The sequence below is a fragment of the Schistocerca americana genome, chromosome 4 (genome assembly GCF_021461395.2).
Source record: "Schistocerca americana isolate TAMUIC-IGC-003095 chromosome 4, iqSchAmer2.1, whole genome shotgun sequence".
Lineage (NCBI taxonomy): Eukaryota > Metazoa > Arthropoda > Insecta > Orthoptera > Acrididae > Schistocerca > Schistocerca americana.
The window spans coordinates 655,526,690-655,598,778 of record NC_060122.1 but is presented as its reverse complement, the minus strand read 5'-3'; positions in this window follow the sequence as shown (position 1 = coordinate 655,598,778).

Here is a 72,089-nt window from a genome sequence, read left to right as displayed (position 1 = left end):
AACAAAAACATTTTACTTGTACATGATATTTAGAAAATGTGTTAGGAATAGATTTTACTTAATTACTACATTTATAAAAACAATATTTCTAAGAAAATCGATGTGAAAGACTCCTCACTTTCAATAACGAACTTCTTAAAAAACCAATTTCACACTTAAATAAAGAAAGAAAATAATAAAAAATTGTAATTATAATAGAATAAAAATATTCTTCTCTTGTCAATATAAACATATTTTTGAGAATAATGTGGAAGAATATAAAAATATAAATTAGTAATACAAACTAGCATAGAACCAGAACAATGTGGTTGAACAGTAGGCAACAAAATTTAGAAAAGGGAATAATTTTTACTGACTTAGACAACGATTCAATCATTGCCTTAATTCAGTGCAGAAATTAAGTTCGAAAGGTGGTGATATGTCAGGTGTCAGGCAAATCCAACACCTTCCATGAAAACCCTGACATGATAAGCAAATCCAATAGTATGTCACATAGCTCCGAATAAATCGTGATATTAAATTAACCAAAGTAATACGAGTAACGAGTGAGCAAATGGAATACCACAGACTAACACAATAATGCCTAAATGCATGTCATACCTTCCCACCGTGAGACAGACGCAGTTCCAAGGGGAGAAACGAGAACAGAAGCTGAGAGCAGAACCGTGTTAAGCTACAAGGCTCTACGATAAGGGATGGACACCCACGTAGCCAGCTAACCACCAGCCCCAGCCCATGTTAAAGCTAGAGCCCTCCAGAAGAACAGTATAGATCTCACGATAACACAAAAAGGGCCACACCAGCCGCAAGTTTTAGTGTGAGACTTTTGCGCGTCTCTGTTACGTTGCAAACTTTAAAAACATTGCCCCACCACGAAAAGTATAACGTTTCTCATTGGACAGACAGAATTTTTGTAGGCGGAGCTTAAGGTTAACATTGAGACCCTGATTGATCAGATGAAAATACACCCAGACAGTTTTTTTTTAAAACCAACTTCGGTAAATTGTAGTAAGGAGAAGTTAGGAGAGAGTTGCTTCCGAGTCGGCGAGGTGCGTGGAGCTATGCTGACCGACGCCCACTGACACTGCCTAACCAACGACAAGCTAATGAACGCACGCGATGCCGCATAACAGTGCATAAAGCTTCACTCAGAACTGCAAAAGTCTCATCTGTTACACCCCCATTTTGCGTAATACTAGTGTCGATCGTCAATTAAAGATCATGGTATTCACATTTGCTACGTAAGTTAAAATCTGAAACGCGATGATTTTTCTGTTGTATAATTATTGAGAAGCCACATCAGCCACTGTAATTTACGACAAGTTAGATAAGTAATTAAAGATAATTGAGGGTCACTGTAGACCATTTTGATAGTTTTGTCTTTTGTGAAACTTAATGTAAACCTAGATTATAGATGTGATATGGTATAGGTCATCCTTCAATCCATTGTAGAACTTGGAAACCCATTCAGGGAATATTCGTTCACATTTCTGTTGAATGCATTTGGTTTTAATCATCCTGTATTAAAACATTTCCTTTTATCAAGCAATAGTGCAATTTGTAAACAATGTTTTGTGAGTAGAATAAAATTTCCAATGATAAACTTAACTGCTTTTTCGACGTTATTTTACCAGCTAACTAAAAATAGGAAAGCCTTGAACCCCTTCCACTAAATTTAGTTAGCATTAAGATTCTTTTACAGGGAGTGCAATGGAGCTAACGCTGAAATCATTAAGTATTTGGTTATATCATCGCTAGTCTCACTGAACTCTTCTGAACTCTACATGTCATGTGTGGTCTGGAGTCTCCTTACCAGCAACAGCTCTCAGGTTCAAACTAGTCAATTCCCTAAAAAACACGCTCAGAGCGTCGTTGCGCTAACGTGGTAGGGAGACACTACTTAGAACAAACAGAAACCACGTAGAATGTTAGAATATTATTAATATGGAATGAGTGGAGATTGTCTCTCTGGAAGGAGCGAAGTGAATATTTATCTGCTTTTTTGAAAGGGTATATTTTTCGATTATTGTTGGAGGATTTGGGGATTACAATATACAATCTTGCTACGCCAACTCTGCGTTCACTAACCCCTGAGTCGTTATTAACTCCGGATTTTTTGTTGCTAAGACGTCAAGTGTGGTTTCACAACCGTTTACTATTCGCGTGGGCTAATGATCTAACTGCTCGAAATAATTTTCAGAAAATGCGTTTAGCGCAATTCCGGATGATATGTTATGTGTACCTCCAGAATTAAACATGTATTTTCGCCAACATTTCGACGGTAAATTAAAGTCACCACCAACTACTATCGCATGATCGTATGATTCGGGTACGTGAAACCAAACTCAAGTTTTCTTGGTACCTTTCAGCAACTGTATCATCTGAATTGGGAGGTCGGTAAAAGGATCCTATTATTATTTTGTTCCGATGATGATGGTGATGATGTTCGGTTTGTGGGGCGCTCAACTGCGCGGTTATCAGCGCCCTTTCAAATTCCCAACGTTTGCTCAGTCCCATCTCGCCACTTTCATGAATGATGATGAAATGATGAGCACAACACAAACATCCCGTCATCACAAGGCAGGGGAAAATCTCTGACCCCACCGGGAATCGAACCCGGGAGCCCGTGCTCGGGAAGCGATAAAGCGACCGCGAGACCACGAGCTGCGGACTATTTTATCCCGGTTGCCAACAATGTCCTCTGCCCATACTAAATCACAGGAAGTACCTACTTCAATTTCGCGAAAAGTTAAACTACTAACAGCAACAAACACGCCACCGCCAACCGAGTTTGGCCTATCCTTTTGGAACACCGTTATGTTCTTCACAAAAATTTCGGCTGAGCTTGTAACCGGCTTTAGCCAGCTTTCAGTGCCTATAACGATTTGCGCATCTGTGCTTTCTATTAGCGCTTGGAACTCTGGTACTTTCCCAACACAGCTACGACAATTTACAACTGTTATACCAGTGGTTCCTGCATCTACGTTCTTCCTGTGTTCGGTCTGCACCCTTTGTGACTGAAGCCCTTTTTGTGTTTTCCCGAGACCCTCTAAACTAAGAAACCGCCCAGTCCACGCCACACAGCCCCTGTTACCCATGTAGCCGCCTGCTGGGTATAGTGGACACCTGACCTATTCATCTGAACCCGAAACCCAACCACTCTTTGGTGCAAGTCGAGGAATCTGCAGTGTACATAGTCGCAGAACTGTCTGAGCCTCTGATTCAGATCCTCCACTCGGCTCTGTACCAGAGGTCCGCAATCGGTCCTGTCGACTATGCTGCAAATAGTTAGCTCTGCTTTCATCTTGCAAGCAAGACTGGCAGTGTTTATCACTTCTGTTAGCGGCTCGGAAGCAATGAAAATCTCTTCTGATCCAAAGTGATACATATCATTGGTACCGACCTGAGCAACCACCTGCAGTTGGCTGCACCCTGTCCTCTTCATGGCATCCTGGAGGCCCCCTTACACATCTGGAATGACTCCACCTGATATGAACACGGAGTACACATTGATTTTCTTTCCCTTCTTGTCAGCCAAGTCCATAAGGGGCCCCATAATGCGCCTAACGTTGGAGCTCCCAACTACCAATAATCCCACCCTCTGTGGTTGCCCAGATCTAGCAGGCTGAGTGGTTTCCTCTGAAACAGGACAGGCGACAGCATCTGGCTCAGCGACAGTGTCAGCCACTGACAGAATCTGGAACCTGTTTGTAAGATAAACGTGCGGCCGCCTGGGAAGTCTTTCGATGCCTGCTTCGCCTTGAGGCGACCTCCCACTCGACCACAGGTAAGGGGTCGGCCTCAGTGCGAGCAGTAACTGGGTTGGCCACCTGTGATGGACGTCCGTTTGATCCCCACAGCCGGCCCACAACAGTGGTGCCCATCCACTGCAGCCTCAAGCTGTGTAACCGAAGCCTGAAGCGGAGAGCGAAGTGTCACCAACTCGGCTCGCATTCGCATCTACATCTACATCTACATTGATACTCCGCAAGCCACCCAACGGTGTGTGGCGGAGGGCACTTTACGTGCCACTGTCATTACCTCCCTTTCCTGTTCCAGTCGCGTATGGTTCGCGGGAAGAACGACTGTCTGAAAGCCTCCGTGCGCGCTCTAATCTCTCTAATTTTACATTCGTGATCTCCTCGGGAAGTATAAGTAGGGGGAAGCAATATATTCGATACCTCATCCAGAAACGCACCCTCTCGAAACCTGGCGAGCAAGCTACACCGCGATGCAGAGCGCCTCTCTTGCAGAGTCTGCCACTTGAGTTTATTAAACATCTCCGTAACGCTATCACGGTTACCAAATAACCCAGTGACGAAACGCGCCGCTCTTCTTTGGATCTTCTCTATCTCCTCCGTCAACCCGACCTGGTACGGATCCCACACTGATGAGCAATACTCAAGTATAGGTCGAACGAGTGTTTTGTAAGCCACCTCCTTTGTTGATGGACTACATTTTCTAAGCACTCTCCCAACGAATCTCAACCTGGTACCCGCCTTACCAACACACACAACAATCGCAGCCCCTGTTCATACTACAGACAGTGAAAAACTAAACTATGCAGATAAATGGACTGTTGGCACGTGCTGCACAAATCTACTGTAGACCCTGACAAAAACGCAGATGGCTCTTCTCCAGGATAGTGTCAGAATATACGGATAGGTAATGGACGTCTGTAGTCTGCTTACTTTCCCTAGGCTCACAGTGCCGGCATTGGCACTGCGACTCCTGTAGTCCGCTGTTGTGGAAGTGGCAATAGTGATGCGTAGCACCTCATCATACATATGATGGTGTTCGTCCAGTTATCAGGTAAGTGGAGCTCTTTTTTCCGGTAGACATTGAGTGTGTGATGGTCGTAATTTGAAACCATACAGTTGCAGGGTAATTGTAACTGAGTCTTTGGAGAATCGGTTTACCAGCAGACACTCTTCAAAGTCTACGCTTTTCTAAGATTAGATTTTTTTTAAATAGCACAATGGGAGAGACACTGTAACCTCTGTGAGTCATTGACTTTGTACCTGCACTGTGGCCCTCGCTCAGTCTGATTTGTGTGTGGCGAGGACGTATGTACACTACTGGCCATTAAAATTGCTACACCACGAAGATGACATGCTACCGACGCGAAATTTAACCGACTTTGATAAAGGTCGCATTGTAGCCTATGGCGATTGCGGTTTACCGTATCGCGACATTGCTGCTTGCGTTGGTCAAAATCCAATGACTGTTAGCAGAATATGGAATCAGTGGGTTCAGGAGGGTAATACGGAACGCCGTATTTTCGTCATCGCCATACTGGCGTATCACCCGGCGTGATGGTATAGAGTGCCATTGGTTACACGTCTCGGTCACCTCTTGTTCGCACTGACGGCACTTTGAACAGTCGACGTTACATTTCAGATGTGTTACGACCCGTGGCTCTACCCTTCATTAGATCCCTGCGAAACCCTACATTTCAGCGGGATAATGCACGACCGCATGTTGCAGGTCCTGTACTGGCCTTTCTGGATGCAGAAAATGTTCGACTGCTGCCCTGCCAGCACTTTCTCCAGATCTCTCACCAATTGGAAACGTCTGGTCAATGGTGGCCGAGCAACTGCCTCGTCACAATACGCCAGTTACTACTCTTGATGAACTGTGGTATCGTGTTGAAGCTGCATCGGCAGCTGTACCTGTACACGCCATGTAAGCTCTGTTCGACTCAATGCCCAGGCGTATCAAGGCCGTTATTACGGCTAGATGTGGTTGTTCTGAAAATGTAATCACATGTCAGTTCTAGCATAATATATTTGTGCAATGAATACCCGTTTATCATCTACATTTCTTCTTGGTGTAGCAATTTTAATGGCCAGTAGTGTACTTTCGATTGTTCCCACATCTGTTTACGAATTTTAATGTGATGTCGCATTACTAATATCACAAGACCTTTTGCTACGTCAGAGACCCATGGCAGATGGTTCAAATGGTTCAAATGGCTCTGAGCACTATGGGACTTAAGTACTGTGGTCATCAGTCCCCTAGAACTTAAAACTACTTAAACCTAACTAACCTAAGGACATCACACACATCCATGCCCGAGGCAGGATTCGAACCTGCGACCCATGGCAGATCTCATGAGCAGTCTGCATTACTTCAGGATTGTACATATGAGTCTTACGGTATCGCCGCAAACTATTAACGTTGCAGATTTTATTTTGTAATTATAATTACGTGCACTCGCTCCACCTAGGCATGGTGTGGAGCTGGGAATTGGTTCTCCCGCTCATAAGCGCAAGTTTTAGGAACGTGGTAGAGGGAGAAGAGGCATCTTGTTTCTTATTGGTCTGGAGAGAAAGGGGGTTGGGAAGGGCGTGCTTGGAGCTTAAACTGTTTGTAACGTTTATCTGTAAACTTGTCCACATATTTTCTCTTTCTAGTGTGTAGGTGTCTGCAGTTAAGTCTGGTGTGCCTAGTTGGTATGCCCTCTTCCTGAGTGAGTGATTTTCTTTTGTGGCAGAGATAATTACACCCATAAACATGCATCTTTCTCTACGATGCCTTGGGAGACGTTCTGGCTAGTATTGGGCAGGATATGTGGAGGTCTCTCGTTCGCAGCCATCTGTGCAATGGTGGCCATGGGCACATGAGGATTTCCATACCTTACCAGTATCTCACTTGACTCGTTCCTCTTGTACTGTCTGATGAATGCAGATGGTGGGAGATCGAATTCCTCATAATCTAGATATGTGTTTGTAGCAGTCTTAGAAATTTCCACCAACGTGTTATGAACTGTTTGTAATTGCTAGCATGGGTTCGTGGCCCACACACGCCAGCGGTGTGCGAGATAGAGCGTGAATACGCTTCGTGTATGTTGACGAAAGTTGCCGAATATTACCGATGCTAATGACAGCAGCGTGAACGCACGTACACCGGCAACGCGGCTGCACAGCCACGTGTGGGCTTGTCCGCAGCCATGCGGGTTTCAAGCGTCTGCTGCCGATTGCACGTAGGTTGCGAATTTCCAGTTTTCAAATGCACTGTCCACTTCGCTTAGCATCAGACTTGGTCGAAATTTATGCGAATGACGAATAATTAATACATATATAAAGTACTATTTATTATTCGTAAACGACAGATATTGTTCGAAATATTATTCAGTTACACTAATAAAAATAATTATTTATCATCTGTGAATAAAAGTGTCTACAGTAACAGACAAATCTGAAATCAAACTGTAGTTATTGCTCCAGTTCCTTGTGATTTGTTAAACGAATGTACTTTTCGTTTTCATAACAGCTCTTTCTTAGAAACGTTTCATCAGATTCTTTATGTCATCTAAGGAATTACCGACATATGACTTCCAGCTCACAATCTTCTTCAGCAAAAACTGAGAAATCATCAATTTTGCTTTAGTTTTTGGCAAATAATTCGTTGTGATTCCACTTTAACTTCACATCTCAAATCACATTCCAAATAAAACCTTCTTTTTACATTATAAAGTCATTCAAAACTCATGACCCGTCCTTTTTCGACATTTCTTTGGGTATTATATGTCTGAAGGTTGTTGTAAGCCTTGCTTGGTCATGGGCAACAATAGGGGTCAAATACTTGTTTTTAATAAGATTATACTGCATTTTTTGCGATTTTTGTAGAAACGTGGAAAACGTCTTCCAAATCGTCTCTTGATACTTTCACAATTCACAAGTTGCAAGTGTGCTGCAATACTGCAAGCTCTTTTACACACTCAGGTTGAAAAATTATTCCATCTTCTAACAGCAAACATAGAGTTAACCCTCAAACACTTTGGATGACTTTGGACGTCTAGCAGCATTCCGTAAACATTTTAGGAGACTTTAGATGAAACGTCCGGTGATGTTAATCGTTAGAAACTACGGTGTTCTTGCTTGGTTAAATCATTTTGTAGAACTACAACCACGAATTGCCTGATTACATCAAGGAGACATGCATACCCGTTAGTGTTAGCAGTCTAAGAAATGTGATCAACACTAAGAGTTTTTGTTGGCTGGATTCTCATCGCTAGCTGCTTATTTAGACGTGTAGCGCTAGGTTAGCAGTGGGAAGGGGAGACGTAGTGGCAGGTGCAGAGACAGCTGAAGGGGGCCAAGTCGGTATTCTAAGGGCTGTAAAGTACTTAGCTGGCCGCCTGCGGCAGCCAATAAAAAGTTACGTGCTTTGAAGCCCGAGCAGCTGTGCACTGAGATTTCATGGCTCTGCACTGCCATTTGAAGGTTCTTTCACTGTTTGTTACACTCCTTCCGCCGTAAGCAAGCATTAAATTTTCAGATATACCAGATGTCTCATCAGTGACAAAGACACACGGCATAGGTACTCCCTTGTTCGTACAGGACCTATCTCTTACATTCGTGAATTTTTACTAACGAGATTTTCATGCAAAATTAATTGCAAGAAAATAGATGAGTTGCTATATTTTATATATGCCCCAACATATATGTAAGTGAACTTATAATACACAACGCATAAGGCAAGGAAACCGACGTAAAAATAATTTTTATAGTTACAGTAAAGAACGTTTATTATGAGAAAAATGGCATAGCACATTACAAGTCCACCTCGCTCGGATGATCGGTCATGACTGATCGTCAGTTCGTCGACTAAGCTAGCTACTCGACATTGTGGCTGTTTAGTGCATTATTGCCCAAACTTCTGAGGCGGTCCGCCTATAAGCATTTTTTGTTTCGTTTGTTACGCTATCGATCAAATACAGCTATATTCATCTGGAAGGTGGTTTCAGCACTGCAGTGCTTTACTAGGCATTGTGGTGTGCCCTTGATTTCTTCCCACCTCTGAACCGACGTATTCTCATTGTTATTGGTGGAAGAAAGTTCAAATGGCTCTGAGCACTATGGGACATAACATCTGAGGTAATCAGTGCCATAGACTTTAGAACTACTTAAACCTAACTAACCTAAGGACATCACACACATCCATGCCCGAGGCAGGATCCGACCTGCGGCCGTAGCAGCAGTGCGGTTCCTGACTGAAGCGCCTAGAACCGGTCGGCCACAACGGTCGGCGGTGGAAGAAGGGATAATAACAGAGAAAATGAGTGAAGCAACCGGGGATCGAACCGTGAGCCTAAGTTTCGTAGTGTGGAACTTAAGCCCTTGAGCCACAAATGCACATTTCTGGACAAACCATTAATAAGTTATTTATCATTACAGAAACTGCACTGAGCCAAGGGAGCAAACATTAATTCTGTACAAGAAGTAAACGATGAAAATACGGAGGTATTATATGTTATTCGTTATATAAGTTGCAGATAATTTATTGGCGAATGAGTTTGTCTAAATGTTCTGCTTATTCGAATAAATATCCAGATAGACTTCTTTTCGAATAATACCCTTCTCTTTTCACCACTACACTTTACGCTTCCTTTCTCTTTCTGCTCATATTATCAGCTGTAATGAATCCTACTAGTTTGTTTGCTCGATTTAGTCATAAAAGCTTACGTTGCAGCTGGACTGATTTTTTGTTGTTGTTAATTATAAACAAAGTAGAAGTTTATAGTCTATTGTGACGTTCTAGATGTAAATCTTTTTAATTTATTCTGTTCAAAATGCGTCTCAATATCAGTGCGATTTTAGAAACTGACGAAAGCGAGTATTAATTCATCAGCTGTTATTTCACAGAAATAAACAATTCCACAAATGAAACACTGACCTACAGTAACACTCAATATTCAGTTATCACTTTAATTTTGGTTATACTGTGGTAACACATGGTGAATCTCAGGTATAGAGCACTCACTAATTCCATAGGAAACATGGAAAATCGACAGCTAAAATCAAATTTTAATTATAAATGCATTGGAACGCTTGCCAGGCGCTTGTGTCGAAGTTGTATAGTTACAGGATGTATTTCCGTGCCCACGTTGCATGGGCACCCAGCTGTTGCCCGTCATTCTGTGAGTGAGCACCGCGTGATGCCGAGTGAGTGATGGTTCAAATGGCTCTGAGCACTATGGGACTTAACATCTATGGTCATCAGTCCCCTAGAACTTAGAACTACTTAAACCTGACTAACCTAAGGACATCACACAACACCCAGTCATCACGAGGCAGAGAAAATCCCTGACCCCGCCGGGAATCGAACCCGGGAACCCGGGAGTGGGAAGCGAGAACGCTACCGCACGACCGCGAGCTGCGGACGAGTGAGTGAATTGCCAAGCGCGTGATTCTGCGTGCGTGTGCATAACGAGTGGCATAGACGAACGCTGCTCACGCGGATTCGCCAGGCGGATGCAGTGTTCTGGCACCTGTTGTGTCGGCCGTCAGCCCGGAGACGATTACATCGCAACTTTCTCGGCCGTTTGTGGTTTGAGTGCCAGTGTGCGTGGCTATACCTGACTCATCGAAGTTTGAGGGGCAGACTATCCTGCAAGCGACATAATTTTCGCTGTGGTTGTCGCAGTTACCGGTCAGCTCTATCTCCAGGTGCGTATCTACTGTAGCGCTGTGATGCACCTCGTACCTTTTTTTGGAATCATCAGAATTTTACTAAGACATTACACTCACTAGTAATGGTGGTCACCAAACAGTGACAAGTATATCGCACCATCCTACGCGAGTATCATGACGTCGATACAAAGTGATGCAATGTTGAGGCGTCGTCGTGAAGCGACATGAGCTGCAACAGAACATATCGATTTGACGTGATATCATCACGCGACACGAGGTGATGTGATATTGATGCGACGTCGGCACAGAATTAGGTAAAATGCTTAAAAATGTGGACAATTACAGTTATTACATTCTTTCCAGTGTGGGGCCTCGAATGACGAAATATTTCATTACGTTAACAAATTGACCTTGAGTGACATAATTTATAGACACAGCCTGCAGCCTCTGCCGATGGTGGCCACTCACGTTTCGAAATTATGAAAATTGAGGAGGGAGATGGGGTGCTTCAATAGCAATGATAAGTAATTCGGAAACATTTTGCCTTCTGGTTGGCTGGGAACAACATTATGTCGACGCGACTTCAGAAATAATGGGATGGATATTGCGTAGTGGGATAAAATACGAAAAAATGTGAAAAATTCACATAATTACGGAAAATGTGCCAATAATATGAAATTGTTTAAAAAATACTTTAAATTGAGGAAAATACAAAAAATTATGGAAAAATACGCAAAACAGGGAATGAATAAGAGTACTTATATATCTGCCAGGGTGTGGTCTCTGCTGGTGTTTCGAATTATGTAACACGAGAAAATTGTTGGTAACACATAGGCAGTGGTCGGAACTCAAGTTACCTGATTTAACTTAATCTGTTATTAACAAATAGACACAGCCTGTTACTCTCCTATGCTGCCCAGTTCCTGATTGTGCTTCACCCACCCAGTATCACATTTATGTAAGCTGAAGGTGGGGGTGTGCCTGGTAAAGGGGGAGGAGGGGCTACTTGATCCTCATTGGTCCAGCGGGAAGGGAGGAGTTTCCCACCATTTTATTGTGCTCCCATCGGTTGAGAGCGGTTTCCTGCTAATTACATACCATGTGACCAGTATCGAGCCAACTTGCGTTAGAAGTGAAAGTACGACCACATGACCACTATCAAGTTTCGTCATGACCTTGAACATACTCGCACAATTGACTGGGGCGTTCCATTGGGTGACCATGATCAACTCTTGGTGGTTCTCCGGGTGAGGAGGAGTGGCAGTACCAAGAAGCCAAAAAGGGGTAACCTAACACCATATGAATATTACGACAGCAGTTGTATTAAGATCGTTATCTCACAGACTGCCCGCTGATATCCTATGTTCGTCAGTCATACTCTGTACCTCGTACCTTGTACCAGAACAGGGTCTTCTGCTATAGAAAACGTGATATTTGGAAATAAGTGGGTTTCTTTGTTGTCTTAATAATTTTCCATATCTTGAGACTAGAAACTTGTGTTAGTTGCCATTAGGTTCTACTGCAAAATGTTTTTAACTAGTTTTTGATAATAATCCCTCTTGATCTGATTTCACTCACTGCTTATTGCTGTGTAGTAGAGTAATAGTATAACACAGACTATTAAATGCAGTACTGGAAAGTTTTTCTCAACTGGTTTTAAATTCAAATAGGACATTTATTCCTAAGTATACGACAGTGTTGTACCCTACAACAATTTTTCACATCGGGAAAAACCTTACTTTTCCCTGAGTAGTTTCAAGAAAAGACTGCAGCAAACATATAGGGAAGCCTAGCGTTTCAAAACAGAACAAGAAAGTATAATAAACTTCTAATACAATGCTGACTTTAGGTCAAAGTCTGTAAAAGTCCAAAGGTACAGTGATGACTAGAGGCGAAAGTCTGAATAAGTTGCAAGGTACGTCTCCCCTACTTGTTGTATCAGCAGGCCGCTGCCGATGCAAGCGCCTGGCCGACCCCTGTTAGACCCGCTTCCACGAGGCTCTTGCATTACCCATGACGGCGCCTTTATTTTATTCAGCCGTACCCTACCACTCGCCTACCACTACGTCACACTGGTAAAAAGAAAAACGAAAGTAAGATAATGGTTTGTAAACTCTGTGTGTGCTGTTTCCTATATGTTATATGAAAGGATAATCAGCGAAATGTGAAATTCTAATTGTTAAATTTTATTTTGATTCTCCCTTAAAAAAGAAGCACTCTCGCCTTTTAAGACGAACATAGACGTTACTCTCACCATACACACATATTTTTATTTAAAACGTTCCGTTACATTATCATGTGTAACAAATAAAAGGCAATAAGTATTTTAAAGAAAATCTGAACAAAATACATCAGAGGAACTTTCACGTACGTTTGCATGGTACGCTAACTCCTGTACATCAAATGAGGAGCTCATTGAGAATTTAAAGTACAGTGTTTGACATCAAATCTTAGAATTTTAAAGAGTGCTGAGGATAGGTGACTGATGGAACTTCAAGTTCTTAACCTTTCTCCCCATCCCTTATACAAGCTTTTGAGCAACATTCAAAGGCGCGTCAAATGTTTCTCTAAAGTGCTTTATTCACTACTTGTAGACAAATCATTTCACATAATATTCGGCCGATTTCTTCAATTTTTGTTTTCTACAAAAGTAAGTCTCACGCTGGGCAATTAGATACCCCATTTATCCATTTCTCACGTTTCATTTGACTTCGAAAATACGGAAAGAAATTTTTTCGAAGGTTACAAATGAAGGTTTTTCTTGATTACTCTGATAAATTTCGAATGCTGTTCTTTCCGTTTTTTGCAAAACTACACTTCACGCAGCTCAATTTGCTGCACTATCTGTTTATTTCCAGCTCCCTGTCTGGTTGTGAAAATTTCAGACAAAAATCCGTCGTGCTTTTTTTCTTTTCAGTCAAACATTTCATGAAGTATAAGAGGGCAAATTAAAAAAGGAGATCCGTAATGTAATTGAAATCACGAGGGGTAGTTATCAAGTAAAAGACATCTTTGCTACTTTGAAATTACTTTCTAGTAAAAATGAGTTGAGACTATTGCTATTTATCGACGGGAAACGACAAGGGAAACAATTATGACTGGCATAAACAAAATTTCTTTATTCTTCATTCCTTTAAGAGCTTCTTCTAGAGCTAAGGAATGCTGTTGCTGTACACTGCCAGCGACTGCACCTGGCTGGAAGCATTTCGGTTTCTTTCTAGTATTTCAAGTCGCCTGGAACCTAAGCACTTCCAAGCACACACCAGGTCTATGGGATATTTAAGTATCGTTAACTCGCCCAAGATTGAGGTTTCTCCTCAATGCCAGGGATGGCAGACTATTGCTACGTCTTCCTTGCGCGAGTCTGTGCGACGGTCAGAAGATAGAATATCTGTATGTTCCTCATGAGTGAATGACTTTTTAAATGCAAAATTTAGAAGTTACACTTTTATTTCAGTATCCTAAAACTGCTTATCACAGCAAGACCTTCCGCTTAAGTGTACGTTGGAAGTTACTGTGTACTTCAGGCATCGACCTTTTTCTAGACGCACGAATTTCTTTCAAATTTTACCTGTCGACATTTTCGCGTTCTCTGTTGAACCGAGAGAGTAACCAACTCTGCTTCCTTGGTATTTTCCGATTTTTTCTATTAAACCACGATGGGGCATTTCACCCTTAATCCAGTGATTCGTCACATAAAGGGTGGGGCAAATAAAAGTGGACTGGACGAGTGCATACGATTAAACTTGAATGTATGCACATAACTACACCCCGTGACGCGCAACAAGATGGAGCAGCTGCCCATACAGTTCGCCGAACCTTGGAGCAGATCTGCACAATCTTCGTTGTCAGCAGAGGTCAGTCTGGTCGTGGCCCTAACTGGCCACCCAGGTCACCTGATCTGGCAGTGTGCGATTACTTTGTGTGGGAAGCCCTCGAGTAAGGTGTATCGCAATAACCCTCATAATCTTAAAGTACTGCGTTAGAACATTTCGGATGAGACTGCAACAATTCTAGCAGTCCAGTCTCGATCCACCCTCAGCAACTTGGTGACCAGGGCCCAAAAATGCCGAGAGGTGAATAGTGGTCAGCTTCAACATCTGCCATAGTTAGGTCAGTATTTCCTTTCCTCCGCCGTGTTTCTTTGTAGCCTGGAACTATGTTCTCCGGATCACTTTGTAACCTCCCCCTCACTTTTCGACCTTAATGACAGTGAAAAATTAAACCGCGTGTACCTAATGGAAATTTGGGAAAGCAATCGTCACCGAAGTTAATCTGTCGGTAAAGAGGGAGGAAAGGGTTACATCTAAATGAAAGCAAAAATGCAAATGAAACTGGTGGAAATTAATTTTGAAAAGGGGTAAAGTTAATAAAGAAAGTAAATGTGAGGCCGTTAGGTTAACAATTAACTAGCGGTAATTAGATATTTGAGATTTGAGGGAAATTACGGTCGCCAGTCCTAAGGACAATTACTATAGTAACTGAAAAAGAAAGGTTATTACACATATAATTAGCACTAGAAACGTGGCAACTGAAGGTTGACACGTGTAGTGTGAAAACTGAAAGTTTGTCAGAAGTAATAAATTTCGCTACACTCTGACTTAATTTAGCAAAAGAATTAATAAAACCGGAAAATCGAAAATTAATTTAGTGACTGAAGTTAATAGTGAGCTATCTTTCTGAAGCACATCGAAATTCAGTAAAATACGGTTAGTCTTGGACTACCTCAACAATCATTTCAAAAGCAACTTGACTCTACGCAATTTAGAAATAAGAGATTTAACTTTGAACTTGAATTAAATGATTGTGAACAATTAACAATAGTAAAATTTTGTACGTACCCAGCTGAGCTGCAGTCACAGGTAAGCTAAACTACCGTAACAAAACTCGCACTCTTAATTTGTGCTCGTGTAATCTAAATCTTGTAGCCAGCTATGAATACTTAAACTGAACTTTGAAATTAAAGCAGTGAAATTGAATGATGCTGCTTTAATGCTGGCGTTTGAATTTCAACGACACTCGGGTTCATTTCGGAAAAGGAAGGGACCCTGCTTGGTAATGCAATTGGGACACTGAGCAACAAAGGTTCATGCTAAGTTGCTGTAATATTGCGATTCGAACAGTTTGAAAAGCTGAGGTCTGCCATACAGTTCTGAAACTTTACGTGCTTTTAGTCTTCCTTGTTGGTTGATTGAAGGTTTGAAGTCGCCGATCGAGGAGGTGGCGACAGTCACTCATTGTCGGCCGTCGCTGTTGCAGAAGCTGTATGCTGGCACGCCTTCTTCTCGACACGGTCACCAGGCGAAACGGGCTCTTGATGTGTGCCAGCTAATGCTTCCCGTCCGCGACACCGTGCTAGAAACTACCATAGCCAGTCGATCGTAATTACATGCTGCCAAACCCCGAAAGCCCGGCAACTTGCGGGAGCGTCACACAACACACCTGCTCAATCGCACTACTCCAACCAGACTCCCTCTGCTCTGCCCGCGCTCCACGCGGCCGAGATCACACTACCAAAGATCCTACACACTTTCGTTCTTCACACGACCTATCGATGTATTCGTTCGATAGCATAGTTTTCCCTAGGCCAGACCCAGCGTATAAATGCAAATAATATTCACAAAATAAACCAATTATAAACCGACATAAATGCATAAATATATAAATATACAAATAGTAAAACAATTACAATATATAAAGACACAGAAATGTCATATCTTGAGGTAACGAAACAAGGAAAAAAAATTATAGTACAATAGATGGAAATACGAGGATGTGCATTTCCGGCGTTACAACTTTCATTTGCCCCACCCTGTACTTCTCCAGAGTTCGATTTAAAATCAGTTTAAACTCTGCTCAGAATATCTACAATTTCGTCATATAGGAACTGAATGGTAACATTCATTGTCTAAGTAGGAGGCTAATGACTGTTTATCTTTCCAGCGGAAAAACTCTCGTAGTGTACTTTATCGATGTATTAGTTGCGGTAACCATCGTCGCTAATATGAAATTATGATCACTAATTCCTGTGTATGTACTGTCTGTTGATTAGGTCATGCTTGTCTGTAAGAATAAAGTTTAAAATATTTCTATTGTGTGTGGGTTCTGTAACTATCTACTAAAAACAACTTCCGAAAAATGTGTTTGGAACTGCTCCACAAGATCTGTACTATCTGCAGTGAATCCTCAGACGTCACACTCGGTAGATTTATTTCACTTCCAACTAATACAGCAGGACAGAGATATTTTCATGCTTCTGAGCGAAGGAATTCTTTGAATGGTTCCACAACTGTTACGACGAAATCGGGAAACCGATAAAAGCATCCGATGACTACCTCGAGTACACGTAGGCGTCCATAGAGTTTCGAAATGAGACTCATTTTCGATTTCTATAGATAATACTCTTCTATAGATAATACTCTTTCAAATTCTGAAGGTGGCTGGGGTAAAATACAGGGAGCGAAAGGCTATTTACAATTTGTACAGAAACCAGATGGCAGTTATAAGAGTCGAGGAGTATGAAAGGGAAGCAGTGGTTGGGAAGGGAGTGAGACGGGGTTGTAGCTTCTCCCCGATGTTATTCAATCTGTATATTGAGCAAGCAGTGAAGGAAACAAAAGAAAAATTCGCAGTAGGAATTAAAATCCATGGAGAAGAAGTAAAAACTTTGAGGTTCACTGATGACATTGTAATTCTGTCAGAGACAGCAAAGGACTTGGAAGAGCAAGTCACCAAATTTATTCTCTGCTCCGATCGATGAGAATGCGTTACAAGCTGCCATTCACTTTGTATTATGGGCAGCCGCTCCAAGTCGGGTACGCTGGAAGGTGCCTCGGCAGCAGAGCCTGTAGGCCAACAAGCGTCGTCTGCGGTGCCCCATATGTTGTTGTTGTTGTGGTCTTCAGTCCTGAGACTGGTTTGGTGCAGCTCTCCATGCTACTCTATCCTGTGCAAGCTTCTTCATCTCCCAGTACCTACTGCAACCTACATCCTTCTGAATCTGCTTAGTGTATTCATCTCTTGGTCTCCCTCTAAGATTTTTACCCTCCACGCATTCTTCCAACACTAAATTAGTGATCTCTTGATGCTCTCGATACCTTAGAACGTGTCATACCATTCTTCTACTCCCCAATTCTATTCAGTACCTCCTCATTAGTTTCGTGATCTACCTATGTAATATTCAGCATTCTTCTGTAGCACCACATGTCGAAAGCTTCTATTCTCTTCTTGTCTAAACTAGCTATCGTCCATGTTTCACTTCCATAAATGCTACAGTCTATGCAAATACTTCCAGAAACGACTTACTGACACTTAAATCTATGCTCGATGTTAACAAATTTCTCTTCCTCAGAAACGCTTTCCTTGCCACTGCCAATCTACATTTTATATCCTCCCTACTTCGACCATCATCAGTTATTTTGCTCCCCAAATAGGCAAAACTCATGTACTACTTTAAGTGTCGCATTTCCTAATCTAATACCCTCAGCATCCCCTGATTTAATTAGACTACATTCCATTATGGTTCTTCCGTTTTGTTGATGATCATCTTATATCCTCCTTTCAAGACACTGTTCACTCCGTTCAGCTGCTCTTCCAAGTCCTTTTGCTATCTCTGACAGAATTACAATGTCATCGGCAAACCTCAAAGTTATTATTTCTTCTCCATGGATTTTAATTCCTACGCCAAATTTTTCTTTTGTTTCCTCTACTGCTTGCTCAACATACAGACTGAATAACATCGAAGATGGGCAACAATCATGTCGCACTCCCTTCTGAACGACTGCTTCTCTTCCGTGCCGCTCGACTCTTATAGCTGCCATGTTGTTTCTGTACAAATTGTAGCCATTGCCTCCCAGAATTTTACCCCTGCCACGTTCATAGTTTGAGAGAGAGTATTCCCGTAAACGTCATCAAAACTATCTCTAAGTCTACAAATGCTAGAAACGTAGATTTACCTCTCCATAACCAATCTCCTAAGAAAAGTCGTAGGGTCTTTATTGCCTCGTGTGTTCCAACATTGATACGGAATCGTGCCTCGTATGAGCACCAATATCTCTGCTGTCACTGTTACCCATGGCTGCAGGCTGCAGACGGCTGACCACAGACAACATCGTCTTCATCTTGCTGCGCTAGTATTAGTCTTAGTAGTAGGGAATTTGTTGAAATTCAGTAAAAGCGCTGTGGGGCGATGAAGTCTGGAGCTGCCGGCAGTGTGAGGCAATAGTCAGCAGTCAGTAGGCCAGACAGGGTAAATATGGCGCGGAGCCGCAGCGGCATATTGCACGTGCGATTTAGCAACTGCGAGGCAGGAAACTGCAGCGTTGGTTTAAGTTATTGCGATGTATGAGGCGAGGCAGTAGGGCAGAGCCAGGAGTGGCGATGTGTAAGTGGCTGATGTATGGGAATTTACCCCTGCCATAGTTTCTGTCTCTCTCTGACACTACGTCAGAAGCTCTGGCGGGTCTTCACAAAAGGGAATGTCTATAGAGTGGAGCCGTCAACATGCCACCTAGACGGTCAGATGGTGGTTCAATGTTCTTTTCACAGATGAGCCTCGATTCGGTCTGGAGAGTGATTCTCGACGGATTCGCTTCTGGAGTGCACGTGGACCACAATTTTGGGACGCAAACGTTGTGGAAGGAAACCGACATCGAGGAGGACCCACAATGGTCAGTTCTGGGATTATGTTGACCATTCGAACAATTCTTTACAATATTGTACTGGTGAATCAGCAAGATTTAACTGCTTTCAGGTACTTTCAGGAATTGTGAGGAGATTTTGGGATCTCATGCGCGGTTATTGCGAGGTGCTGTGGATCCAGGCTTCGTATTGATGGACTATAATTCTCGACCTCATAGAGCACAGGTTGTAGATGTTTCTTTGGAAACGGAAGATATGGCATGCTTCGCGTGGCCTGCTCGCTCGGATTTGAATCCTATAGAGCATGCGTGGGATGCACCAGGGGGACTGGGTGCAACACGTCAGCAACCACCAACCACTCTCCAAGACTTGTGAGCAGCTCTGCAGGAAGAATGGGCAATATTGCCTCAACATAAGTTTGATGACATCATTCACAGCATTTCCCGTCGTTGTCGGGCCCGTATTCGTGTCACAGGTGGTCTCATCCCATACTGAGCACATTAACCAGTTGTCAGAATGTGTTTGGAAATACGTTAAGTTGTCTACCGTTGTGCATGTTGCAGTTGACGATCTTCTATGTTCTTTAGATTGGTCTACTTCACTAGCACCTGTTCATACTGTTTTTTTATGTGCTGTGATAGTGCCACGCATAACAATAAGGGGTACAAGCCTCCTCCACAAAAAACACGATCCCACCATAACACCACCGCCTCCGAATTTTACTTTTGGCACTACACACGCAAGCAGATGACGTTCACCAGGGACTCGCCATAACCACACCCTGCCATCAGATCGCCACATTGTGTACTGTTATTCGTCACTCCATACAACGGTTTTCCACTGTTCAATCTGTAGGGAAGCAGCCTACTCACGCCATATAGAATTCATATTCTTTCCATTGTGTGCCAGCCTAGTCTGCTCTAGCTATAACGTCCCGAATGTTCCGCAATACCTTAAAAGTAAAGTAAATGATCTGAAAACTTAATAGCATGCCAGAAATGATTCTATAATAATAATGTGTTAAGTTTCCGTTTAGTAACGTTTTCGAAATTTGGATGTTTTACGTGAAAATCATCGGCGCAGCAGGAAGAACCTAGAAACTTCAAAATTTATATTCGGATTCATTTTTCATTGTAATTTAATGGAAACAGCATGCTGGATCTCACAAAGTAATATTTTTTGTTGAAATTCGTGATTTTCTGTTTTTGTGTCCTAAAAGTATGGAAGCAAGATAGATTTATTAAGTGATTAGATAAAGCTAGGATGTTTACATTTAGGTAGAATGGAAATACTCTATAGTTACAAAGATGTGAGAAGTTACCAAAAGATAGCTATAAAATTATAGCTGTAGCATCTCTCCAAAGGGCGAGTTCAGAGCTCATCTATTACGTGAAGTGCAACTAAAATAATTCTCTCACCAAAAGTATTGAACCCAGCCACATCAGAATTTTATTACAAATACTTACCTGTGTGCTGATTGCACATATAAATTGAGAGCTCCATTGGCCTTCAGAGAATGAAGCAATTAAGTATTTAGTAACTTCAAGTGGTGTTCTGCTAGCCCCAGTGGCTAGTCAGGAAGGCAAATGTTGTTGGCTGCGCCTTCAGCGGTCTTCATCCCAGTTATATAAATAAGAGCCCTGCGGGCTAGAGTCAGCCCCCAGTTCTCTTCTAGATTCGTATCAGCGTGCACTCCGTGTCGGAAGCCGCGTCGCGTCTGTGCATTTGGAAGGAACAGCCTTGGATGCCATGTTATGTAACTCGGTATGCATGTAAAAATGAGTTCGCATTGTGGTAAAGGGTTAATTGCGGAATGACATCAGTGACTTACTCTCAGCTTGCGTATGTCGTATTTTCACATGTCACTGCAGGACAGACCTTCTACCATTACTAGCGTGGCATTTCATGAGTATTAACATCAAATTTTGGCGAGCATTCACTTTGAACATTTACATCGATAACGATTATTGAACAGTTTCGTTATCTAGGGATAATAGGATCCGCGCAATAGACTCTGAACAGCTCTGGTAGTAAAATAGCTGATAGTAGCATTGCTTGGGTAAACATTTGTCTGAAACTTTGCGCTTTGTCGTTTTCAGAATATAGTGAAAATTGTTATAGTAAACTGCATTTTCTATGAATCCCAGACATCAAATGTTCAAATGTGTGTGAAATGTTATGGGACTTAACTGCTAAGGTCATCAGTCACTAAGCTTACACACTACTTAACCTACATTGTCCTAAGGACTCGAACCTCCGCCAGACATCATCCTAAATCCTCAGCATAATGAAATTCCATGATCAATAACCAATAACTTTATTTTTCATCAAAGTGGGCACAGTGAACTTTAATTACAGGCATCACATTTTTGCTAATCACTTTCTGGTTGCCAACATTGTAGTTAGAGAGCCTGTGTTGAGAACGGCAACAATGGAGAAAATTTTCCACCCGCCAACCCAGAAATTGATGAATGTTTACACTCCTTACACCAAGGGAGGCGTCGTTTGGCATTTACCGGCGTAATGTGTGGCTTATGAGCAGCCGCTCGTTCATGAAATCCAAGTTTTCTCACCTCCCGCCTAACTGTCATAGTACTTGTAGTGGATCCTGATGCAGTTTGTAGTTCCTGTGTGATGGTATGGATAAATGTCTGCTTATTACACATTAGGACCCTCTTCAACTGTCGACGGTCTCTGTTAGTCAACAGACGAGGTTGGCCTCTACGCTTTTGATCTGTATGTGTCCCTTCACGTTTCCACTTCACTATCACATCGGAAACGGTGGACCAAGGGATGTTTAGGAGTGTGAAAATCTCGCCTACAGACGTGTGACACAAGTGACACCCATCACCTGACCACGTTCAAAGTCCGTGAGTTCCGTGGAGTGCCCCATTCTGCTCTCTCACGATGTCTAATAACCACTGAGGTCTCTGATGTGGAGAACCTGGCAGTAGGTGGCAGCACATTGCACCCGATAGGAAAAAGTATGTTTTTGGGGGTGTCTAGATACTTTTGATCACACAGTGAATATGTGAACTTAAGGTGTTTTGAGAAGTAAGTTATATTCAATGGAAATTTATCTGAACCATTTCGTTTATGAGGCAAAGACATTTTATCAATCATCAAAATCGTACATGTCGTCTATCCTTCAAGCTTTACTGCCCGACAGAACTTAAAAGTCCCTTCTCCTTTTTAGTATTTAAAATAGCATGGATATTCTCCACAAATTTTAAAACTTTTGTTTCTGTATTTCATACTTTGGCCAGGATGAGGTTTAGTGCGAAAGTCAATAGACAGTTGGAATTCTACCACAAAGTAAACATGATCTGCCTTTTCCAAGTAATAGCACTTTAAGAATGAAATTTTCACCCTGCATTGGAGTGTGAGCTGATAAGAAACTTCCTGGCAGATTTAAACTGTGCACCGGACCGGGACACTAACTCGGGACCTTTGCCTTTCGCGGGCAAGGCAAAGGTCCCGAGTGTGAATCTCGGTCCGGCACACAGTTTTAATCTGCCAGGAAGTTTTACAGTAGCGTGTATTTTATCCGTGACTATAACGGCTGTCACCAGAATGAGGGCATTGCAGTAAACAATATCGGTAAATTTCAACCCCGTATCCGATAAGATTGTAAACTGAACGACGGAATCTGACAACATACTTACAAAATTAAGTATATTCTTCGAACTTTGATTCTTCAAAAATGGTACAAATGGCTCTGAGCACTATGAGACTTAACATCTGAGGTCATCAGTCCCCTAGATCGTAGAACTATTTAAACCTAACTAACCTAAGGACATCACACACATCCATGCCTGAGGCAGGATTCGAACCTTCGACCGTGGCGTTCGCGCGGTTCCAGACTGAAGCGCATAGAACCGCTCGGCCACACTAGCCGGCTTTTGATTCTTATTGGAGTAATAAAATATACTGCAGTGAAATATTTGTATAGATAACGGAGTGGTTTGACCGGTTTCGCCTTATCAGTCATTTACAGTCATTATTATTCCCGGTTTATGTCTACACTTTTCGGCAAGCAAGGATTATACATCAAATTTCATTCTCTGTTTGTGCGTGTCCATTTTTTTCCTTCAGTATTTCATTTTATAATTAATGTCCGGGTTCATTTATTCATGTGACGTGACCTCCCTCATTTCTTCCTTTCTAGTGATTCCCATTCCACGTTCAGTCATGGCAATCTTTGCAATAGGGTGATCAAAAAGTCAGCTAAAAATTGACACACATGCTTGGAATGACATGGGGGTTTATTAGAACAAAAAAAAAAGTATTGCTAGACGTGTGAAAGATCTCTTGCGTGCGTTGTTTGGTGATGATCGTGTGCTCAGCTGCCACTTTCGTCATGTTTGGCCTCCCAGGCCCCAAGACCTCAGTCCGTGCGATTATTGGCTTTGGGATTACCTGAAGTCGCAAGTGTACCGTGGTCGACCGACATCTCTAGGGATGCTGAAAGACAATATCCGACGCCAATGCCTCACCATAACTCCGGACATGACTTACAGTGCTGTTGACAAAATTATTCCTCGTCTACACCTATTGTTGAGGAATGATGGTGGACATATTGAGCATTTCCTGTAAAGATCATCATCTTTGCTTTGTCTTACTTGGTTATGCTAATTACTGCTATTCTGGTCAGATGAAGCGCCATCTGTCGCATATTTTTTGAACGTTTGTATTTTTTTGGTTCTAGTAAAATCCCATGTCATTCCAAGCATGTGTGTCAAATTGTACCTCTCTATCTACATTATTCCGTGATTTATTCAGTTTACAAAATTATACTGACTTTTTGATCACCCGGTATGACATCCTTATGATGTGTCCATACCATATTAGTTGTTTTACTTCCAAAAACTGAACACGAGGCATACATTTTCTTCCTGGTGAATCCATTTCTGACCCTTTCTCTCCTGAATATACCTGCAGACTGTCTTCCAAAGTTGATCTCAGTTGCCGTCAGTCTTTTTAACTGTCCGCACTACTGATACATGTGTCATAAGGCTTTTAAAAATTGTTTTGATTGTTCCGTTTGTTTCCTGTGTAATCTGTTAATTATATGAAATACCACCGATATTCGCTGGGTGTCCCTGGTGCAACCAGCTATGGCGCTTGCTCATCGATTGGGCCAAGTGTATATAGTCGAGATGGCGACAGAAATTGAACAAAATGTGAAACTTCCTGGCAGATTAAAACTGTGTGCCCGACCGAGACTCGAACTCGGGACCTTTGCCTTTCGCGGGCAAGTGCTCTACCAACTGAGCTACCGAAGCACGACTCACGCCCGGTACTCACAGCTTTACTTCTGCCAGTACCTCGCCTCCTACCTTCCAAACTTTACAGAAGCTCTCCTGCTCTCCTCCTCTGAACAAAATGTGTTTTCCTTTCTCCTCTAACAACAGTTGCCACTCAGTTACAACTGTGGGATGAAGTTGTCGTCGTGAGTGCTCTACCGCACAGCCTGCTGCTTAAGGTCTTCGACAAGTGTAGCAGAAGTTTTAAGACACTGATTGTTTATGTAAGGGGCACCTACAGGTGAAGACATAGCTCTTGTTCAACACGTAAAGTGCATTCGACAGAGTTTTGTAAATAATCCACATGAGTGAAATCGACTTGTCAACTAAGAGTCTCTTGTCATGTTTGTGTGTGGTGTACTGTTTGGCGACGTTTAGGTTCCAAACCATGTAGGATTCAGTTGCTACGAGATCATCATGATAGTGACAACTGTAGATTTTCGTGAATTCACTCTGGGAGTTGTAACCCATATCCTTTTTCTCTTTTTACAACAGAATTTTTCACTGATCTTAAATAAAGCATAATTAATGAGACTATAATTTTACTTGCTAACAGTTAAATAATGATTCTTCACAGAATACGACTGTATTTTACATTGTCCTGCTTGTAAATGTAAGAAGACTCTTGCATCAAGTAACAACGTGCAATTCAAAAATAATATTGAAAGTACTTGTCTTGAGACCATTGTTAAGGTTCTTTTTGTCTAGTAGTATGGTCATTTTCAGTTATGGTTCAGGTTTTATACACAACTGCATTCGCACATAAACTTTTAATACAATTATTGTTGATTACCAACAGATTTTATTCCCAGTTTTGTTTTCGTCCGTATTACCATAAATTTACACTCTTGCCAACTTCGGCGAGTTCAAAAAATTCACAAATAAATGGAGGAAATGACATATAACGTCTTTCTCATATTGATATGAGTTCAGAAACCAACTGAAATTGGACATGGCACGACCTTAAAATGAGGTACTCTTGAAAATCTGAGTATCTCTTAAGCTTTTAATTTTAAATACAAATTTTTTAAAGCAATAAATGTCTTTCCAGGCTTATCTTATGACAAGAAGGTTAGGTACTTAAATACAAGTAATTTTAATAAGAATATTGTGCCGTCAGAAAACGTCACTAAGCCGCAGCAGTGTGGAAAGCCAGGCGTACAGAATGAGATTGCGTCAGTTCGATTCCATTAGGGCACTTGCTACGAGAGAGGCTACACGACACCAACGCTGGCGTTAAGTCGGCGTGCGAGAACAACAGGACACATCGAGCAGAGCTGAAAGTGCGACTGAGCGAGTAACGCGAGAGGTAAACCTTGACTACCACCGGGTAGTCCAACGGGACGGATTTGACCGAACGCCTGTGTAGCCGTTGCCAAATCACCGATTGGTTGCCGAACAGCGTTAAGTGCGGCACGCCCTGTGCGTTTTTACTATAGCGCAGTCTGTACGCGATGGTTCGTGGAAAGCACAAATTTGTGCAGAGTCGTGAGCTATGTGAGCATGTTTGTCACACAGCGCCTCCCTCATTTCTTGTTGTTTTTAAACCTTTTCTTATGCGACTAGTGTCTTACTTGTGCTACTGGTGCGTACATAGGTCATTAGTCTGTGAAAATGGTGATTATTTATTGTTGTGTGGCTGTTAAGCATTTTTGTAATAGGTTACCCCTGGTTCTGAGTACTTGCACTATAGTCCCTTCGGCCAGTTGTGCAGTGGTGCTCGGTCATTGTATCTTTTGCTGAGTGATGTAAGCACGCCTCACTAAAGAAAAGCTTTTTCATATTTCGGTGCCCTCGTTCAACTATTGTAGTTAATGTTCTGGTTCCTTTTGCGATGAGTGAGTTGTGAACCTCACAAACCCTTGTTACGGCTGCTCCACATAACTGCTATTTTCGAGTACTCGGTCTAAAACTGTGTAGCGTGTTATTTGAAAACGTTCTCTCATACTTTCGTATTTTTCGACTGCAATGAAATTTATTAAGCTTTGTTACATTTCTGATTTCTCTCACCGTGTTATTTTGGCAGAGGCTGTGTGCACTGTTACCCAGAGCAAACGTTCATCTATACACTAGTGTCCAAAATTAATGCAAGAAACGGAAAATTTGCGAGGTTGGTCATTATAGAGCTACCATCATCTCGCACAGTGTCTTTTTGACAACTAGAGTCCATGGCTTCGTTGTGCCTGCACCACATTCGAACACTACCGTTAGCTCTTACCAACTGAAATCGGAACTCATCTGACCAGACGTCTAGGGCCCAACCAATGTGGTTACGAGCCCAAAGGAGACGCTGCAGGCGATGTCGTGCTGTTAGCATATCCACTAGCGTCGGTCTCTGCTGCTATAGTACATTCACGCCCAATTTCGTCACTCTGTCGTAATGGATACGTTAGTTGTACGTCCCATATTCATTTCTGCGGTTATTTCATTCAGTGTTCTGCCAGCACTGACAACTCTACGCAAACGCCGCTGCTCTCGGTTGTAAGTGAAGGCCGTCGGCCACTGGGTTGACCTGGCGAGAGGTAATGCATGAAATTTTGTACTCTCGACACACTCTTGATACTGTAGATCTCGGAACCATAGCTTCAACTAACATTTCGTGTTCAAAGCCTATTATTTTCCGCCGTGAGGCCAGAATCACGTCGGAAACCTATCCACAGGAAACACCTGAGTGCAAATGACAGCTCCGCCAATGCACTGCCCTTTTCTACACGATACTTCTGCCAACTGTATACGTGTATAACGCTATCCCGTGATTTTTGCACCTCAGTGATTATATATAATGGGGAAAAATAAATATGGGAGAAACTATTTTTTAATAATATAACTGCCTCTCTATCAGAGTTAAAATTGGCTGCGATAAAGAAAACAAAATCCTACACTTTTACTTCACAGCAAGGCAGAGCATTATCCTTCCCACAGCCAGTTTTAACAGAAAACCTGTACACTGTTGTTTAAAAAGAAATATGGTCTATGCTCATCTGAATGTGTATAATGGTATCACTAAAAATTTGAAGTAAAACAGTGCCTAGATTCGTTCAAACCTTTGTTGAAGTGTCGGTCAGAATCTTTTTGAGATTTTTGGTAATAGTCTTTCCCCTTTATGTGGTATCGATACTTTTATATATTATATTCTGAAGGTCGCAGGGGTAAAATGCAGGAAGCGAAAGGCTATTTACAATTTGTACAGAATCCAGGTGGCAGTTATAAGAGTGGAGGGACATGAAAGGGAAGCAGTGGTTGGGAAGGGAGTGAGACAGGGCTGTAGCCTCTCCCCGAAGTTATTCAATCTGCATATTTAGCAAGCACTGAAGGAAACAAGAGAAAAATTCTTAGTAGGTATTAAAATCCACGGAGAAGAAATAAAAACTTTGAAATTCGCCGATGACATTGTAATTCTGTCAGAGACAGCAAAGGACTTGGAAGAGCAGTTGAACGGAATGGATAGTGTCTTGAAAGGAGGATATAAGATGAACATCAACAAAAGCAAAACGAGGATAATGGAATGTAGTCGAATTAAGTCGGAGTTTTGCTATTTGGGGAGCAAATTTACTGATGATGGTCGAAGTAGAGAGGATATAAAATGCAGACTGGCAATGGCAAGGAAAGCGTTTCTGAAAATGAGAAATTTGTTAAATCGAGTATAGATTTAAGTGCCAGGAAGTCGTTTCTGAAAGTACTTGTATGGAGTGTAGCCATGTATGGAAATGAAACATGGACGATAAATACTTTGGACAAGAACAGAATAGAAGCTTTCGAAATGTGATGCTGCAGAATAATGCTGAAAATTAGATTGGTAGATCACGTGACTAATGAGGAGGTATTGAATAGGATTGGGAAGAAGAGAAGTTTGTGGCGCAACTTGACTAGAAGAAGGGATCGGTTGGTAGGACATGTTCTGAGACATTAATGGATCACCAATTTAGTATTGGAGGGCATCGTGGAGGGTAAAAATCGTAGAGGGAGACTAAGAGATGAATACACTAAGCAGATTCAGAAGGATGTAGGTTGCAGTAGGACTGGGAGATGATGAAGCTTGCACAGGATAGAGTAGCATGGAGAGCTGCATCAAACCAGTTTCAGGACTGAAGACCACAACAACAACAACATGCATTAAAATGTGTATTAATGAATGTTCATTACAACGTCTTTCAAATTTTTAACTAGATCTGTCAAGAATATATTATGACATCAGGAACTGCAGCATCTTACCCAAACGTTGTGAACATTTTAAGAGACTGCACTATTAAAATGTCCTTTCCTTTGTGCGATTCTTTACATTTTTCACTCGATAATTTAAACGAATTGGATTCTTTCGTTACCATGATGTGTTTTTGTTGTTATCAGCTACTGTTGTTGTTAAATATTGATATAAATTTCGTTTAATAATTTGATTAACTGCTTATGTGATGTGGTTCTCACTGCATGATGTGTGCATGAAAAAAAAACAAAAAGTGGATCTCTAAATATTATATAAAGTCCGAAAACAGTGGCAGAGAAAGCAGAGTTACAGCAAGTAAGTAACTGAGGAATTAGACGCAGGAGTTACGTGACAAAGTGCAAATACAACGAGGAAACAATAAATTTATTCTAACCGTCTTAAAAACTTTCTCGCTCAGAGCTCACAATATTGACGTAAGGAGAAGTCACTGAGAGGCCGGCTTTCCACACGACACAACAGGCAGGCGGGTAGCCGACAACGGGGCGCGGAAGTAAATTGTGGCCATAAAGTGTCGGAAGCGGCGATATACGGCGGCAGCTAGCGGGAAGCCGCCCAAGCTGCCACAATTCAGTTAGGAGGCGCGGCGTGGCACTTCGTCAGATACGGCACAAAGCTCCGCCAGCAGTAAACGTCGCCACAGTGCGCCGGACTGCGCGCTTCCAGAGCGCCAGTGGCCACGGGATATTGCTCTGAGTAATCCTCCCGTGAGGCAGTCTGCCATAGAGTTAACCCGTTATTGCTTCGAAAGAGCCATAAAAACTAACATATTTTAAGTGCTATTGACACCGGAGCTACTTCTTGTTTAATTTGTTCAGTTTAATGCTTCGATTACCGCAAGGAGGAGAGGGCGTCTTTGAGGCAACGTTTGAAACTAGCCACAGAAGAGTTGTGTTCGCTAGATAACTTCTACGCTTCAGTAGTCGTATGTACGAATGCAAGGAGAAAATTTCTAGGATTACCAATGAAGTAATTTATCATTTAGGTTTAAAAAAATCGTTTACTTTTCGGTCAAAAATGGTTCAAATGGCTCTGAGCACTATGGGACTTAACATCTGAGGTCATCAGTCCCCTAGACTCAGAACTACTTAAACCTAACTAACCTAAGAACACCACTCACATCCATGCGCGAGGTAGGATTCGAACCTGAGACCGTAAAAAGCGGCGCGGTTCCGGACTGAAGCGCCTAGAACATTTTAGGTCACTATAAATACCCTTTCATTCATTCACCTATCGTCTTCCATACGTCCATACATTTAGGAAGGCTAAGAACTTGCAGTAAAAGATCAAGCAACCGGTATAGTCTGTCAGAAAATCACATGGAGCATGTATTTAAGCGCAACGCTGGAAGAAATTCACCGGCTCACTTAGCAAAGGTTATCATTTTGACAAGCCATCATATCAGTCTTATGATTACTCGGTGAGTAATTCAGTGATAGTAAAAGTACTACCGTTACCAATTCAGGACACCATACTTGCTGCCGCTCAGGTAATGCAAAATACCGTACTGCTTTTGTATCGTTACCCGACGACACAAATCTCTGACCATATCTCATGTTCTAATGATTTCATTAAATTGCGATTTCCATTATATTATTTTTTTTAGGTCGTAAATGCAAAAACTAGTTTGATCCAGCTGTCCATGTTAGTCTACCCTGTACAAGCCCCTTTACGTCTACATAATTACCACAACGTGTACTATGTGAACCTGATTATCGTATTGTCTCCTTCTAGAACTTTCACACCCGATGCTTCATTCCATAACCAGCTGACTATTCTTCGACGTATTACCAGTCGGCCTCCTCTTAGGCAATTTGTCCCATATATTTCTTTTTTACCCAGTTCGATCTAGTGCCTCCTCATTAATTATTCGATGTGCTCATCAAATTTTTAACATTCTTCTGTAGCAATGAATTTGAAAAGCGTTCACTCTCTTCCAATATGAACTGCCTACCATCCACGTTTCACATTCGTACATGGCAACACTCCTTTCACGTCCTTCAACTCCTTATAACTCCGATCTGAATTCTGTTATCCTATCTTATTAGCCAAATGATATCTCCGCATTTATTCATCTATTCTAGTTCTAGAAAGTTTACTGACATCTACATACATTGAGGTGTAAGAAGTCGATGGATACCTCCCAATATCGTGTCGGATCTCCTGCTGCCCAGCACAGTGCAGCAACTCGACGTGGCATGAGCTCAACAAGTCACTGGTAGTCCTCTGTAGAAACACTGAGCAATGTTGCATCTATAGCCGTCCATAATTACGAAAGTGTTGACGTGCAGGATTTTAGACACGAACTGACCTCTGGGTTATGTCCCTCAAATGTTCGATAGGAGTCATGTCGGGCTATCTGGGTGACAAAATATAATAATCCAGAATGTTCTTCAAACCAATCCTGAATGATTCCTCCCGCTGACTTTGCTCACTGTCACCCATAAAAATTCCATCGTTGTTTGCGAACATCAAGTCCATGAACGGCTTCTAGCAGTCTCCAAGTAAACGAACAGAAACATTTACAGTCAACGATTGTTTCTATTGAACCAGAGGACCCAATCCTTTCCATGTATACACAGAATACACAGACTACGCCATTATGGAGTCACCACCAGCTTGTAGAGTCCCTTTTTGACAACTTGTGTGTCTACGACAGACTCTAATCTTACCAGCACCTCTCACCAACAGAAATCTGGGCTCATCTGACCAGGCAAACGTTTTACAGTCGCCTAGGACTCGACCGATATGGTCATAAATCCAGGAGAAGCGCTGTACGCGACGTCGTGCTATTAGCAAATGGACTCGCGTCGTTCTTCTGCTGCCATAGCCCATTAACGCACAATTTCGCCGCAGTGTCGCAACGTCCCAGATTGATTTCAGCGGCTATTTGACGCATTATTGCTTGTCTGCTAAGACTTGTAACTCTACACAAACGCCTCTGCACATAGTGGTTAAGTGAAGCCCACCCACCCCTGTGTTGTCTTTTGAGAGATAGTGCATGAAAATTGGATTTCTCGGCGCACTCTTGACGCTGTGGTTCTCGGAATGTTGAATTCCCTAAAGATTTCAGAAATGGAAAGTCCCATGCATCTAGCCCAACTACCATCCATCGTTCATAGTCTGTTAATTACCATCGTGCGTCCACAATCAGATTGGACACCTGTTGTCGTGAATCACCTGAGCACAAATGACAGATCCACCAACGCACTGCCATTTTATACCTTGTTTACTCGATACTAACACCATCTGTATATGTGCCTGTAGCTACCCCGCGATTTTGTCACCTCGTGGAAATTACTTCTCTACCCACCATACAGAGCATACAGGAGGGTATCTTATACCACTACCAGTCATTTTCTTTCCTTTTCAATTCGCAAATGGAGCGAGGGAAAATAATTACCTGTATGCCTCCGTCTTCGCAGTATTTATGCGAAATGTACGTTGGTAGGAGTAAAAGCACTGTCTTGTCAGGGCCCAATTTCGGTAGTCTAAATTCTCTCAACACTCCGAAATAAAAGGAAGGGCAGCATCTGTTGTAAATTTTTAATCTGTTTAATGCAAATTGATTTCAGCTACTGTGAGGCTATCTTCAGAGTAATTACCCCCTAAAGATGATTACAAACAGTTAAACGCAATTGTGTTTCTTGAAAAGGACTTGTCTTTCTTCTACTGACTGATTTGATTTTACAAAACATCTCCGAAATACTCGTGTGATGGTCGAACCCACAGATAACGAATTTAGCAGCGTGCCTCTGTATTGCTCCGATGTCTTTCTTTAGTCCGACCTGGTGGAGATTCCAAACATCCAGAGCTCAAGAATAAGTTCCACTGGTGTTCTATAATCAACCTCCATTTTATATAACCAACACTTTTCTGGAATTCTTCCAATAGGCCGAAGTAGACCATTCGCCTTCACTGCTCCCATCTTGACGTGCTCGTTACATTTCATTCCGGTTTGCAACGCTACTCCTAGTATTTAATAGAAGTGATTGTGGGAAAAAGCACACCGCTAATATTGTACACGTGCATTTGTCCCTATTTAAATGCATTAACTTCTATTTTTCTACTATTAGAGCAAGCTGCCATTCACCACACCAAATAGGAATTCCTTAAAAGTAATCCTGTACCGTCCTAGAGCACTCAATGACGTGAGTTGCCCGTCACTAAAGCGTCGTCGGCGAACAATCGTTGATTCTTGCTTACCCTATTCTTCAGACAGTTCTCCCCACCGAATTGTTCAAGTGTTTCGTTGCATTCCAGAACTGTCGAAAAAGCTGCCACACGACAAGAAACCCACCACTTTGTTACGGAAAAGGCTAAGCGTCATTCAAGCATATGCAGGTCACTGTCTTATCAGCATTAAACAGAGTGTTTCCAGAACGAATTTTTGCTCTAAAGAGAAGTGTCCGCTGATTTATTACGTGCTGGTAGATTAAAACTGTGTGCCCGACTGGGGACGAGAACCTTCGCCTTCCACAGGAAAGTGCTCTGCTGACTGAGCTATACAAGTACGACTCTTCATCCCTCCCCGCGCATGGCTCTATTTCTTCCAGGGTCTCATCTCTTGCCTCCGAAACCTCACAGAAGCTCTCCTTCATACCATACAGAACGAACATCCCTCGAAGAGAGATATTACTGAGATGTGGCTCAGCCAGGCTGTCAGGAAGCATTTTCACTCTGCAGCGGAATGTGCACTGACCTGAAACTTTTTTAAACGGAGTGATTCTTCCCCATGTGAGACACACCCTTCCAATAAGCCATCCTTGCCTTGTCTTCTGGAAAAGACCCAAAATCTAGCGTACTGGAAGCAGCAAAAGCGTCACTCATATCCGTGATGCCCAGCGATGAAGCATTATAGTTTACATGATAGACTGGCGCTCTCATCCGTCGACCAAGCACAGTGAACGATTTGAAGTTCATGCTAGACAGAACTCGGTTTTTAAGTTAATTTATGAGTCTGTTGTTGACTCATAAGTCTGTTACCCGTCTGCATACAGGAAAGAACCAGCTCTTATGGGTTTAAACAATCGATTTTTGACATGAAAGTGTCTAAATATTTAACAGTGTAAAAGTTACGTCCGCTTATAGCCAACAAAAACAGAAAGGAATATGAGTTACGAATATTCCAGGAATTCTTCTGTAACATAAGACAAACAAATCGTAATATAACCCAAAGATATTTACAGAGGTATATAAAGTCACTCTCGACGTGGGAACGCTGCTACATGACGAGTTCCAAAATGTATACGTAAGTTCCTGCCATCATACAGGTGTCAGATATAAAATCCCCACTGCGTTTGAACTTCGCATCAATGAGAAATAGCCTGCTTTGTTGTTACTGGTAAGAGTCAGAAACCTAATGACACACGTCACATCTCTCACGAATTTTACTAAATACTACATTTAAATCCGTAAAATTAACTAACAACATCATTGAACATACATACACCGCAACACACTCGACAAAACGACCTGTCAGTATTAAAACGCAGCAGTTACATCGTCTTGATATGTGCATAATCCATGTAGGATGAAAATGTTCCGCTGTCGACTGTCGCTGGAGGCATACTTTTCGGAAGCCACTAGTATTGTAGTTCGTTGACTTTAGTATATGCACGACGATATCATTTCTGACCCATGATACGACTGTGAATGTCAAGTTCGCAATTTTTAAAGTGTCCAAAGACCACAAATCGCGGAATATGAAACTGCATTTCGTCCGTTTATACTACAGGTGTCACGCCTGTTAGGTCAACTTATGGATAATATTCACGTACAGTAAATTGTTTAGTTGTTTTTAAAACCCGAAAATCACATCAATTTTTGAAAGTCACGCCACAGGAAACAGTTCAGTCCAACAAAGTAGCAATCACGACTTACCAACGTATGTTTTGTTAATGCAATCCGTTGTATTTCACGAAGTTCTTAGTATCTGAATTAGTTTGATACTTTCTCATACAGTATTCATAAAATAACAATTTCATATATTCCGACATGACACGGACGTGCTACCTTCTCGGCCTCCCGCGAACACTTCCCCGCACAATCACTGTTCGAACCTCCAATAATCGAACTATCAGTCGACCGCAAGTATACCAGTTCCATTTAGTGCAGTTGCTGCAAAACATGTTAGCTGAAAGTGAAATATTCCACACCCAAGATTAAAAATCCCAATAACAGCACAGTTTTACTGCTTACTATTTGACAAAGCACGTGAGCGAGCACAGGCATATAAATGTGACCTGTATTGCAGTAACGTAGAAAGCAAAATAGAAAAAAAAATTATAATACCATTCAGATTTAGCAATGTCTTCACAATGCTAAGGAGTTTAATCAGATGTGTGGCTTTTGATTTCAATTATTGGTTTTTAACTGCCTAATTTGAGTTTATTTAAGAATAATGATGTACTGTCAGCTGTGAAACATTTGTGTACTTGTTCCATTATTCTTCTGGCTGTGTTAGTATGGATGGATCAAATGGCTCTAAGCACTATGGGACTTAACATCTGAGGTCATAAGTCCCCTATACTTAGAACTACTTAAACCTAACTAACCTAAGGACATCACACACACCGATGCCCGAGGCAGGATTCTAACCTGCGACCGTAGTAGCAGCGCGGTTCCTGACTGTAGCGCCTAGAACCGCTAGGCCACAGCGGCCGGCTGGTATGGATGTCTTTGGGCCTTTTACCAGTAATCTGTGTCATCAGCGAGCATCATCGTCTTTAAACATCTCACATGGGTGAGGCGCACTCCAAACGTTACCCAGTTACAAATACCTGTAGGTTTGTCATAGTTTAATGACTAAGGGGTAAATTATAGTGTATAGCGTGCATTTTTCGAGATCGTCTATCAGATCTCTAATTTCAGATGTCGAGATCACCTTTATAGACAGGTGCATGTCCTCACGAAGGATGACCTATGTGTAATTTCATTAAGTTGGTCGGAAAGAACTTCGTAATACTGATCAGATTTATTTCAAAACTATTTAAAAAGACGGTTGCAAAAAAATGGGAAGTATGTCAGACTATGGTAGAGAAAGTTGAACGAAGAAAATTTTTTCAGGTGACCATAGGTCGAAAGCGTACCGTTCTGGAGCTGTGGTTATAGGAGAGCACCCGGTCAGTAACGAGCTTGGAAGTCAACAACCGTTTGAGGCCATTCAATATCCCCTAACAACTCAGGAGTTTTCGACAGTGTACACAAATCGTATCTTCGATCACGATATCTTTGTAGCTATCTGAAAGACTTACATTTCTACAACTTACAGTAAGAGATGTGAATTTAACGGTGCTTAAAATTTATTTCATGTTTTCTTTTTCAATTTTGATTTAATTTGAATTTACTGGTTCACTCACTGGAAATAAAATTTCATTCATGCCTTCTTCGCAATAAGAAAAATTAAAACACGCGGTATTTGCTTCCGATTCTTAAAAAACATTGCACAAATTGATTGCCTTAATGCAATACTGTTTCTCTAGAGCAGTTTATTGCCTTGACAAACGAACTACATTAAGATACTGCAAGCCAAGTTAATTTATTAATTACACTTATTAAATTTATTAATTAAACTAATTAAATTTATTAATTAAACGTTAGCCATTGAACATCACACACAAATCATCTGCAGTGAAACCAGCCGCAGGTGCGAATCTAATGTGTGAATTTCACTAGTTACTGCACTCTTTAGCATAAGAGGTACTAGGCAGGCAAATTAAAAGCACAAACTTTTATGCACTTCTTGTTGGTTGCCTGCCGTTTTATAGCCATGGCCCCATAATGTTGGCGTTTCCGACCTTTGATTATCTGGATAATTCCGCTGGATTAGATCCCAACATGACTCTCATCTTATTACTTGGGTTGGATAAAAAGTGGTGGCAATAGTGCCGTAACATGAAACATGTGCGTCACATGGCATACCTGCTGTCTGAAGGTGATAGCAGAAGATCATGAAGTTGCACAGCGAGCGGCGATGGCTGTGTTTGAGTCATTTAATCTGTGTACTGTCTGAAAGTGCGGGAGGCCGGTTCGAGTGCCCCGACACTATGTTTAAGAAACAAGAACAATGTGTGTGGATCGAGAGAGAAGTGGCACGTGGTTGGAGCGCACCTTCTGGCACTACATCCCATCATCCTTCATGACAACGCACGATACCACATGGCGAACCCCTACGTACTTGGGATTCGGAGGGTACTGAAAAATCCGTTGTTCTGCAGTACGTCGAAATCTTCCACAAAGTTCAGTATTTTTCAACTTTGTGCCTGTGTGGTGGAATCGCCGGTCTTGTAGAATCTCTTTGCCAGAGAGGCTTGTGGTACGAATGTTGTCCGCGATGTGGCGTGGATCGGGGAGGGATGGGGTCTTGAGTTAGCAGCGGCACGAAGAAGGTGGAGAGCGGGGCACTGTGCTGGGAGCAGCCCTAGTATGTACCGCAAAACGACCTGGCCGCACCTGAAGTGGTAGAGCGGCCTAGTTTTAGTTGGCAGCTGTTATTTGGGAAGCTGTAATTTGGAAGGGAGCTCCCTCTTTGCAAGCAGGAGCGCTTCGGTTGCACAATACTGGTGCTACTCGAAGGAGATCGACGGTTAAAGCAGCGGTTGGAGGTCTGTACAGCTGTTGCTATACTGTCACTGCGTCATGATTGCATTGACACACAAATATTGGATAACTCCAAGTGAAGCTGAGTAACCTTATTATTAAGTACTTGCCCATATGTGTGTTTCAGTTGTTCATCTTGCAAAATCGTAATAGAGTCTGGTCTTGCGGAGCCCAATTAGTTCCACTATTTCCTGGCTGGTCATTTGATTGTTTCAACTCTTCATATTACGATGTTGTCACTGAGTTTGCCCTGGTGGGGCCCATTATTTGTTTGCATGTGTGGGACTAGCGGTAACTGATTTATGTTTCAGGTCTTATCACGCCAGTTTAATGATGTGTGTAATGTATTGCCAGGAAGTGTAGGCAAGACTAAGGTGTGAAATAAAATGAGATGGCAAGATTACGGCTGCGTAAAACCACTTAGCTACCTGCGAATGAATTCTAATGCTGCAGATTTGTTCTTGAGCTGAGTAATTACCTTTTATAATTGAACTATTCAAGCCTCTCAACTTGGCGTTCATCTGAAGAAGTTTTCAGCTAAACTGCTTTGAAATTGTTCGGTACTCCTGAACAGTAAATAAGCAGACTTCAAACTGTGCCACGAGAAAAACTGGCATGTACAAAACTTGTGATAGCAAGTCCTGCTGTAATTTGTCGTGTATTTAAAGTGCTTATGCCAAATTGGATTTATTTGAATACTGTTTTTAGGTTTGAACTGCTGTCAGTTTGTTATTATAAATTTATATAAAGGTTCCTACGGGTTGCAATAGTCTTGGGCATTTTAAACCCATTATAACAAATAGTTATCGAGCCTAAAATGAAATCTTCAATTGATGTTATAATTGCTTTGGGCTCAAATTTGGCACTAATATATCACTGTTATTTTACCCTTGGTGTTGGATCAATGTAAATATTATTAAGAGTAAGCCTTGTAATAGATAGCCTTTAACCAAAATGTAAAACAAAGTACAGGGGTCGGACAGTATGTTTTCTAATAACTGTTACGTAAGAATTGGTTGTTTATAAATTTATTTCAAAGGATGTTTGAACTCGTGTTAGCCCAGCACCTTACTACTCCTTAATAGCTTTAAGTGCCCCTCGAGCCACCTTCCTCATGCCGCTGCTAACTCAAGACTTCACCCCTCCCCGAGACATGCCACCTCGCGGACCACATTCTCACCACAATCCTCTCTGGCAAAGAGATTCTACACAACCAGAGATTCCACCAGACAGCCAAAAACACGAAAAATACCAAACTTTGCGGAAGATTTAGATGCACGGCACCTATGAGTCCATGCCATGACGACCTGTTCGCCAAAGAGAAGGAATCTCTTCGTGGCAACGCTACAGGAAACAAGACATCATCCGTGCCCTAGGGCGATCCTTGTAAGACCTCAGTTGAGGTGAATGCACTGATGGTGTTTGACGTCTTCCATCTTTGTGGCGGAAGGTGATCGAGATGCGAAGCTCACACTGAGGGCATGCAATAAGGTCAGCGTCTGTCAATAAAGTCTGGTATGAATTCTAACCGTGTTGATACTACCTTTTCTCAACCCATGTATGTGTTCTTCTGTACTCTGTGTGCACATCAGTCAGAGATGCAAAGTGATAAACTTGACTATGGAATAAATAGAATAGAGTCTCCATTGTTACTTGGTAAATTATAACCAGCCAGTCGAGATGTGAAGTCGACCTCTAACAGCTCAAACAAGTCATAAAATCATGTATCATTTTGTATTTTTTTACGAAATAAATGGGGTTCTTCCAACCAACATTTATATGCTGAACGATACAAAACGTTTGTCACTTATGAGAAGTGGTTAGTTCCTATCGAGAGTTCATACGATGTGGGTGTAAAGGCCATACGTCTGTTAGTATACAGGAATAATAATGGTTCCATTCAGGAAAACTGAAACAGAAACCTTTTGATGGCTACTACTCTAAGTGTGGGAATGCAGTAGCGAATTTGGTAGTCTATGGTTATCAGCGTGGATTGCAGAGTTTGTATATGTTTCGTTTACCGTTGTTGTTGGGTGCGAATTATATCTACCGGCCCAATTATAGCTGTCTCGATCCTGTAACATGCCAATGTCGTCTTCAGGGTCAGAAGTGTAATTATAAAACCAGCCTCTAGAAATATAGTGACTGTGTGGATTTTCCTGGCTTTTTTTTGTGCTGTCATTTTTGCTGTAGTAACGAGTGCAAGGCTTGATGAATACATATGAAAAGGCCCGTCAGAATTGCTAATGCATGTACATGAGCTGACTTATATCTTGTCGACTGAAATATGGATGTTTGAACCTGTCGTGTGTGTATAATTTCGCAGTTGTGACATATAAACAAGTTTCAGTGAACTGACAATTATTTTATCTAAGACAATACGGTTACCGTTGCAACACATTCTTCATGAACGCAGCAGTTACATTAAGTAGTGTGACTGATGACATCAAACATTCCATGTACGGACGTGAAACAATCATTTTAAGGGGATACGGAATCACCTATCCCCGCAATGTTAATATATGCCTACTATAGGGAACATTTTCTCACAAACTACAGGAGACAGAGAGGTAAAAATTTTACTGTATGTGCATTCATATGTTACAACAATACTGAAACAACAGTTTATTGTCAAAGTATTTTCTTACAGAGATATTGTACATTTATTTTTAAGTAAATTTTTTCCATCGCTTTTTACTAGACTATCACCCCTAAGTCTTTTGTAAATCAAGTAATTAAAAAATCGTTGTTTCAGTATGTAATAGGGACCTATGTCACTACGTCATAAAAATTTCAGACTTCTAGGTTGACCAGTACCTGAGATAATGTTCCTAGATGAAGTAAAAAGTAAACTTAGGGGAAACGGAGAAAGAAGATTAAAACATTCCTGATCCGTAGCTAATACCCCCTTCACAGTCTTCATAATCATCTTCAAGTCTTCTTTTGGCACCCCTCTGCACCTGTCTTGCTTTTTTCACTAATGTCTTGATTATATTATCAGCATGCCTTAGTCTGTGCTGATCTAAAAAGAACATAGCACGTACCGTACGGGAACCAACACACATACCCAACTTTTGAAGGACCTGGCATTTAGTTATATTTCCAAGATTGAAGGTTGCCACAGCATCATACACACCAAAATGTAGTGTATTAATTCCGACAAACACTGTTTTTGGGAGACGATGCCATATCACACTATTCAAGCACTCGTTGGGGTTCTGCGTTTTTCCGTGAAGACATTTCATCAGAAGACTTCTGTCAGCCAGATCTCTGAAAATGGGCTTTATTTCTGCCATGATGGCTGATGGTAGACTGTGGTGGTGAATGTATTTCTCTCCTGTTGTTAGTCCCCTATTGTATTTACACCAGCTGTTTTCACCTTTGGGGCACAAACCATGTTGTGGATGCTCATCCGTGGATGCGGTGTGGAAATATAAAGCCCATATAGCTCTCCTCATTTCTTCAAGATTGCCTGTATTTTGCCTGATTGCAAGGCCATAGCAATTCTGAATGTGGTCTATTATGGAATCAGTCAATCTTCCTCTGCCATCCAAGGTTTTCCCATCATCTAGTTTTTTCCCTTTCATAACTGATTTTAACCTTCTCAGCCTGGCACCCATTCTCTTCTGCACATGTCCTATACATTCAAGTTTGCTTATATTTACACTGTTCCCATATGGTTTGCTTTCCAAAACTTCTTTGAATGCTTTAGAGTCACCATCTCCCAGATATTTGACATAGCGAACATTATACCACTGTGAAGAGCGATGAAAAATTTTCTTCACCCCAGCAACCTCCATGCCACCACTACTACCATAATAATTAGCAATACAGTCATCACTGTGTTCATTTTTCAGCCTGCCTGTGCACCTACAGTATTTAGACATTATTGCAACATCAATAACCTTGCCAGTATCAACACTAGTTGCTGTTACAACACCATTGTTGGAGGTGTGGCCCCTTTTCTGCCACGTGCCATCAAACGCCACTGTGAGGTCACGACTGCCGTCATTTTCTTCCACTGCTTCTTCCACAGCAACCTGCATTGACTTCTGTGCTACATCTTCAACTGCAGATCCTAGTACATAATTGTAAGCTTCAAACTTTGAAGGTGCACTTGGAAGATTTAGAACACCACATAGCATATCACCAGCTGCTTTGCCCTTACCAATTGCTCGCAATCCATAAACTAACCTAATATTTACACTATAAAGTTCAGTTTTCTTGTATCCATTATTTACAGTTACTGAAACCGAACTTGGAAACTTACAGCTGTATTTACAAACACTGCATATTAAATTAAACTGGGCAGCCAGGCCAACATGGGATTCTACTTTCAGAGAAACGTTTCCATGACATTTTTTGCAGCACAAACTGTTTTCAAGAGCTTCACACAATATATTCGTATCAATGAGTTCAAAAACTTCATTCCCTCTATCAAGTAAATTATATTTCTCTTCCAAATCTCTTAGTTTTTTATGAGAAGCACTGTTTTCATTTGGTGTAAGTTCGTTCGGCCAATCAGTAATAAGTGGATTCACATTTTCCAACAGTGATGATGATGAACTGCTTTGCTTTGCTAATGAATCATTATTTCTTTTCTTTTGCCAGTTCACACGCTTTTTAAATACTTTTGCTTTAGCTCTAGGCATTTTCACTGCGAAAAATGAAGCACTAAATACGAAATAACTCAACAACAACTACTTTCTTATATCACACTGTTTACAAAACAGTCCCGCCACAAAGTCAAAGAGTAACTTGAGGAAACCAGAGAGAAACATTTTCGGGCAACTAGTGTATAAATAGTCGCTGGAAACCGGGATATTTGAATTCATGTCACTTTAAAGGTACTGCCAAAAAGTTCATGGTCAGCCACGAGAGACGTGTATAACTAAAGCGCAATACCCGATCTCACAAATATATAAAAATAAAATAGTTATAATTGTAGTAGAGCTATGTATGATACGTCATTTTAAAGAGGAAACATGGCAGAATATAATACGCCAATAAAAAAAAATTCGATTTTTTAACCCAAAATCCGATTCCGTATCCCCTTAACACTGCTTAACTTCAACAAGCTAGTTGAAAATCGATATACATTGCTTATGAAAATGAAACAGCTGAATTCCTCAAATGGTGACATACTGCAGTTTGAAATCTACCTTAGAATCAGCTTTCAATGAGTAGTTTGCGGTTCGGAAATGTCTTAATGGAAACGTGACCATCTTTGAGTTCTGCAGGGTCAGGTCTTTACCCACTGCTTTTCTCGCTGTGTAGAAATGTTATTACATCTTCGCTACATATTTGTTACTGACATTTCCGATGACATTTTTAATTGAGCCCCATCTCTAAAATAATTACTATTGCTTCATCAAGAATGAATGGCGACCTCAAGATGGACAAAACTATCGGTCTTAAACTAAATCCTAAGAAGACACTACTGGTCATCTAATAAAACATTCAACGATGATCAGCGGACTTTATCAAAGACCAATAAAAGGGCTCGACAAAATCTTGGATGGCCTTGTACACTGAGAAGAACGAATTGTCGCAGCATGCAGGAAATATTTCTTTTATCTACATGCAGTACAAAAATTTAGAAATATGATTGTACCCAAAACCAAAAAATATTCTGCCAAATTTATATTATTGTGATGTTCAAAACGGCGCAAATAGTGAAAATTCGAGACGACTCGAGCTGGGTATGGAGGCTTGCGTGAGACATGTGTGTGACAGTCGGATGTCTGATCAGTCCTTCTGCTCATTTAGGATGCATGCGACCAGACAAGCGAGATACTCACTTGCTCTGCTGTCTTTTTAGGTTTTTTAGTCACTGGTGTCCTTGATATCTTCTCATGCCTCTCAAATAACTTTCATAATAAAGCATCTGATACGTCCAGCATCCTGGCTGATCCATCTCATTCTGTGTTTCAGCCACACAACTCTGGAACAAACTAACCAGTAAGTCTCATTCATAACAACTCTGCATTTAGATTAGATTCAGGCTTTACTTATAATCATCGTGGTAGCTTCTCTCTCAAAATATCCTAGCTGTCATCGTTTCTATTCAACAGTGAACCAGTACTTCTGCCTTATTTTCAACTCTATCCACGCTTTCCTAATCCTTCTCTAGTTTTTCTTCTATCCCATCTACAAACGTTATTCTATAATACCTCAATCCTCATCTTCTCGATGTTGAATTCCATCTACCACTGCTCTATATTTCTTTTCAACATCATTGCCCGCATAAAAAACCGTTGTGAGGAAATTATTTAACGAAGTGTTAATTAAACTGATGAACCTGAAATATATTCGTTGCTGTATGTGCTATAATTATTAATATGTGGACCACGTGGAATGCATCTTTCAAGAACGAGACCGATTCCTCCCCACATTATTTTCTGTCTCTAATGACACTGATACCGACGGAAAAATTTGTAGAAGTTGTCTGCTGCACTACAGCTGCATGGTACGTTGGAATTTTGGTGCTGTCCCGATGTGGTGTTTTGATCTCGACATACTGTTTTGTCCTAACTTTAAAAGACACCTGTTTATGCCCCAACATTTATAGAAGTCGTTACTTGGTGTTTACATCATATATGGGCAATTTCATTTGTTTAATAATTTGTCGACATTCGCTCACTAAATCATGATGACTATTAAACTGCAGGCCTATATTGCAAGCATGTAGTCTTTCCTTCCAGGTCTTGAGAAGTGACAAATTTATGAGCATTTTCATTTGGAATGCTTACAGTTTGTCTTGTTATATTATCGTACTGAAATTTGGGACAGCTTCAGAATTTGAGAGGTCTTTTACTATCTAGACTTGAAAGAGCTTGTTTCCTTCTTCAAGCAAATTTCCAGGCTACTTTCTTTGAACTGTAAATCAAAAACGACCATTAGGCTTTTTCTGCCAGCTTTACAGCTAACCGAGCCGCCTGAAAAGAAGTCGACAGTGAACAGTCGCGTCTCATAAGGGCTGAATAACGGGACGATCATTATATAACAACTGAAGATGAGCAGGTAATGTGAAACGCGTATAACGACGGTATTAGGTAGTAAAATCACGATGTTAATTTGTTAGTTGTATTTGTGTTCCATGGATAATTTCCACAATGTATTGTAACAATGTAGAACGACTAATTTTATATTCACAACACAGATTGTTTTGTAAATATGCCTACATGCTGACCATTTACAAGTATATATACGTATTTTATCTCTTCTTCCTTTCTTTTATAAAAATGGACATGATACAGATACGAGTTCTTAATTCCTACCTTTTATGCATTACAATGTTGGAAATTCTTTTACGGAATAGGGGTTTTCAAGGAGAAAAGTTTTCACTTTATTTTCAAATTTTACTTTTCTGTCTGTTAGACGTTTTATACCACTCGGTAAGAAAAATTTTGATTCCATCTTTGTGCACCCATTTTGTGGTAACGATAACCTCACTAATGCACAATTAATGCCATTTCTGGTTCTGGTGTTGTAATTATACAATGTACATCATACTTTCTTTTGAAATGTAGTGGATTATTTTCAACAAACTTCATAAGGCAATAAATATACTCTAAAGCTGAAGTGAAAATGGCTAGCTCATTAAACAGATGTCTGCAGAATGATCGTTGGTGAACAACACATATTATTCTTACAGGATGTTTTTGAATAATGAAGACTTTTTTTCTTAAAATTGAGTTACCACAAAGCATTGCTCTACATGACAGTATTGAATGAAAATGTACAAAATATCTCAACTTACTGATTTGAATCTTCCCGAGATTTGCGGTCATTCCAAGCGTAAATGTGGCAGAACTAAGTTGTCTTCGGTGTTCCAACATGTGGTTTTTCCTGTTTAAATTCAGATAAATATTGACACAGACGTTTAAAGTTTCCACCCTATTATTCCCTTACCAATTATATTCTACCTCTCATTATTATAGCACCCCTAGGTGTGCGAAACTGAATATGTTGTAACTTTGTAAACATGGGGGTGAGGCCATTCGCAGAAAACCAGTCAACGATAATTTTAAGAGCATTGTTTACCATTGCTGTATGTATGCTCGGAGTGATTACAATACTAGTGTCATCTGGAAAAAGAACTAATTCTGTTTGTTCTGTTTTACATGGAAGATCGTTTACGTATTTGAGGAGGAATAGCGGAGTTACGACTGAGCTTTATGGGACACAATACATGGTTACTCCCCAGTGAGAATAATGTCCCCAAGCTACATTGGTTGAATTATAGCTTTCTGTATTCTTTTGGTTAGGTAGTACACCATCCATTGATTGCAAAAACCATCAATTTCATGAAAAATTCAGTTTATCTAGAGAACATTGAGGCCCAATAGTGAAATGCCTTAGACAGGTCACAGAAAATACCAACAAGTGTTATTTTGTTATTTAGTGCTTGTAAAATTTGGTGAGTGAACATGTAAATGATATTTGCAGTAAGCAACTCTGCTGAAACCAAAACCTTGACTTACAGAGGCTATTATTTGCCTTTAGTTTGTACTGCATTATATATTTCGTATAAGACTGGGTTTATTTCAAGGGAACAAATCGATAATACTGTATTGTTAAACGCCATCAAATCCAGAAAAGGTGTTATTTTTGAGATAATGTATTATTTTCTTTACTTCAGGACGATAATTTGGTGGTAAATTAACGTAACTGAATTTTGTGAGAGTTGCTTCTTCAACATACCACTCTGATTTTTCTCTAGAAATGTTTGTCCTTATATTTTCTACTATATTTCAGAAATGATTTTTAATTATATCTGTTACATGTGACTCATCATTCGTAGATTATCCATTTAATTCAGTAGGGATGTTATCCTGTTCTGTGTTTGGACAGTCTATCTCTCGTTTAATACATTCCATATAGTGTTAAATTTGTTATCAGAATTACTGATTTATGACATATTGTGCATATTCCTTGACTTTTTAATGATTCTTATTAGTAGCTTTGAGTATTTTTTGTAGTGAGAAACTACTGCAGGTTCCTCACTTGTTCCTGACAACAGACACATTTCCCTTTTTGTTTCACAACGTACTCTAATCCCTGTAGTGATTCATGGATTTTTACATGGCTGTTTAATGTCGTTTCTGATTAACTTATGCAGAAAGCTGTTTTCAAATAATGATGGAATAGATTAAATTTCAAGTCAGCATTTTGTCGATTATAAATTTCCACCAGTCATCTCTTGTAAACTATTCTTAAAAACAATTTTCCTGGTCTCATTAACTATTCTGATTTCCACTGTGAAGTATCAATACTGTAAGCCACCGTCTGATACCTACTTACAGTGATTAGTGAAATAGAGGTGTATAATTAACTTTTTTAAGAATGAATATGTTTATTAAGCAGATTGTATAGGCTCCACAGTGTTGGTTCGGCTTGTTGAATCTGTGCAGCACTATTTGTGTACAGTACTTTTAGTAGGCTTATAAATTACACTGGAAATGTTAGTCGCTTTTCCTGTAATGGCTGAACGAACATTTTCTATATCACCTCTATTAAATGAAGAAATAACATCCAAATTGGGGCCTATAGCGTTGGACTTTAAACACTGAGAAAATGAAGCTACTGAACAGACGAAACTCGTAAATTTACACAGTGTGAAACACGTCGTATATTGATGGAAATGAAAAATTACAGTTGTAAGCAGCAGAATTAACAACTGCTGTCAGCGTCACGGCAACATCGCCAAACTCAGAGTCCAATTATACAGTGAACAAAATCTGCGACTTTAAAAAAGTACGGAATGGCGTTCCGCTAAATATTACATCCGATGTAACCTATCGGAGCCGCCGTAAATACTCGCTCACACAGTCGTGAAAAATCAGTATGCGAAACGGGTAAACAGTTCCCAAAAAATAAAAAAATCCGGTTTATCTAGGTGTTCGTGACCGATGTTGCAAGCGTAAAATCGTTTTAATTCCTCGATGCGCCAGGAATGGTGCGTTGCTGGAGCATGTAATTACTCGCGAGCTCATTGTCCATCTGTCAGTGGCGGGGCTGGGTTTCGGGGCGAACGCGGCGCAAAAAGCTATCGAATAACGCGCGTCTCTCCAAAAATTGGAAAACGCAATTGATTAGCTGCAGAGGGGAGGGGGAGGGAAGGCGGGTTAACAGCAACATTGCAGCAGTGCTGCTATTCTCAGTAACAGACTGCCAGTACTCCATTGCAGGCAACAAACAGTACATTGTGCGATTTCAGAGTCAGTCATTTCAATCAAATATTCATCAACAGAGTTGAGTGGAACAAGCGTATTAAACTAATTTCTAGCTGGATGTTTGAATACAGGGTGAAATGGGACTTCTTCGACAAACTTTCGTGGTTTTTTAGGGATATTTTCTGAGTATTTTGCTGTAAGAACAGTAGTGTCTAGCGGTTTGTTTAATTTTTTACCCGAGTTTATCTATGTGTATGCACTTCACTGAAAATATCTGCAAAACAGTCCACATGTCGACGCTATGCACTGTGTATCTTATTTCGGAACAAGTGTTCTATCCAGTGATGTTACCTGCAGCTGAAAACAATATGGCCCGTTCTCATGCTTGCATACAGTATTGTTCGGTTATGCCTCGGTTTCCATTTCCGCCAGTGTTAAATACATGTGTTTACAGTGACACGTAGTATCAGGAATAGGTTACCGAGTGTGCACGTCTCGTATCTTTTCAGCGAATGTGATGGAACAGTGGCACAATGACTTTATGTTCAGCTGTTACTGAAGGGACGACACCACATCACAGTACTTCTATATTTCTACATAAACGCCTACGAAAACTGGATACCTCCATGTAGTACGTTTTAGATGGCATAGTCACTGTTGTTGAATTATTTTGATAGAGACAAAGGAAATTACGCAAACAAAAATAGAATGAATCGTTATTACATTATTACTCTATTGCGAATTACAGCATACCAGGTGTCGCTCATAGCTAAATATTCAGAAAATGTCATTCAACAGCTTCCGAAATTTCGTCAGTAGTCGTGTGCATCCTGCCATTGCAGAAATTACGGAAATATAAAGCGACTGTTTTAATAGCTCTTTCCGTCTTTCCCTCAAATCGCTTTATCTGTCTTTTATCACCGTCAAGACGCTACTCAGGCTGTGCTGCTAACTTTGTTAAACCGATGCCGGAGCATCCTGTCATTGCAAAAGTTATGGATGCATAAAGCGCGTTGTTTCAGTAGAGAACGATGTATGACCTCTTTTCGTCTTTCCCTTAAATCAGTTCATCTGTCTTTTATCATCATCATTACGTTACTCAGGTTGTGCTGCTGACTTTGTTAAACTGATACTGGGCCACCACATTACACAGGCGTACATCTAACATTACTGAGGTTCGTTGATTAACTTGAGCAATTACTGAGATGATCATTGTAGCTGGGTAATCGTAAGGAAACCAGAGCAAAAAATAACAGTTCTCCTGAAGTATGGATAAATCTAAGATCTCATTTTCAGGAGAAAGAAGCTATATTATCCAACTGCGTGGGTAGTTATTACATCTGTAACACGTCATAATATTTGATTATTTAAGGATAATATTAAGAAGCGACGAGATATGAGAGAACATACTAAGCTCTGCAGGTGCGAAAGCGAATAGGAAATTTAGATTTAGGACATGTTACAGCTACCAACCTCTAATTTAAAGATTTGTGTTAAGAAATTTTATTGATCCAATCCACTAGGGGTTTCTAACAATTGTTCATCATCATCTGTTACAGGGTGAATCGCTTATAACATATTGACTGTTTTGCTTGCTACGATGCCCTATCGTGAAAATAAATTAACTGATAATTATTCATAAACGAAATGAAGATAAATTAAATTTGGACAATGCATAATGTCTGTTTAGCACCATTACTTAAAGTGAACGTATACTGATAGCTTTGAAGGCTCGGGTTTCTCTAATTTTTCATGTTCCACTTACTACCATCATAGTAAACGTGTTCCAGAGCTATAAACACAATCTCAACAACGAGCAGTAAAAGGTAGGTCATGTGCTGGGACAATATGATTTCGCACGTTTTGGTGATGTAACTTTTTAAGGGTTCGTTTCATTCTATTGAAACAGCACGAGACAAATAAATTATGGGGAAAGGAACATATAAAAATTTGTAAGCACTTGCATGACGACTATACTATTCGAAGAAAAGCCGAAGTTGATCAGAACTGGCTAAAAGCACATCACTGACCTTCTTCTGTTAATACTTCATTGATTAAACCGTTTAAAATATGCGTGAAATCCTTAAACACTTCCGTTTTTCAGATAAGATGGACTGTAATGTAAGTATTTACGATTACATACGATAAAAAAGCAAAAACACGTAAGATGTTTCTAGTTATGCTTACATTGAGACATGCTCCTTTTCTTCTATCTGCCGTCTACTGTACGAAAAATTACAGCCAAACATGACGCATGTATTTACCATTATGTCAGAACTCTAAAGGTAAAGCATCTACATCACTTCATCCACATTTTTACGCTTACACTTCCTTTGCGCTCGCCACCGTATTATGATACTAAACTGCTGGCTTCAGTGACACCAATGGTAATGTATACGGTATTGCTGGTCTAGGTATTTCTGAGATTAACGAAAGCAGTCAAAGTCAGAGGTTCCTGAGTAACAAATGAAAGCAAGATAGGTAATCAAAAGTATTCGCGAGTTAAAGAATTTTCACTTCAAGATCATCTAATTGATAAAATTGTAATTAATTAGAACTATTGTTTATGTTTAAAACGATGTCAGAGTGAGTAATCTATTTAAAAGCAAAGAAAATACGAGCGATTGGTTTAATTTTGTTCTGAAGTTAAAGAAGTTTACGAGCGTATTTTCGTAACATAAAGACAGAGACAATGTTTATATTATTGACGGGCGTTGCCGTAGCAACAAAACAAACCGCTGAAAGTATCTGTCAGAGTTCATACACTTGAAACTTTATGATTTTTGGTGAAGGTAGTACGCGTAAGTAAGAAGGGAGCAAAATATATCATCCTTTCCTCTGATATTGCTGAAAGCTCAATCGCGAAGTGAGTGCATTTAAGGTCTGACGTTTGCAATGCTCGTAGTGATTCTTGGCTACTCTATAAGGTTACAAGTAAGAAAATTAAATTATTTCTGTCACAGAAACTTCCAGAGCACTGCCCCTTACATACGTGTTTAGACAAAATAATTTCAGATTAATTTCTGTCGGTTTATTATGTTTAATTTTTGATATTACTGGATAGTGTACGATACGCAATTGCATTTTCCCATTAGTGTGCTGATGTTAATTCAGGAGAAACTGCCAACTAAAAGTCACGGCTTGTTACCTTAACATGAAAATTACACATAATGGAAAGGTATTTAAAAATTATATCGATAGAAATCTACCCAAATAGCTGCCGTTTTTGGGCTCAATTGCAATTCCCCAGAACCTGAACTTCTGTGTAGCGAGAGTATTACCACTGGGTTCCTTCCCATTAAAAATCATAATTCTTAATACTACTTAAAATTTTTTCTTCTGAATTTTTTCTCGTATTGGGGCGGGGCTGCGTCTGTTACTAACAGAACTAGTTACGTGAAGCTATAGGCGGCAATTCCGACACAGTGCTGTCACCATTGAGCTGTTACAACGAATAATGTGATTTCACATATACCTCACAGGTATAACATGTACCGTTAGCTTACAAAGACGCTACGAAACAAAGATGTACGTTGCTTACGTTAGGTGTCAGTGATAAGGTGAAAGAGACGCCCGAACAGAGGCAAAAATACAATTCTCTTTCGAAATGCTTCGCCATCTGGAGCTCCCATTTGCGCCACTGTCATTTATGTCCAAGCCCTATATATAGATAGATAATTTGGACGAAATCGGTGGTGACAAGTAGTTATGGTACCCTTCTGAGAGTAGCACAGTCAACGTCCTCATTATTTTCTCATTTTACCGCAATCTATAACTTCCTCTACTTACTTTACTCCCTACACCTCTCTCTCGTACCGTGGAAGTTATTCTCTGACATTTTAACACTTGGCCTTTCATCTACTCAGTGTTTTCCACATACTCGTTGTCTTCCCGATTCTGTGGAGACCTGCCCCTTTTCTTACCTCAACGGCCCAGTTAATTATAAACGCTTAGAGTCTATTTTCTGGGTGTCCCACACTTCATAATTGGATTTTCTTTTCTCGATGTCCCATACTTCAGGATTGATTTTCACACTATGCTCTCACCCAGGCGCATACTTTAAGAAATTTTGTCTAGAAATTAAGGCCTATGCTTCGTAAAAGTACATTTATTTTAGCGCATAGTGCCCTTTCTGGTTGTGCAAACGGATTTCTTATTTCCTTGTTTTGTCCCTTACGTTTTATTTTGCTTCCAAGCTAGCAGAATAGCATCGTGTACTTCGTGGTACCCTATTTTAATGTCACGTTTATCACTAATTTCTTTTCTGCAAATACTCAGTACTTTCGCGTTTCTCTTAATACTCTCAGTTCCTTCGGTGTACACATTACAATACACTTCTTCGTTACTTTCATTGATTACGGTCATGTCATCAGCGATTCTTATCATTGACATTCGTTCACCATGGATTTTAATCCCACTCCTTTTCGTTGCATAGGCTGAATAGTAGGGCACAAAGACTACATCTCTGGTTTAATGTCTTTCTTCATCCTTTGTCCTGGATTCTTATGTACGTTCTACATTACCCGTCCCTCTCTTTAACTTACCCTGTTTTTGTCTTCGAATATGGTGTAAAATTTTATGAGTACATTACTGAATACTTTACCTGGCTCGACAAATCCTATAAAAGTCTCTATGTGTTTCTTAAACGTTGCATCCATAATAAGACACATTGTCACAATTGCCTCTCCAATATTTTTACTTTCCTAGATCCAAACTGATCGTCATCTAACACAACCTCGATTTTATTCTCCATTCTTCTGCTGAATCGGTCCTTTTCGAAGACCGTTTCTTTTTCGATTTCTTCACATTTGTGTTGCAACCATTTCGCTGTAGCCTCCGGGTACTCCCTATTTATTTCACCCTGATTAGCTTATTCTACTGTGCTTCTGTCTTTTCCTAAATATTTCGTACTTCCTTTGTCGTTGATCAGTAGCAGAATTTTCTGTACCACTCAAGGTATCTTCTGAATTACCTTCCTCGAATTTGTGTGTCCAACTTCTTGATTGTGAGTGTCTTAGACAGTTTCAAATGTCAAACCCAGTGCTTCAGTATCCTATATATTATTACACTGACCCCTCCTGAGGATTCTCTAAAACTTGAGCCTACTTTTTATCATTAAGAAATTGTGAACTGAGAATATGTTTGCTCCTGGGTACGCCTTATGGAGTGTACCCCATACGTATGGAGGACATGGCGGCTGCTGGTATTTTGTGTGCTGTGGAGCAGTGGAACAGGGCGGATTGGAAGAGGATCCCGAGCAGCGGAGTGGTGGTTGGTAGCAGACACTACGAGCATGTGGGCCTGAAACCTGGAAGAACGAGGTGTCGTGATGTCACGGTGCCAAGACGCTTCTTGTTCCTGGAGAGCACTGACTCGGGTAGTGTCTTGCTGGGTATTGGCGTGCATATGAAGGTACGCGAAGCTCAGTGCAAATTGTAGTGGAGTCTGCCCCTTTACGGCCAGTCTTGTATTTACGGGCAACAGAGCAGTCACTAGTGGTACGTAATGTATTTGGGCAGTGGTTCCAAGCAAACCTGTATTTTTACAATGCTGATAACTGAGTTTCTGTGTGATTATTACGAATGGTTATGAGTTAACGAGTAACATAATTTCGGAGAATTCTTGCAGAAGTACTGAGGGAACCAAATTTAAGATCTGTGATTTATGATACATTTTCATCTGGGAGATAATAATGTTTCCGGATGTATTAGGGTATAATGTTTCAGCTTTTTTCGTGTGGTGGTCAGGGACACTTCAGGCATGATTGTTCACAACGGAAACGAGGTAAGGTGGAAGCAAGGTGGCAGTATCTTAAGGGAGAAACTCGAGTGACTAGGATGCTTGCAGCATTGGGCTAGGGGAAGATTTGCAGGCACAATGCGGACATCAAACCCCGTTCATATGCTGCGAAGTTAATAATGAGCCTCTTTGCTCTCTTTTAGACACATGTAAGTAGTTATGTCAGAGTTTTGTGAGGAAGCTGGTTCCGTTCCCAGCAGTCTCAATGTGTGTGGCCAGAGTTGATCCTGGATCCGGTGTCATATGTCACTTCTAATTCCACTTCATTGCGTGTTCAGATGGATGGGGTGAAGTTGCATATCCGTTTGGATGTCATCTATAATACGGGGCTAATCTCGAGTTCTGGACGGGGCTATTTTAATTTCAAAGCCTGTAAACATGTGACTGCTATTTTAAAAGGAAATTCAAGCAGCAAGGAATTGGTGTGTTCATATTTCGCAAGTGTAAAATATGCTGTTAAATCATATCGCTTTCCTCTGGGATTTGTTGTAAATTGCTGCTAACTTAAGAGGGAAATCAGTGATCTAATCTCTCTTTGTACTACAGTGAGACATTCTTCCCGTTGCGCATACAGAGCTCCCCAAGGTCAAGTATGAATTGTTGTGAAGTTTCTGCTTACAGGAAACAGTCCAGCCACTAGAGTTATGTAGCGTATATAGGCAATGGTTCTATGCACAGGTGACAACGTTCATACACTGATATTACCTAAGTGTGTGTGTGTGTGTGTGTGTGTGTGTGTGTGTGTGCGCGCGCGCGCGTATGTGTGTGTGATCATCACAGTGTTACCATTATTTCGCAGTTCTTGTAGCAGTACTGAATGAATTAAATTTATATATTTGATTTGGTGATAGTCCGCCCCGATAGCTGAGCGGTCAGCGTGGCGTATTTTCGTCCTACGGGCCCCGGTACGATTCCCGGCTAGGTCGGGGAATTTCTTCGCTCAGGGACTAGGTGTTGTGCTGCCTTCATCATCATTTCATCCCCATCCGGCGCGCAGGTCGCCCAATGTGGCGTCGAATGTAACAATAACTGCACCATGGCGGCCGGACCTGCCCCGTTAGAGGCCTCCCTGCCAATGACGCCAAACGCTCATTTCCATTTCCATTTGGTAATATATTTGCACTTGACAGATGGCATTGTTTTTTGGTGAAATAGTGTATGGTGACTGATTTATTTCATTCTGATATTTTGTAGCGATTTGAGCATGACGGATTGGGCCCAATTACTCTGTTCATTTTGTGGCTAGGGTCTAACGTTAATTAATTGTGTTCTGTGGTACCATCAGCATTGAGCTTTATTATAAAATTTTGTTTATTGTGGTGTATTTTAATTCTGTGATTAGCCCTTGGTAAAATAATTCTTTTGTTTTGGATGCTATGGGCCATGTCCTTTTATTCCTTAAAATGGGAAACGTGCGAAACCGTCGCACTATTATGCTTTTAAGTAATGACAGTGTTTGAAATAAGTGTAGTCGTTGAGATAAGGGTAGGAAGATAAAACATCTTGAAAAATGAACCGAACGATGTGAAATAGTAGTAATGTAATTACACTACATCCTTGTATAAAAAAATACATTTTGTGACATTACAGCCTTTATCACTGCGATTTTTAACATGTAAAAGTTTTTTTTTTCTGTATTTGCGTCAGTATGTGCGAACTTCTAACATATACCAATGAATGTTGTAACCAGATATCTTTGCCGCGCTCCTGAAAAGCGCAGAATATCACGATAGCTATAAACTGTTATACGCTGCTATCGATCAGTAAAAAAAAAAAAAAAAAAAAAAAACGATGCACCTAGGTTTCAAAATAACAATTGCCAGTTTTTACTTCTGCAGGGAGCCGTGTCGCTGTCTAGCTCTTCTGTGAATGTGTTGCGAGTCGGACGCAAAAGTATTGTGCTCCATACTGACATAATCATTTTATTGTAAAGTTAAGAGTTTAAGTGATTAAAAATATATGTAGCCACAAACAAGCGAGAATGTATATCGTGAAAAATTCGCTCCACCGCCACATTGGGTGGCCATGTTAATGTAAGTTTCCGTTTCATAATATAATACTTGAAGCCTTGAAGTTTATTTAATTTCAAAGCAAATCTCTCAACCTTATTTTCATTAATTATACTTGTGATAATCTTTCCTGTTTAAAAGATTTATGCAGCTTATGATCCAGCGTGTGTTCTGTCGGAACAGGAGGCTGTCGTGACGACATCGTTATAGTATTTATTCCAAGTTCTTTCAGTTCCGTTTATATGTTCGTACAAATCCAATTAGTTGGTCCCTTAGGTTTTTTTCATGTAACTTCTGTCTGTTTTCTCCGCGCGATCTTCCTCCGAAAAAAAAAAAATTTCTGTTCATTTTTTAGTAATTTTCGATATCGCGAATGAGAAAAGACAGCCGCCTCCTGCTCCGAACGGAACACCACGACTTTTCTAACGTCGGAGAGTACCGCACGAATTTTCCGCTAAAAGGTAATACACTCCTGGAAATGGAAAAAAGAACACATTGACACCGGTGTGTCAGACCCACCATACTTGCTCCGGACACTGCGAGAGGGCTGTACAAGCAATGATCACACGCACGGCACAGTGGACACACCAGGAACCGCGGTGTTGGCCGTCGAATGGCGCTAGCTGCGCAGCATTTGTGCACCGCCGCCATCAGTGTCAGCCAGTTTGCCGTGGCATACGGCGCTCCATCGCAGTCTTTAACACTGGTAGCATGCCGCGACAGCGTGAACGTGAACCGTATGTGCAGTTAACGGACTTTGAGCGAGGGCGTATAGTGGGCATGCGGGAGGCCGGGTGGACGTACCGCCGAATTGCTCAACACGTGGGGCGTGAGGTCTCCACAGTACATCGATGTTGTCGCCAGTGGTCGGCGGAAGGTGCACGTGCCCGTCGACCTGGGACCGGACCGCAGCGACGCACGGATGCACGCCAAGACCGTAGGATCCTACGCAGTGCCGTAGGGGACCGCACCGCCACTTCCCAGCAAATTAGGGACACTGTTGCTCCTGGGGTATCGGCGAGGACCATTCGCAACCGTCTCCATGAAGCTGGGCTACGGTCCCGCACACCGTTAGGCCGTCTTCCGCTCACACCCCAACATCGTGCAGCCTGCCTCCAGTGGTGTCGCGACAGGCGTGAATGGAGGGACGAATGGAGACGTGTCGTCTTCAGCGATGAGAGTCGCTTCTGCCTTGGTGCCAATGATGGTCGTATGCGTGTTTGGCGCCGTGCAGGTGAGCGCCACAATCAGGACTGCATACGACCGAGGCACACAGGGCCAACACCCGGCATCATGGTGTGGGGAGCGATCTCCTACACTGGCCGTACACCACTGGTGATCGTCGAGGGGACACTGAATAGTGCACGGTACATCCAAACCGTCATCGAACCCATCGTTCTACCATTCCTAGACCGGCAAGGGAACTTGCTGTTCCAACAGGACAATGCACGTTCGCATCTATCCCGTGGCACCCAACGTGCTCTAGAAGGTGTAAGTCAACTACCCTGGCCAGCAAGATCTCCGGATCTGTCCCCCATTGAGCATGTTTGGGACTGGATGAAGCGTCGTCTCACGCGGTCTGCACGTCCAGCACGAACGCTGGTCCAACTGAGGCGCCAGGTGGAAATGGCATGGCAAGCCGTTCCACAGGACTACATCCAGCATCTGTACGATCGTCTCCATGGGAGAATAGCAGCCTGCATTGCTGCGAAAGGTGGATATACACTGTACTAGTGCCGGCATTGTGCATGCTCTGTTGCCTGTGTCTATGTGCCTGTGGTTCTGTCAGTGTGATCATGTGATGTATCTGACCCCAGGAATGTGTCAATAAAGTTTCCCCTTCCTGGGACAATGAATTCACTGTGTTCTTATTTCAATTTCCAGGAGTGTAGAATTTCTTAAAGCTGGGTCAATTAAACATGTTGCTGCTGTTCTCCGACAAATCTGGTGTGATTAATAGTAATTTATTCTGTCACGACAAAAAGAACCAATTTTACCTTTACCAAACCAACAAAGCTTTCAATTAAATTACTAAAAATCATACCAGATCTGGCGCCCGAACAGGGACTTGACTAAAATATTGAATGTGTCACGGTACTAATATATGATTGTCTTATTTCATGTATCGCTCTTTGGAACCCACTGCTGCATAAAATTACGGATGAGCAATAAATATACGCAATCTTGAAGGACGCGGTATTTACACAAATATCTTGGGATTTAATAAGACGCAGATTTGCAGTTTTGAAGACAACGCCGAGTGAGTACCAAATTTTCGTTTGCCATAGTTCTGTCTAAAGAGTAGCTCATTGACCTTCAAATTCGACCTCACTCTATCCTTTCTGTAGCTTAACGTAAAAAACCATTTTTTTTTTCTACGTAAATATTTGAAAATTTTCTGTAACCTTTTGCTTGGCCTATTTGTTTTATACTGTAGTTAGTATTCTCGTGTAAGTTCAAGATGGATGCCATTTCAGTCTTTTCTGTGTAACAGCGTTGGCAATCAATTGTTTCAACGGCGTTGACTCCATCTTGTCTTTTTGCTACAGACGTGTGTCAGTTATTACCCACGTAACATTAGACATTTGACGAACGCGCCGCGACTTTAACTTGCGCGGCAAGAATAATTGATAATCAGAATTTCAGTTGGCAGTACCCATTTTAAGTTGGCAATAGTTGAATTTCATTATGGCGGACGGACAATCGAGCGCGAACTCTGCAGACGAAAGCGACGGCACTGTTAACAAACATTACCGACTCCGCTCACGCGGAACGACGGCCAGGACAGACGACAGACAAGAGGTAGCTAACGTGGACGACACTCAGCAGGAAACACCCACCTCCCCGATAACGGTATCAGTTGACATTGTCAAAATGTTACAGGAATTGATATTAGACAGACAGGAGAGGGAACAGCGCGAACGTGATCGCGAACAACGTGAGAAAGACAGAGACAAGTTTTTATCAGAGCTGAAAACGGATATGACAACACAGATAGAGTCGGTTAAGGGTGACGTCACGGCACAGATAGATTCGGTTAAGGGTGACGTCAGGGCACAGATAGAGTCGGTTAAGGGTGACGTCGCGGCACAGATAGAGTCGGTTAAAGGTGACGTCACGGCACAGATAGAGTCGGTTAAGGGTGACGTCACGGCACAGATAGATTCGGTTAAGGGTGACGTCACCGAGCAAGTAACCACTTTGACAACCCAGATAAGCACTCTGAATAACAAAATTGAGAACATCGGTCAGAATCTCACAACTCAAATCGAAGCGTGTCGCAAAGAAACCGATTCGGTAAAACTTGCGTATAAAACAGTTGCACGACAGGTAGACGAGTTAGCGACAGCGGTAGCCACTGTAGAATCAAAAGTAAGTGCAATGGCGAATGACATTTCGGACCGAACTATTGACGAAAGAGTTAACAGTAGTGTTGCTTCGCACACTAAAGCACTTACCGAACATTACAAAGAATGGATTGATGTACAAGAGAAGCTAGTTGAGGAGAAGGTTACACGTGACTTGAAAGATGTTGTTAAATCCGCAACCTTAGACATATTATCTGCACCCGGCAGTTCAGGAGACACTGTTTGTACTGAACTAGGCCAAATTAGACGAGTGTTTACCCGGGATTTGCCGGAATGGCGGAAGCAAGTAACAGATGAGATATCCGACCTGAAACAGCAAATTCAAACACTACAGTATGATAACCAGAGTGACGGGAAACACTCACTACCTTCTGAGCCAGATGAACATCAATACCAGACAACACAACAACACAACACACCACAGTACATTCCGCGACTGAAAAATGAATTTAACGATTCACACAACAACAACACTGAACAATTGACACTCACAACCCTCATGAAAGAGGAGAGTGTATTGAAACACAGAGTTTTTCAACCATTCCAACTGGAAAAGCGAAATATTCATCCAGTCGTTTTCCTAAAGAACTTTTCAGGAGTCTTTCCAGCTGCCTGGAATGACAAACAGAGAATACAATTCATTACCGGATACATACAAGGAGAAAGTGCTATATGGGGAACCGAGATGGTTGATAAGTGCAAAACATTTAGCGAGTTTGAGAAAAACTTTTTAAGCAAATTTTGGAGCGCAGGTGTTCAGCAACGCCTACGCAAAGAGGTCTATAACGCCGAACCTTTCCATTCGAACAGTGGCGGACTTCGCCGGTACTTTGAGAAGTACTTGAGAAAGATACAATATTGGGACACTCCCATAACAACAAAAGATGTTATTATGATCCTTAAGTCAAAACTACCCATTTCCATACGCGAGAAATTAGTGAACGTGTCAGAGGAAGATCAGGACGCATTTTTATCCGTCCTTGATTCGCTCGATCTTATACACGAAGACGCGCGTGCGAATGCTAACCGTAAGAACAACAACGCAGGCACGTATTCGAATGGAAACGGTAGTAATGGAAATGGTTCACACGAAACACAATACGGAAACAAACAGTACAATAACCGCAATAGAGGCCGAAACAATGGTTACCGTAATGGTAAACACAAAAACAAGCATTACGGCAACCAACGGTACAATCCAATATACAACACGCAACAACAGTATTACGGGAATGCCCCATACCAATCAAACAATAACGGTAGTAACTTCTACGAGAATGGGAACAAATACAAGGGTAAACGTTGCAACAATCAAAATTGCGGAGGTCAGCTACCTCCACCACAACCCTATGGGCAGACACAACACCAGCAACAACAGCAATACACGCCTCAGCAACAACCATTCATGCGACAACAACAGTACACGGCACCACAACAGGACTTTAGATACAATAACAATAAACCAAGGAAACAATACAATCCACCGGTATATTTTACGCAGGCAAGTAATGTACCGATTTTTCAGCCTGGTAATCAAGTGCATTACCAACAAGGGTTTGATACAAATCAACAAACACAATGGGTAAAAAACCAGCGAGAATGGTCAAGTGATGTGACAGAAGAATCAAATCAGTCGCATCACAAGAAAGCGGAAAACTAAAGGCAGCACCTTTTCGCCTCCTTGGGGATGCTGCGGGACATAATGGGGGCAAACTCGACCTTGAACGACTTAACGTAATACGTTATGATCGCGACACTGACTTGAGAGACGATTTGTTGCAGGAAAATATTGAGACAGACTTGAATGACGTATGGGAAGACGAAGTACAAGCAATGACTAAAATTTACATAGCCAATACACCAATAGATGCTATTATTGATACTGGTGCAAATGTAAATGCTTTATCACTATGTATGTTTAAGAAAGTTTCTGCAGGGATGAAAATTTTAACGTTACCAGTACAAGGTTGTTCAGTAACAGGAGCGGTAGGATCTTTATCACAGCGAGTCAATTTGCAAGCTCAGGTACCGATAAGGATTAATTCTACTTCTTTCATGTGTGTATTTCTAGTAGTTAAGAATTTGTCAGTGTCATGCTTATTAGGAATGGAGTTCCTGAGGAAGAATAAGGCAGTGATTGATATAGAAAAGGGTATCTGTACAATCCGAGTAGGTGAACAGGAGGTAACGCTGCAATTGTTGCGCGGCAAGGTCAAAAGAGTCAACACTGAGCACAAAGTTAAGGTACGGAGACTGGTACAGCGAATGTTTTTGAACCAAGCACACATGACAAGACAGGGTAACAGTTGGACGGATTTTGATACTGATGACGGACTTCCGACTAGAGAAGAGATTTTGAATAAAGTAAGCGAATCAAGTGAACTTGATTACATACAAAGGCAAGATTTACTGCACTTACTTATGAGGTATCTTCATGTCTTTTCTTCGAAACCTGGAGTAATACGTGACTACGAATATGACATGAAGGTCGCTCCCCATTCTACTTTTTGCAAGACAACGTACTCTGTTCCGTATGCAAGGCGCGAGGCTGTGAAAAATGAAATACGTAAAATGCTTAAGTGGGAGATCATTGAACCGTCAGACTCACCTTACAGTAGTCCGTTATTGCCAGTTTTGAAGCAGGATGGTAGTGTACGTATAGTTTTGGATGCAAGAAACATAAATAAAATAGTTATTCCAGTAAGAACTCGACCTGAGGCTATGGATGAACAATTACAAAGGTTTCATGGAGTAAAATTCCTCACATCCGTAGACTTGAGATCGAGCTACTGGCAGGTCAAGATGACATCACAGTCTCGAAAATATACAGCGTTTATATTTGCAGGTAGATCATACCAATTCAAAGTAGTTCCATTTGGTTTGAATGTGAGTTCAGGCGTATTCATAGCTGCACTTGATCATGTATTAGGACCTGAACTGTTGGATCGAGTAACAGTGTATGTTGATGACTTACTGATTGCTACGAAATCTTGGGAAGAACATTTAGACATAATAAGCAAAGTTTTCCAGAGGTTTGTTGACTATAGAGTCACAGCTAATCTACATAAGTCTAAATTTGGTAAAAGCGAGATTAAATTTTTAGGACATCTTGTATCATCACAGGGAATTACCCCAGATCCAGACAAACTAGCAGCTATTAAAAACTTTCCTGTGCCCTCTTCTAAACGCCAGTTGAAAGGCTTCCTCGGAATGACTTCCTTTTTCAGAAAGTTTATTTCGGACCAGTCGATGAACAGTCAAGCATTGCATGATCTTCTAAAGAAAAACACTCACTGGCATTGGACGCCAGAGTGTCAGACAGATTTTGATCGCATTAAACAAGCACTTCTTAACAGCAATATTTTGTTCCATCCAGACGTGGATAAAGAATTCTGTATTTCGTCAGATGCTTCATTTCAGGGGCTTGGTTCTTGTTTGTTTCAAATAGAAGTAATTGATGGAAAAGAAGAGATAAGAGTTATCAGCTTTGCAAGTAGGGTTCTCACAGAATGTGAGAGGTCATACTCGGTGACAGAGTTGGAGGCTCTGGCCGTTGTATGGTCCTTTAAAAGGTTCAATTACTACATCCATGGTCGGAAAATTAAGGTCTTTTCTGATCACCAAGCTCTTAGTTTCTTGCTCTCGTGTAAACTTCTTCATCCTCGTCTTACACGATGGAGTCTCTTCTTGCAAGAGTATGATTTCGAAATAGTATACATCAGGGGTAAAAACAACATTATCGCGGATGCTTTGTCACGCATGCCGCAAGGACTTCCCGAGTCCAGTGAACTTATCGAGCAGATGTCTAACTACCGAATTCTTCTAATGAAAGACCCACTACATAGAAAGTATTTCCTTCAGCTCTGCAAGCAGATGCGCATACTCCAAGAAACAGATCCCAAATGGCGTAAGATCAAACAACTTCTTCTAACAAAACCCGATCACCACTTGTCCAAATTTTATAAACTACACAACGATGTTTTATTCCATCGAACTTCTCTCCTCTCTGGTAGATGGTGTGTGTGTATACCACACGCATACGTTGAACACCTTATCTGGTACACACATCTTTCCTGGGGTCATTATGGACCTGAAAAATGCAAACGAAAGATTTCTGCCTATTGCTATGTACCAAACTTGCACCATCGAATCCATAAGTTGTTAAGTACATGTCTTATCTGCCAGAAGGCAAAACCCTTCAACCATTCGAACCTAATTCCTCTGAATCCAATTATTACTGAGAGACCAAATCAAGTTCTGGCCCTTGATCTCGCCGGCCCCATGCCGCAAGGGAGGGGAGGGGTGAAATACCTAGTCGCATTGTTGGATCTTTTCACAAAACATGTGAGACTTTATGCAGTGAAATCATCCAGTGCACTTCCGATCATCCGTCGAATCGAACAAGACTATTTTCCTCGATTTGGCAAGCCGGAGGCCATTCTATCAGATAATGCATCGAATTTCACTGGCAGACAATGGCGCAATTTTCTTGCCAGACATGGCATCAAATACTTATATCTCGTTTCAGACCGCAATCTAATCCCACCGAACGTATCTTCAAAGAGTTCAATAGATTCATTCGAACCTACATACCTAATAGACAAACCCGTTGGATTGACTTTGTATCTTCATTCGAGCAGATTGTCAACAATCTTCCACACTTCTCAACTGGATTTACACCTGCGGAACTAATGACGAGTCATCGGGAAAGAAATGAATGGTTAGATCCCATACCTAAAATTGTAGAACCAGAATTAGATTTAGATGCAAAACTTAGGCAAGCATTGGTATCCTTAGCTGTACAGGCGAATCTACGCAAGAAGTCTTATGACAAGAAAGTATCTAAGGCCCTTACATATGATATTAATGAAAAGGTGCTTTTACGGACACATTTTAAGCCATCGAAGTTGTTGAAAAGAAATCGGAAATGGAGGCTATTGTACGACGGACCATTTGTAGTAATTAGAAAACCACATACAGGATGTTATCTAATGGCGGATCCAGCATCTGGCAGAATTAAAGGATTGTATCACCACCAGGATCTCAAGAAGTATAACGAGGCAAAGTAACGAGCAAAGGAACATTAGCCTAAGGTTTAACCTGCGAAACACTTCGGTATTCAAACACACCAATACGAGTACTCACACTTTGGCGAAAAACTATGGAGGTAATTGAAGATTTGATTTATTATGGCGTACGAAAAAGAAAGCACATTCCATTTGAGAGGATAGATTCTCAGTTAGTTTTAAGTTAGTCATAGGTGTAAGCAGTCCAAGTTGGCTGCTGGCATTGAGGAATGCCGTTATTGGTGAAAGGAGATACGGAAGGAAGTAGCAGATTGCCACCTTCCAACTCCAATGAATATATATATATATATGAAATATTAGGTTAAGCAATTTCTTTTTCAGCCCTCAAGATGGAATGTTAGTCTTTAAGTGTACAGAGTACAGCCTATTGCGTGTAAACTGTGCGTTATTGTAACACCGCCATGAACTATACCTTTTGTTAGAGCGATCTTTAGAATTAAACAGATTTGTGTAGCCAAGTGTTTGAACTGTCAAAAGCAGTAAATAACAGATAGAGTATCACGTAGTATTTGATAGTTATCAGGAGATTCAATCTCAGATTCAAAATATCATCTACGAACAGTAAGCCTCATAAAGATTTAATAGCTAAGCAACAAAGCATTTCCTTTATTGTGTTTTACAACAGCTGTTAGGTCATGTAGTCGAGAGTGCCACTACATCGAAACATATACGTCGTACTGACAAGCCTGGAGTATTCCTGATGGTAAATGTTTCTTCTTTAAACATGTAAGATGCACTAAAGTAATTAGCTATTTCACAGCCAAGCCCGACAATCGCCCAGAAGGAAGCGTGATAAAGTAGAAAGCTGTCACCAGATATGACTCACATTATAATAATAAAACTAAGATCTGATATTAGATTAAAGAATAGCCACTTGAAGGCACACGTGACGCATGTCATGCATCTAAGGTAAAAAAAAAATATCCTAGTGTAGTTGTGCTAGAATTTGTATATGTATATAGTATATTTATGTTCATATTTGATCCTCTCCTCTTCCACTTCCCCATCCTATCCCATTAAAAAAAAAATTGAGGATTAGAATTTGACAGGCTCATCTGAGTGCTCTTTAGACGGTTGAAGTGGAAACGAAATTTGTGGGAGAGATCCGTTAGCGAAAATTTTGTTCTAATCGCGTATCGCGAGTAGCAATGTTGAGAGATTATAATACATCCCGCGAGTAGCACTTGCAGCCAGTAACTTTATGAAGCATGAATCTTCCGGAGAGAAATGCATGAGTATGCTCGACCAGTAGAGATAGAATTTGTTCAATCTGTGCTCTACATAAACAGTGACACTAAATTTTGAAGAGAAACGAAATAACAAGCTGCTTAAAAGATTTGTTTTTTTAAAAAAATTTTACCTTTGTAAAAGGGAGAGAGAATAACCGAAATAATCGTGCCTTGATGCACAAGTAGTGGTTTTCAATACGCTAATCCGGCGTGGCGTGACTGAAAAGGTTAACAGAATTTGTGACTGTAAGCAAACTTAAGAAATGTATGTATCTATGTATGTAATTTATGGACATTGTTTAATCTTGTAATGTATTTACCTGTGAGTAACTTGAACTGTGAATTTTGAAATCACAATGTGAGATGGGAGATGTGAATTTGCAGACACTAAGACGTTCTAAACAAAATGCGAGTGATAAAGTGTACAAAATACGTGTGCAGTGACATGTGTACACGCAAGTGCAGTTAGTGACAGCGATCACAGCAAAGCATTTTGCAAACTATATGTAAAACGTTGGCTTCACTGACCTGTGTGTAAGCAGCATGGCAGGTCGCAGGGACTGCCGTGTGAAATCCTCGAAACAGACGGTGGTATTTTCTACCCAAGTTTTCGATACGCTGATCGACGATGGAGAAAGGACACTAGACGTGTGTTTTCCGCGTGTTCTCATTTTAGCAGAGCGCGAGTGACACACGTTAAACTTCATACGAGCATACACGAGCGCGTGTTGCACTGGACTAGTAACCGGCAACAGCGCGGAGCTGCTTGCAGTTGGACTCAACAATTTACATTTGAAACACAACCGACGCGCGCGCTGTGGAGGCGTGTCATTGACCTTAGAATGTTTTCCGTCTCACAACTACGCAAGAGACATTGCTAAAGCTATCACAGTGAAACTTAATTATGAACTTTATTTATTCTGTAAAACGAGAAGTCTTAGCTTCAAATTAATTTCCATTTAATCAGTCACGTCGGATATTTGGCGATAGATAGTTAAATAAAGACAAGGCATTACTGAGCACTGAAACGTTAACTGGAGGGGAAGGTTATCAATCCTGTCCAGAATCCTATAAAACCTTTACCTGTAAGTCTACATTATAGCACGAACCTAACACAGGTTTCTTTCTGTTTATTTGCATGTAAACGACATGACGCTTGATGCGAGACACTAGAGAGGCAACACGAGCGAACACAAAAAAAAAAGGACGCTACCCAGGGTCGTGACCTCTCGGACGACGCCGCTCACCGAACGAGAATAGACGCTGCAGACTCCGGTTAAGTGAGCGCGTGACAAATAAAAGTGTACAGTGTAGTGTCAAGTGAAACGTCCTGATTAACAACGACATTCTAAAAGAATCTAATGAAACGGATAAAAAGAACATTACGAGACCAAACAGGTCACAGACAATTTTAGAGGACTGTTTAAGTAATTATTTCAATGTATCTGTGTATGTTTGTCTACTGACATGTTTTGTTTTCTATATAGAGTATTATTCATTTATCTTTGTGTGTGTTAGACTTAAGATTGTTTTTTTTTTCATATTTTGTTTCACCGTAACAGCAATTAAGATGACAGTGCAAGGACACCTTACAATGAACTGAGAGAAGTGCCAAAGTGCACAAAAGACACTGAAAGACTATTTGTTTTCATAACTGTACTGGAAGCATAAAATAACTAGATGACAAACTCATTCCAATTTTATGTTAGAACGAAAGTAAACAGATGATAAAACACAGTAGTGTCTTGAAACTACATGTGAGTCCTGATGATCCTTCCGGAATCATCATGCCTCACATGGGAGGCATTGTGACATTACAGCCTTTATCACTGCGATTTTTAACATGTAAAAGTTTTTTTTTTCTGTATTTGCGTCAGTATGTGCGAACTTCTAACATATACCAATGAATGTTGTAACCAGATATCTTTGCCGCGCTCCTGAAAAGCGCAGAATATCACGATAGCTATAAACTGTTATACGCTGCTATCGATCAGTAAAAAAAAAAAAAAAAAAAACGATGCACCTATGTTTCAAAATAACAATTGCCAGTTTTTACTTCTGCAGGGAGCCGTGTCGCTGTCTAGCTCTTCTGTGAATGTGTTGCGAGTCGGACGCAAAAGTATTGTGCTCCATACTGACATAATCATTTTATTGTAAAGTTAAGAGTTTAAGTGATTAAAAATATATGTAGCCACAAACAAGCGAGAATGTATATCGTGAAAAATTCGCTCCACCGCCACATTGGGTGGCCATGTTAATGTAAGTTTCCGTTTCATAATATAATACTTGAAGCCTTGAAGTTTATTTAATTTCAAAGCAAATCTCTCAACCTTATTTTCATTAATTATACTTGTGATAATCTTTCCTGTTTAAAAGATTTATGCAGCTTATGATCCAGCGTGTGTTCTGTCGGAACAGGAGGCTGTCGTGACGACATCGTTATAGTATTTATTCCAAGTTCTTTCAGTTCCGTTTATATGTTCGTACAAATCCAATTAGTTGGTCCCTTAGGTTTTTTTCATGTAACTTCTGTCTGTTTTCTCCGCGCGATCTTCCTCCGAAAAAAAAAAATTTCTGTTCATTTTTTAGTAATTTTCGATATCGCGAATGAGAAAAGACAGCCGCCTCCTGCTCCGAACGGAACACCACGACTTTTCTAACGTCGGAGAGTACCGCACGAATTTTCCGCTAAAAGGTAATAGAATTTCTTAAAGCTGGGTCAATTAAACATGTTGCTGCTGTTCTCCGACAAATCTGGTGTGATTAATAGTAATTTATTCTGTCACGACAAAAAGAACCAATTTTACCTTTACCAAACCAACAAAGCTTTCAATTAAATTACTAAAAATCATACCAGAATTTCCATGAAAATAATTCTGAACAAAATTCTTAAGACAGCATTAAGGGAATTATAATACCCGGTGTAAGACTGTAAGTCTGTAATGATTGTGTACACTCTGTTTTTAATTTTCCTTAAGGGATTCAAAAATGTTAGTTGATTCGATTACCCTTCAAAAGGCTACATACTATTGTCCATGAGTAAAGACGGGATTCAGTAAATACAATCCTTCTCTTTGAAACGTTTGTCCCTGCCACTTGTTTATAGCGATCACAAATGCAATTTTAATAGGCAACTATCTTCTTTTCAGCTGAAAAGTCTTGCTTGGATCAGATGATGTTAAGTTTAACCGTGGTATTACAGCAGTTTGCAGGTGTCAGGCATCTGAGCTTTAATTGTAAATTCATTGGGTTTGGTTACGACCATGTGTGCTCCATTGCTAAGCACTGTATAGTTCCAGGTTTCTTATCACACGACAATAGTGTTTTTCTACGGTATAAGTTTACTTGGTGCTAATCCCGACGGATCTAATGAATGTGAGAATTTTACAGGATGTCTGTCTTTTGGGAAATATATTCGTTTAGAACAGGCAACTTGTACGACAGGCAGAGATAATGGACTACCGCAGTAGTCACGGTTACTATTTGTGGCAATTTTGTGTAAAAATTAACCTGCTATAAGTACATTAAAATAAATCAAATGGTGTTGGTAATAAGATAATATGAAAAGGGAGTCCCTTACTCGTGATTAATAACGTAATTTCGTAAAATATACGTATGAACGTGGGCACCCATCATGCTCTTTCCCCTAGAATAGTTAAAACTCTCTTCTATCTAAAATTTGACAAAAATCGAAAGTTTTAGCGCAAAATCGGTATTCAGTATTAGAAGGCGGCTAAGAAACCATCCTAACATTAACGCATTCATCCTGGTACGGTTAGTGCCTGTTGAAAAAGAGGGTTGTTGACTTAAGAAATAATATACACTGAGCTGCTAAAAGTCATGGGATACCTCCTAATATCATATCGGACTTTTTTTTGTCCGCCTTAGTGCAGCAGCTCGACGTGACCTGGACTTAACAAGTTGTTGGAAGTACCCGCAGAAATACTGAGCCATGCTGGCTCTATGACCATAATTGGTTGCAAGAGTGCTGTCGGTGCAGGATATTGTGCACGAACTGATCTGTTAATTATGACCAACAAATATTAGACGGGTTTCACGTAGGGCGAACGGGATGGCCAAATAGTTCGTCCAAATTGTCTTCCTCAAACCAATCACGGACAGTTGTGGACCGGTGACATGCCACATTGTCATCCATACTTGTTCCATAGTTGTTTGGAACATGAAATCCATGAATGGCAGCAAATCGTCCCCATGTAGCTGAACACAACCATTTGCAGTCAATGTTCAGTAAACACAGCTCACATTGTTATAGAGCCACCGCCAGCTGGCACAGTGCTTTGTTGACAACCTGGGTCCATGACTTCTGCGCCACACTCGAACCTTACCGTCACCTCTTACTAAATGAAAAAAGCCGCGCGAGATTAGCCGAGCGGTGTAAGGCGCTGCAGTCATGGACTGTGCGGCTGGTCCCGGCGGAGGTTCAAGTCCTTCCTCAGGCATGGGTGTGTGTGTGTTTGTCCTTCGGATAATTTAGGTTAAGTAGAGTGTAAGCTTAGGGACTGATGAGCTTAGCAGTTAAGTCCCATAAGATTTCACACGCATTTCTTTTCACCAACCGAAATCGGGACTCATCTGAGCAGGCCACGGTTTTCCAGTCGTCTAGGGTCCAATCGATATGGTCACGAACCAAAGAGAGGCGCTGCAAACGATTTCGTGCTGTTAGCACAGGCACTCCCATTGTTCGTCTGTTGCCATAGCCCAATAACGCCAAATTTCACCAGACTGTCGCAACTGGTACGTTCGTCACACGTCCCATATTGATTTCTGCTGTTATTTCAGGCAGTGTCGCTTATCTGTTAGCACTGATAATTCTGTTCAAACGCCGCTGCTCCGTTCGTTAAGCGAAGGCTGTCGGTCACTGCGTTGTCCGTGGTGAAAGATAGTGCCTGGAATTTGGTAATCTCGGCACAGTCTTGACGTCGTGGGTCTCGGAGTATTGAATGCGCTAACGATTACCGAAATCGAATGTCGCATGTGTCTACCTACAACTGCTATTCTGCGTTTAGAGCGTGTTAATTCCCAGCGTGCCGCCATAATCACGACCGAAACCTTTTCCCATGAATCACCTGAGTACAGCAAAAAATGGTTCAAATAGCTCTGAGCACTATGGGACTTAACAGCTGTGGTCATCAGTCCCCGAGAACTTAGAACTAATTAAACCTAACTAACCTAAGGACATCACACACATCCATGCCCGAGGCAGGATTCGAACCTGCGACCGTAGCAGTCGCCAATGCACAGCAAAGTCTTACGCAATGCCATCTGTATATGTGCATATCTCTGTCCCATACTTTTCTCACCTTGGTGTGTATCATCTTGCTCTCTCAGTTTTTGGATTATAATTACACTAGGTTTGGGTCTTGTTTGTTGTGCAATAGCTTATTTCGAAATCCCTGTTTCACCCACACGTAATGTAGGTGATATCTTCTCGTGTCTCCATGTGTTTTCTAAATATACCTTCTCCTGTTGTGATTTTTGTACAGTGTATTGGTTATTAATAGCTGCAATTTATTTGTAGAGTTCGCTTAGTCTTCTTCTTTTATCATTCCTACTACGCAGACCACATTATCCTATAACTCTATCTTCTATTCCTTCCCCTGCTACAGCATTCCGACTCCCTCACTATTAAATTTGCGTCTCTTATGCATACTGTGTAGCCCTTTTAACGGCCTCATGAATTCTGTCTCTATATCTTCTGCTTCTGACGTCGGCAATTATTGCTGAACTTTTGTTGTTTTTGGTAGTTCGTAGTCGATTCTGAAGAGAATAACTGTATCAGTGAGTTGTTCGCAGTAACTCACCCTCTTCTTTATTTTCGTGTTCGTAACGCAAACTACTCCCGTTTTAACATTATCCACCGCTATTGATATCAGCCTCACCAGAAATATGTACCTTCTTTCCATTTCAAGTCACTGACCCACACTACATGTATATATTTCTCCTTCTACTTGGTCTTCCAACGTGTCCCCACGGGGAGTTTGCATTATTAGTGGTAGTGGGTGGTAGGATGCCTTTTCTGACGCCACCACCCCTCCCCCCCCCCCCCCCCCCCCATTTCCGTGACGGAATTCTTGTGCCTCTTCTGTCTGCACCTAGTATTATCTCATTGGAAGCTTGAGAATGTTTTCTAAATGTTTTCGCATTGTGTAACTGAGGTGGGGTGTGGGTACCAGCCCGATATTCCCATACTTGGATGTGAGAAACTGCCTGAAAACCATATCCAGTCTGTCCGGCACACTGGAAGGATTCGATCTGGGGTCGGCGCCCCTGCCTGTGTCCCTGATACACTAGACTGAGCATTTGTATATCCGTTTTTCAGATATTGTAGCTTCCCTACCACATTCAGAATTTTGATATTACACGCTCTGACTCGTGGAAGGGAACCCTTTCATTGACTGTTCAATCCTTTTCTCGTAGTTATCTCCTTCTTAACAGGCTCCTCCCATAGCTCCCAGTGGGGTATTAATCTAGAGTCTTTTGCCAATGAGGAAGTCATAATGAAAGTTTTCCATTACAGGCTACATGTATTCTGGATACAGGCTATGTGTCTTTCAAGCCATGGTTTCCATTGCTTTCCGCATCTTCATGCCGTTTCTTACAGCTGATTTTTCCGCTTTCAGGGACATGTTCCCACCCCAAGTGCAAGAGGATGCACCCCAAACTCTGTCGCTCGTTCTCCCTCCTAGGTAAGGCCACTGACAGAACGAAGGTGTCTTGTAGTTGAAGTCCTTGGCCACCATTTCCGACGACGTTTTATTTAAAATTTAAGCTGCGACGTCGCTCATAACCGGGAACGATGACGATTTGTGTAGGAGTCGGAGACGTTACCGTTGGACCACGAGTGACCTATGAACGATAATTTAGAGATAATAAGCCTGAGTTGTTGAGGGCAGGCGACCACTACGAGCCATATATCTTATGTCGTGTCTCTCTGAAAGACGGATGTATGCTCGAATGACGTCACTGTGTTGTACGCCAAAATGGTGGGCAACTTGCCGTGCTGACAACCGTTCTTGATAATGTTCGGACAGTGTGAGATTCTAATGTCGTACTGACAGGCAAAACAGTCTACAGAAGTCGAATTGTACTGTAAACCATTGGAAACAATGTGCGTGCTACGGAACTGCACAGAGAATGCAGAGTTAAATCAGTTTTCCCCTGCATTCCAAGACCAACGATGACTAGTCAGATTAGAGAACTATCGGCTTGTGGTG